Raw genomic sequence first — 72,089 nt, 5'->3', positions numbered from 1 at the left:
TATTGAATTTTTACTCATCAATTTTTTTTATGCTGACTTGTTTTTTTTTTGTGAATGTATGTTTGAAGTGTGGTAAAATATCACTCTATACTATTATTATTATCATCATCATTATTAACAACAACAACAAACAAATAATCATGCATGATAGCGATTTTTTTTATTTCAGAAAAGTACTCTTCACTACCACACTCAACGCCGAGAGTTGAATCATTTACCTTTTTTTTTTTTGGTTGAACAATAATTTCAATTTCTGGTTTATTGACCGCAACGAAATAAACATCCGTTTATTTTAAAATTTATATGAAATAAATTTAAAAAAATAAATATAGTGGCTTTTGGGGCAGATCTTTGGGATTTCACATGTTTTTGTGTGTTTGTAACAATTTTTATGACATTATGCAAAATCCGGCAAAGCTCGTTTTATTTTAATTTTTTTTTTTTTTTGGTTTCAGTTGTTGACATTGGTACTTTTCCATTAATATTGAATTAAGAACTAAATTTTTTGACTAAATAATGATAACAGTAAAAAAAAAGAGAAATGTAAGTCGAAGAAGACCAGGTAACAGGGGCAAACTCATTATTTCTGTAACGAAAAGACACAGATGTTAAACGAGTTTAGAAAAAAAATTAGAGAGAGAGCGTTGATGGAGTTATTGTTACAAATGTTATATACACAGAAAGACAGAGCGAAAGAAAAAAATTACTTATTCCATTATCTTTATTATTATTATTGCCATTATTTTTCAAATAACATAATCATGCTTTTAACTCAAAAAAAAAAAAAAAAAGAAATTGCTTGGCCTGTAAACAAGAAATGTTTTTTAAAAAACAAATTTAAATTTATTTTAAAATAAAATTATTTGTAAATAATTTTTTGGAAGAAAGTGTTGATTATGTTAATATGGCAAGTTGGTTTGTTTTATGTTTCATTTCAATTTTTAATAATATTAAAAAAAAATATTATAAAAAAAGTTAATAAAAATTATGAATAAAATAATTTTAAAAAAATAACAACAATTATATTGTTAAACAATAATTATAATTATTTAATGAAAAAAAAATAAATGATTATTTTAATATAAATTTTACGAAAAAAATAAAGAAATAAATAAATTTTATTAACTAATGCTTATATTTAAAATTTTTATTCTAATTTTAAAAACAATTATTTTTTTACATAAAAAAATTTTTTTGAATTTAATTAATTTATTAAATTTATCAATTTCATGAATTTATATATTTTAATTTTTAAAATTTAAAATTTTTTTTAAATATTTTAAAAAAATTTTTTTTTTATTTTTTAAAATATTTTTTTTTTAATATTAATTTATTTAAAAAAAAATTAGTTTAATTTCATAATTTATTTTTTTTTTTATTTAATTACATTAAAATTTAAAAAATCATAATTTAAAAAGTACCAAATTTAATATAAATTAATTAAAATAAAATTGTTTATTTAATTTTTGACTTGAATTTAGACTTCAATGAAAAAAATTATGAAATCGAAAGTTTTTTTTTAAATTTTTAAAAATTAATTAAATACCTACGTTTAATTAATTTTAAAAAATTAAAAAAAAAAAACAAATTTTAAATTGAAAAATTTAAAATAAATAAAAAAATATTTTTTTGCGAAAAAATAAAATAAAAAAGGAAAAAAAAATTTTAACAAACTTACCTTAACTAAAAAAATAAAATAAAAAAATCTCATTAAAATTTGCTCATTAGATCGCAATTTTCACTTTTATCACATCTCTCTGGCTCAATTTCCGTATTTTTTTTTCTTTTTTTTCCTGACCCTCATTTATTCAATAAAATCGCTCTGCTTCCTGTCGTTCCTTTATTCCCATTCAAAACCTTCGAACATGCAAAAAATAGGAAATCATTTCTTTCTATTTTTAAGATTCTGCGTGGGAACTCGTCCTTCTCGGAATCAGCATGTCACTAATTTACTCTCGTTTTTCCGAAAATCCACACATAGAAAAAAAATGAATAAAAACGAAATTTGATGTGAAACAGAAAGAAAAACGATAATAATAACGAGAACATCGACATTTTAATAGTCAATCGACATGGCATCTAATTCTTGCAAATGCGACACAATGTGAACGTCGTCGTCGTCGTACGATTTTGCTACAATGTTATAATAATCCCATGACATGACGCAAAATCTGACCTAGTTCTATGTTTTTTTGCGTTTTTTTTCTTCTTTTGTGCGGAGAATATTTGTATATTTTACGCAAATGTGCGGCTTTTTGTACTTAAAAAATATTCCGTGTATGGGAAATGCAGACAAAACGAATAAATTTTTGTCTTTATTTTCCTTCCTTCATTACTTTGTTACTCGGCTTGCTTGCGTACACGGATGACAAAACATTCTCAAGGAGCCTTTCGAGTAGCGTAAAGAATGACGATATAAGTGTCGTCGTTCTACTTACGCTTGTAATAATTTTTTTTTGTTGTAATTGGACAAAAAACGTGTGTATTGACGTTCGTTGACGTGCATGGCAGTAAAAAAAGATTGTTGAAGAGTACAAATCCTCAAGGAGTATATTATTATAATGATTATCTTTTCTTCAAGCTGTCAACTTATAAATGCACGCTCGGTTTTTGTGAGCCGATTTTTCTTCGCACAAACAGAAAAAGGGTCTTTTTAACAACTACAACACACATTCTTGCGGTTCTTGAACAAACATGGATATGAATCATTAGAAAAAAACGGAGAAAAAAGTGCGTACAACAAATTGTTGCTTTTGTGACGAACTCTACGACATTTTATTAATGTACCGAATTACGAGAGGGTGAACTAAAAATTGACATTTCAATTTTTTTTACGAATTTATTTCAATCTACATGTCGATGCACCCTACCGGCATCATAACCAGCGAACGCGAAGCAGTAACGCGAACAATAGAAATGAGAACAAAAAAGTAAAATGCGTGCCTAAACACAAACACAACTACTCCAGCGAAATAACAACAATGTATGTCGTCGTCCGTAATAAGTTGGCGAAAGAAGAGAGATTTGACTCGCATTCACTTGAATTAAACAAAATATACGAACGAGTGGATGGCACAAAAATTTATATATGAAAATTAGCATAAATATTGTATTAAAATTCGTTGCCATAATCGAAATTATTATTATTATTTTATAAATTTATGTGCGATGATGTTCGATGCGAGGCACGATTTTTAGTTTTTTTTTTTAGAAAATACAATATTTTACAAGTACTTTTCTCTCTCGCGTTTTGTCGCAAGTAAAGTACCCAAAATAGATCTTTTTAGTGTGGTTTTGCATATAAAAGGCGAGTTTAAGTTGATATTAAATCAACTTTTGCATGACAATTTTTTTAATCGGCATGATGGGATTTAATTATATTAGTTTTTTCTGAATATTTGTTGAGGCTTGGAAAAATTTTGACAATAAATGCGGTATCTACATGGAGTTTTTGTTAAAAAAAAAATATAAAAAAAGAGATGAATAACGTTACTTTTTTATTTTATTAATCAATATATTTAATTTTTTATTTTTTATTAATCAATTATATTTAATTTTTTATTTATAAAAAAAAATTTATTATTAAAAAATAATTTTTTATTTTTTTTAAAAAAAAATTTTTTTTATAATTAAATAAAAAAATTATAAAATCTTTTAGATTTCTTTTTAGGGTTTTATTTTTTGATTATAAAGAACCGGGTAAAAAATTTTAAAAAAAATTATTATTCTGAAAAGAATTAATAAATTATAATTAAAATTTTATAAAATTAAAACGATTTTAATTTTTAACCATAATTTTTTATATTTTATTTTTTTTTAATTTATAATTTTTTTATGTTAAAAATTTTTATTTTTTTTGAGAATTAATATTTTTTAAAAAAATAATAAAATAAAAAATAAATATTTTTAAAAAATTTTTTTAAATTTGTCAAAAAAAAATTATTTTCAAATGTTCACTTAAAAATTTTATTGAAAATGAAAAAAAATCACATTATTATTTTGATAATTTTTTTTTTTCGGTTTAAAAAATTTTTTAAAAAATTTTCTTCATGATTTTTCTTATTTTTTCTTTTAAAAAAAATTAATTCAAATTTTAAAATAATTTTTTTATAAAATTTTATCAAAATTATTTTATTAAAATTTTTAAATAATTTTTTTCAAATTTTTTCTGAAACATAAAATTTAAAAATTTTTGTTTTAAATGAATTTTAAGAAATTTTTCTTGAATATTCCTTGGCTTTAAAATTTTTTTTTGTAATTATAATTTTTTTAAAATTTTTTTTTACCATTTTAATATTTTTTTTTTTTTCAATTTATTTTTATTTTCAATTAAATTAATTTAAAATATTTCCATGTAAAATATTTTTTTAAAATTTTTCGAATTAGTAATTTTTATTTATTTATTTATTTATTTTTTTTATTTATTTTATTTTTTTTTTTTGAATAAAATCTATTAAATGTTCATTTTACAAAATTATTATTTTTTAAAAAAATTAAAGATTTATTTTGTAAATTAATTATTTTTTTTTTCTTTTAAATTTTGTTTTTAATATCTTAAGTAACGTTAGACGACATATCTGGAAAACAACAAAATTTTCCCATACTTTACTTGAAATGCGGTAAAAATAAAAGTAAAAGTAATCCAAAATTGCACGCACGACTCCCGAAGTAAACTTGCACAGAATTTTTTCTCTAAATCTGTTCCAATTGGGAATCACATCAAAAAAAAATACAATTTTCATGAAAAATCATAAAACATTCCTGATATGTTTCCACATGTTTGTCGTTCGTTCGTTCCGTTCATGTATTTATTTATAACAAATCTGCTGATATTATATTTTTTTAAAAAAGTTCAAATTATTAAAAATTTATGTCACGCACGAAAAAATATTTCCATACTTTTGATTATAAATTTTTTTTCGTCGTTGTCGTCCTGGTTGTGCTTTTTTTTGTGTGTTTTTTGTTTAGACGAACAGGATAAAATGTCGGCGGTATTATCTGTTCTTTTGTGATGACACGACTACTCTTCGGTTGTGTGCATGAATATTTTACTTATCTCCTTCTTCTTCGTTCACGTAACTCACGCCGGATAAAACTTGGATATGGATGAATTAAACTTTTTCCATTACACAACCACTTTTGTGTCATTGAACATGATTTCCTTTTGGAAACTTTTGTTTTTTTTTGTCGGAAAACACGAAACTTGCATGCAAAACAAGTTAAGTAAAAAAGGCATAAAAAACAAGAAAATATTGGAAAATCTATTTAAAATTTCGAAAGTGTAGAAAAAAAATTCTATATAAATAAATATTGCATGGAAAACAATATAAATGTTTGTCTTTGTACACGAGAAATTTACTTGGCATTATCATCATTGGCAGGGCGATGCGATGAATAATAATACAAAAAGCGTTAAATGAAGGCACAGAAGCGGCGCGATTATCGTTGACATCTTCAGAAATTGTATGAAAAAAAATTTCTTTACTTTTTTTGTACTTTAAAAAAATACAAAAAATGATACAAAAGTAAATATTTAATTTTATGTCACTCACGCATGCATCTGGATTCAAGTCTGGATTAGATCGAGTGAGGAACGAAAAATAAGAAGCAAAGAATGAAATTTGATTGAAAAGTAATTTAATTTTTGATTTTGTCATCTGCTTCTCTTTTTTTCCTCTCTTTTGCCTGTTATCAATATATTTGTCATGTGTGTTTTTCTACATACATAGCGCATAAAATAAAAATAAAATAGCAAACTGTATATTTATTACATTATCATAAATTGACATTTTGCTTCGTATAGAGTTACGTGGGTGCGCGCGAAAAATATCTGCGGGTAAAAAGTTCAGCAGCATATGCGAAAGAGTCGTCGTTTAATCAAATAAAAGGTGATTTGACATGGGAAAACAATTTGATTAGGACCGAAAAAAAATCACACATGTGATCTGTACTAAAAAAAAGTCAATTTTAAACGAAATTCAAGGGTGTGAATTTTTATACAATTTTTTAACATTTTCTTTGATTTTTTTTATTTTTTTTTTTTTTTTTTTTTTTTTAATTTAAAATTTAAATTTTAAAAGCTAAAATTTTAAGAATTTTCATTTTGTTCCTTTTTAATTTTTTTAAAATAATTATTTAAAATTTTTAAAAATAAATTAAATTAGTAAAATAAAATAATTATTAAATGAAATAAAAATTAATTAAAATAAATTAAATTAATTGATTTAACTAAACTATTTTTAAAAATTTTTATTTTTTATTTATTTTTTTAATTTTTATTTTTTATTATTTTTATTTTTTAATTTAATTTTTTTTAAATTTTTTTTTAAAATTTTCTTGTTCCAAAAAATTTAATATTTTTTTTAATTTAAAAATAAAAATAAATAAAAATTAAAAAATAAATAAAATAAATAGCAATTAAAATTATAAAATTATTAATTAATTTTTTAATTAAATTTTTAACTCCATTTTATATTTTGAAATTCTTAAAGTTTGCTATTTTTTTTAATTAAAAATTTTAAAAGCTAAAATTTTTAAGAATTTAAAAAAAATAATTCTTTTTTATTTTATAAATTAACTAAACTAAAAATAAATAAAAAATATTTATAAAAAAATGAATAAAAAAATAAAATAAATAAATTAAAATAATTTTTTTAATTTTATTTAACTGATTCATTTTTTTTTTTGCTTTTAAAATTTTCCTTTTTTTTATTATTAAATTTTCTTAAGTTTTTGATTTTTTTTTTATTTTTTTCAAATAATATTTCTTTGCAAAAAGTAAATTTAAAAAATAATTCAAGGGTGTGGAAGAACACAAAGTTAAAAAAAATTAAATAAAAATGTTGTTAGGGAAACAGCGAATTGCGATAGACATCAACCGTAAGTTGGAACACAACATTTCCATAAAAAATAAAACTATAAACATGTTAATCACTTTGTTTTCAACTTTGTATATGCTACACTTTATATAACATTTGCCTGATTTTACATCATTATTGTTTGTTTTATTACAACAAAACTACCAGATTTATACAAATAATCATAATAATAAAAAATGGTCAATTTTATTTTAATGTTAATTTTTTTTTACATCGAGTTCCGTTTTTTTTTCTTGCTTTATTCACACTGACGGGTTTCTTTTTTTTCTGTGCTGTAATAATTTACAAGGAAATATTATTATATGCCTCGTGATTTTAAAGAAAAGAGGTTGGTTTGGAGCGTTCGCGGTCTCTTGCCTCTTGTAAATTTATTAAATATTAAAGGGAACAGTCCCTTCCTACTACTGACGACGACGTACCGTGTGGAGTAATAATAAATATACGACGATAAATAAGACGAGAGAAGAAAAAATATATAATTACTTTAATAACAAACAATTTAACACATTTAGAAAATTCAGCTTGGGTCTTTGGGTTTGTTTGCTTGATATATGTTCCTCGACAACAATATTTTTTTTTATTGTTTGTGAATAAATTAAATATTAATGATAATTGCGAGATGCGGAACGCAGGGACCTTTTAAAAAAAAATTTTTTTGAGTGACATGACACAGAATTTATATTGTTTGATTACTTTTGAATATAAATTTTTGTTTATTTTTGTAAATTTGATCAAATTTAATAAGGTCGGGTAATTAGTTTGATGAGCCACTTAGCATGAAATGCCCAAAGAATATATAATTATTAATATTATTGTTATTATTATTGCTTATTATCATGATTATTCACATTATGATGATGAAATTTAATTTATTTAGAAATAAAAAATAATAATCTTAAACTAACAAAACTTAAGTACGGCACGCAAAATAAATTAAAAGATTGGGAAAACATATTTTTTCAAAAGAACAAGTGAATGTCAACTTTTATAATAATAATTACGAACAAGGGCAATATGTTACTTGTCAATTGTCGAAATATTGTCAAGTTAATTGTGTGACACGAAAAAAATGGCGAAACATGAAATCATCTCAAGTTTAAAATTAATAAAAAAAAGTCAAAAACTCCAAAAGTCCTTCAATAGAGGAGAAATACATAAATTTAAAGCATTTAATATATAGAACAAAGTTGTACTTTGCAATTCTCTACATTTTGATATATATAAATAGAATTAGAGTTCACGTCGAAACGAAGTTGGTTGAAGGTTGCGGCAAACGATGTTTTACAATTAAATTGTTATCTTGATGTTTCTTGCAAGTTTTTTGTCTTTCAGTGTAAAATATTCATTTAATATTATAATAATACACAACATATACTACATTTACTTCTGTGTACACAAATCTTGATATAAATACTCGCTGGAGTCAATGCATTTTATCTAGTACAAGTTTAAATCTAACTTAAATGTACAACAAACAAGTCTCTCCATGAAAAAAGGCACAAATGCAATATATTTATTTTTTTTCTATTCAAAGTCTCTCTTATATATGTTTTATTTGGTTTGTTGTGAAGTTGTTTTCTTCTAAAAAAAAAGTTGTATTTTTTGATTAATTTATTTTATGTATATTAAGTTTATGATTACACATCGTGCAATTATAACGCTTGCAAGCAAAATTATTATATTATTTCAAGATGATGATAAAGTTTTGTTTTGAATAAAATTTAAATAATTTTTTTAACTATAATTTTATTTAAAATGAAGTTAAATATGTTTTTTAATATAAAAAAAATTAATTAAAAAAAATATAAAACATTATTTAATAAAATAAAATTATAAAATTAAATAAAAATTTTTTAATTATTGAAATGTTTAATAATTTGTAATTAATATATTTTTTTAAAAATTATAAAAAATAATTTTTTATATTTTATTATTAATTTATTTTTTCTAATATTTGTTTAATAAAAAAATATAATATGTAAAAATTTAAATAAAAAAAATAATTTTTTAAAAATAATTTTCATTTTTTTTATTTATTATAAATTTTATTTATTTTAATTAATTTTTTATTTATTTAATTTTATTATTAAAATTTTTAATTTTTAAATAAAAATATTAAAATTTATTTTATTATTAATAATTAAAATTTTAATTAATAATAATAAATTTTAAAAAAAATTTCTTAATTTTACTTTTAATTTCTTAATTAGTTTTATTAACAAATTAATAATATTATTAATAAATTAAAAATTATAAAAAAAAATTTTTCTTTAATATTTATATTAATTTTATTTAATTTTTAATTTTATTTTATATTTTTTTTTAAATTTATTTTATGAAAACTTTGAAACTTTTTCGACATTGTGCAATATGAATGCAACAAAAACAAACTTTCAGACGTCTTCATTTCAAGATTTTTTTTTGACAAAAGTTTTTTTCGTATTAATGTAAATATATTCATTTTAGCACATGTTTTATCAGACTTGGAAGTAAATATTGAATTTCTGTAACAAATATTTGTGCACACATTAAAGGAAAACATTGCATTGCAAATATCGCAGAAAAATAACGAAAAATTTTGTGTTAAGCTCCAAAAGCGAGAAGTTGCATAATAATCATCCGATATCGTATATGTACACATTGCATCCATACAAGTTTCCATCCATAAGAGAGTCGTCGTTTATTTTATTTTTTTTCTGTGCTTCTCAATATATGTGCATTCAAAATTATGTTTGTTACTTGTGTATTTTTTTGTGTGTTGAAAAAAAAAGAAAAGTAATATTTACTTTGCATTTATATTTATTCAGATAATGCGACAAAGAGTCTTATTTTAGTTTTTAGTACACTACCAGTTGTATTCTTCATCATATATATAAACTGAGGCACAGTACGGTAAATAAACATATCATTTACATTTTGAGACTTTTGAATGCATTTTCATGTACAGCACTTCACACACACACTCATTCCGTGGTATTGGTGTTTACTTATCTCTTTTGCAAAAGTTTCTATTTATTTTTGTATTTTTTTTTTCATTTTTGTGCAGTGGAAAAAAATTAAAGTTACATGAGGCAAAAGACTCGGGATAATGTTGTAAGTAGCGCGACTGCCAAATGTTTCGCAGCAATTCCAATTCGAATAAAGCAAATTCCGGCAATATGGCTTTATGATCGTCGACATTGTTTGGAGTGGTGTTATCGTGAGTAGAACGTATATTACAAGGGAATGGCAGAATTTTTATATTTTGTAATATGTTTCCTTTTCATTGTAATGTGTAATGACAATACAGCACGTTACTTTTTTATTTTTGTTTTTCAAGGATGGACAATTTGACATGAAATTATTTTTGTACGAAATTTATTTTTTTTATAAAATTTTTCTTTTTTAATTTTTATATTATATAATTTTTTAAATTTTTTATTATTTTTTAAAAAATATTACAAAAAATTAAAATATATATATATTTTATACTTTTTAATAAAATATTATTTTTTAATTTAATTAATTTTGATTTTAAAAAATTAAATTAATTTAAAATTTTTTATTAAAATAAAAATTTGAATATTTTATTTATATATTATTATTTTTTAATAATGATTATTTAATAATAATCTAATAAAATTAATTAAAATTATTTTATTTAAAATATTAATTAATTATTATTATTATTTATTTTTATTAATTTTTTTATTTATTTTTTTTTTAAATTATTTTTTTAATAAAATTAGTTTTAAAATATTTTTAATCAAATTTAATTAAATTAAATTAATTTAAAAAAATACTTTTTAATTTTCAATATTAAATTAATTTATTTTTCATTATTATTAAACGATTTTTATTATTATTATATTTTTATTTTTTTATTATTATTTTATTAATTTAATTATTTAATAAAAATTAATAAACTTAAAAAAATAAATAAATAAAAATTATAATTATATTAAATTAATTAATTTTACTAAATAAATTCATTTTAACTTTATTAATTTTTTATAAATTATTTATTTATTTTTTAATATATTTTTATTTATTTATTTTTTCAGAAAAATTAGACATCCTAACATTTAACATTTGAAAAAAAAAATAAAAAATACTGACATAAGAAATAACAATTGTAGTAAGTCTGTATTCCGCTACTTCTTCCACAATATATGTCTAGACAAGACATTAACTTTATGAATTATTATTGTCCTATGTGTGGAAAACATATTGAAAAAAAAACTGTGTTGTTACTGCGACCGACTCTATAAAAATGTTCAAAAAGAAATTGAATGTTATGTGTTTTTGGGTCCATTTCTCCGGTTACACAACGCGACGCAAGGAAGAAAACAACAGAGCGGAGAGAAAAAAAATATAATAATATTAGCTAAAACATGATGCATTCAGAAAATTTATTTTTGCAGCAATTTGGCGTTGAATTTCCATTTAATTTTTGCTTGTTTTTATTGTTATTATTTTTATGCGACGAACGACGACGACGAAAACGACGACGTTACAACAACACGTCCCCGGAGAGAAAGCAAAACAATGCCAAAGTAGTGTGGTCTCGTCGTCATCATATCATATCATCCTACTTTGTCGTTACTACGATATCGCCATGTAAGAACGATAAATTTTCTCGTAATGTGGCAATTTGGCATGACACAAATGATATGCAATTTGTTTATGACCTTGGTAGTTGGTTAGTTGCTCCGGGTACGAATTTTTTGGCTTTGCATCACAACGACTCACTTTTCCTCGTTAAATGGCGTGTTAAATTAATATAGTAGTCGGCAGTAACGAGAGACGCGCAGGAAATTACTTTGCCATAAGTACGGTCAAGTCGCTGCGAAAGAGATTTTTGCAATCGCGTTCGTTTTATGGCAAAAGGCACAACAGAGAGACTTTCACGAATCCAATTTTGTTTCAAAATAACTAAAATTTTCAATTTACTGCCATGCAGTACAGAAAGGTAACTGGCATGACACCACAATTGTACAAAATTGCTCAAATCATGTTAAAATTTATTATAGAGACGTACAATTACGACGATCGACGTGCACAGTCCATTGCAATTTAAATCTATGTTCACATCAAAAATTCAAAACAAGTATATTTACTGGCAAAAGCGTATAGTTGGAGTTGTAATAATAAAAATAATAATAACATGGTGAAACAAAAATTGTGTCTAATCCATAAATTGAGAAGCAATTTACATTAAAGTGCAATAAACTTTATAGCACATACAACACGTTCGCTCCTCATGTAAAGCTAGCTGCTACTTCGCTTTACGGCGCAAACTATACGGTATACTGGTCCATCTAGCAATATGGCAGTCAGTAATGCATTTCAAAGGTTGGCATATGGACAGATGCATTCATTATTAAATTAAATTGAGAAATAATGATTTTTCAGGCAGCAGCATCCACACGTAATTTTGATTTTTTTCACGCTTTTCGAGAAAGTTGCATTGAAATGTGTAATTATTAATTTGACAACTTCATTTAATTTCTTCAAATTAATTTTCTAACCTTAATAAAATTTTAAAGCAATCATCAAAATTTAATTAAAAATTCAAAAATGACAAAAAAAAAGAAAATAATATTTTTTTTTACAAAAAATTTAAGATTTTTATTTATTAATTCAATTTATTTTATTTAATTTTATTTTTTTAGATTTAAATATTTAATTTGTCAAAATAAAAAATAATATATGTATTTTTTTTCTATTAAAAATTTTGATACTTTTTATGAAATTTTATATTTTTTAAAATCGATGAAATTTATGAGAAATTTATATGAAAAATCTATATCAAATTTTATTTTTCTTAAAATGAAACAAAAATTATTTAAACTCTATAATTTCTTTTAAAAAATAATTGATTCGTTTAAAGAAATGAAAATTAATTATTTTATTAATTTATTTAATAATTAATAAGTTACTTGAGTATTAATTTTTTAAAATAACATTTAAATTATTTAGATTAAAATTTTTATAATATTGTCAATTCATTTAACTTTAATTTTTTAAAAAATATTAAAAATATCATATTAATTAAATTATAAATAATTATTTTTAAAATATAAAATAAATTAATTTAAAAAAATTATATTAAAAATTTAATTTATGCCTTTTTTTGAGATTTAATTGTTGAAAAATTATTTAAAAATTAGATATTTTTCAAAAAAAATATTCAAAATTTTCAATTTTTATTAAATTTTTTCGAATAAATTTAATTTTAAAAATATTAATTAAAATATAATTTAATTAAATTAAATTAAAATTAATTAAAATTTATTCCTATGAATTTACATTTTCGTTTTTTTTGCAAAAAATTATAGAGAAATAAATTAAATTAATTAAAATAAATTTTAATGCAAAAATGGAAGTAAAAATTTACAAATAATTTAAAAAATAAATCAATGATTAGCGCAATTTAACATGTGACATTTAAATATTTGTTCAATAATCACATGACATGCGAAAAAAAAATTCATCCAAAAAAGGTCAGTCTCCTCTCCATATACCTATATACGAAGTTCACTGCTCGCGCAAAAAAAAATCAACACAATGCGTTCTTATCATCCATTCAACTGAGAATATTTGTTCTATTAATAGAATGAACGCCTTAATTGACAAATAAAAAAAATCAAAATAAAAAAAAATACGCGCAAAAACAAACAGTTCGCTGACCTTGTAACCAAAAATACTCTCGATAGTATGTATTAAAAGTACGCAAAATTAACGCTTTTGATGTGATAGCGCGAATAATTTTTTTATTATTATTTTATGATTATCACATGTGACGTCCAAAAAAAAAATGTGACAACTTTTGATGTGCTCGTGATAATAAAAATGTAAATAAATTTATGAAAGAAATTGTCTGTGACTTTTATTTGTGCGTAGTATAGTAGTTTTTTTTTATTTTATTTGTAGACAAGCAAAAATCGTAACATGAGCATGAAATGAAATCATTTTTTTTTTCTAATCAAATGCGCATTTTTTTTTGTTTGACGACGACAAACGAATTGTTATTATTTTGTTGGCGGAATTCGGCCTCCGAATATTTTTTTATAGCATTTTTATTGGCTTGGGAGACAATTTTATTCAAGTTCGCGAATTAAATAATAATTTTCAAGGATCCAGAGATAAGAATTTATTTTATTTATTTATTTATTTTCAAAAGAATTTTTAAAAAAATATTTTAAAAAAATCATTAATTTAATAAATCTCTTCAAAAAAATGTGTTAAGAGACTTTAAGATGCATTTCAATTATAGATTAAAAGTGATAAGCTCGTCAATCGATGTCAATGCATTTAATTTCCTTATCGTTATCAGACAGACATTCTATATTTAGATTAATAAATAGAACTCAAATAATGAAAAAAAAAATTAAAAAAATTGTCTGTTCCCAAAAATAATTTTTTTTTCTCTTGACTAATGCAGTAGAAACAAAATTACGACACAAAACACACATTTTTAAACAATTTATTCCAAAAAATTATTTTTAATTAAATAAACAGAAAATTTTCTTTATCATGTAGAATATTTTTTACGCTACGAGTCATCTTTTTACTCTACGTGCCACACAATCAAAGAGCTCGTATATAAAATAAATTACTGCTTTGACCTAGTTCTGGTTCTCTCTAATCTCCAATATTTTTTAGTTTGCACATATAATTCAGTCGAGTAGTCGTATAATAATCACAAAGATGATGATGAAAAATTTTTTGAGAGAATTACGTTAGAGAATCAAATTGTAAACTTTTTTAGCACTTATTTTATTTTATTTATTTATTTATCAACAAAGGCGTACGCACGCATTAATTTTTTATTTTTTAAATAGTAGATTTTCGTAGATGAATGAGTTTTATTGTCTCGATATAAATTTTGTGTTTTTACGATTTAACAAAAATTCATTCGCACATTTTTGCCGCCAACCAAGGCTGATTGTTCAAAAGAGCGGAAAATTGAAATAAAACTCATGGGAGGACCTCATCTCAAAGCTAATTTGCCACACGGGATTCGTTTTTAAATTTTAATTTTAGATTTGCCGAGCAAAAATAGCACAAGCAATAAATTTATTTGAATTTATTTAACATCGAAAATATTTTTTTTTGTACTATTTCGACAACAAAAACAAACCAAAAAAAAAATTTGTTATTTATATAAGAGTAAATAGGCGAAAAAAAAAGAGTTTGCATCGCAATTGATAATGAATGGCAGACACTCATCAATGTCCAATATTTGTCACTTTTATTAACATTCATTTGTCCATAACGTGCTAAATTACAAATACGCTCGTCGTTTATTAGCAGCCCCCGTGCATTGTGATAAATTTGCAAATTAAATATTTTAAATGAAAATATTTGAAAAACCAGAAATTTTTTTATTAGCAGATCTGTGTTAAATATTTAGCACCGAAACTTTGGACTTTTAAATTATTTTATTTCCTGACAGATTTGCGCGCTTAAAAATAGTTTTAAAATGTAAACAAAAAACGAGCGCCAAAAATTTCAAAGATGGCGGATTTTTTATTTGGGGGGCTTTGTCAATAAAACCCTTGAATGGTTTCCAGACAACGTTGCGGTTTTGATACAACATTATCATGTAAATTTTAGAAATCTAGACAGAAATCGTTTTTAATGTAGGTAGAGAGGTACTATAGTTCACTGACTTCCATTGAAAAAACATACCCTCGAATGGGGCGATTTTACGTAAGAAACGTAAGAAAAACAAATTAACACAACTGAAAGTTTACTGATACTGGACTTTGCATTCGTTATGTGTGTCTCTGCAGCAAAAAAAGAAACATTTGTAAGTATTTACAGAAATAGATTTGCAACAATGTAGCTACTTGAAGTGATACAACGTATAAATATCAACAGCAACAACAAAAGCATGAACTTATTACATTGCATTGAAAATGTTAAAATTTTTGTTATTTTATTTTATGAATTTAAATTGAAAATAAAATAAAATTTCACTTCTACTCGAAATGTGCAGGGATGAGAAAAATATTTAAATAAAAAATAAATTTAATATTTAATTGAGCTGAACTCTGAAGTTTTTTTTTTTATAAAATTATAATTTTTAATAATTTTTTTTATAATTTTTAATTATTTTTAAATAATTTTCAGAGTATATTTTAAAGTTTTTAGAATTTTTCAAAATATTTTCACGAGATATTTTTTCACGAGATTTAAAATTAAATTAAAATTATTTCTAACAAATTTTTGCAAAATTTTGATTTTTGGATTCACTTTTTGAAAAAATTATTTTTATACATAGTTAAAAAAATTCAGAAAAAAAAAATTAAATTTAGAAAAAATTTTCAATTTTCGTGCGTAAAGTTCATTGCATATCTCATTTAGATAACAATTTTAACTTTTGAATATAAAGAAAAATCTTTCAATGGGTAGAACAAAATCTACGGGTCTTTTAAAAAATTTTAATTTTGAAGCTTTTCAAAAAAAGTTTAATTAAAAAATAAATTTAAAAATGAAAAAAAATAATTTTTTAATTAATTATTAATTAACTAACTAAATCTTGAAAGAAATTAAATAATAATTTTTTAAATTAATTTATTTAATACTATTTGAGTTTTGATTTAATATTATTTAAAATATATTTGAGTAAAATCTATAAAAAAAATATTCGAAATTAAATTAAATTAAATAATAAAAATAAAATTAATTTAAATATTCAAAAAAATCTAAAAATAAGTATTACACCTAAATATAATTATTTTTTTAATTTTTTTTTTATTGTTATTTTTTTATTTTATTTTATTTTATTTAATTTTTTTTCTCGATGTAGTCTCTATGAAACTATATTTTATAAAAAAAAATAATTAAAATTAAATTTCCATATTTTTCAGATCCCTGATAATGTGTAGGCAAAATGTGACACAATGTATTTGGCAAAGCCGCATCATACGAGATACGGATACTCATTTGGTTTGACAGACAGCAAAAGAGAGACGTGCTGTGAGATGTGCGGTTTAATATGTGGTTTAATTGTAACTTTTGTGAGTGCGGCACATGCAAAAAAGCCTCAGCGCGTGCAATATTTCCCCGATGACTTTCAGTTGGTAACTGTCAGAAAAGGCAATCATTGCAGGTAGGTGATGCATGTGCCTCGTCAATTTGATAGTTTTATCAATATTCCCCGAGATAACGCCCGATTTAACATAAACCAGAGAGTACGGAGTCCAACAGCTGATATGAATTTTTTAAAAATAACGCGTCGTTGTGTTAGTATGTCACTTTTTGATAGGATGAACATTTTTTGTTTAAAGTCGTAGATGCTGGAAAGTTGATTTGTTTGGCGGTAAGAACAACAATGGAACGTTGAAAAATACTTACTTTGAGAAATATGTAAATGTCCGTCCTTGGAACGCACACTTGCAAGTCTTCCATACGTTCATGGGCGTAAGAATGTAGAAAAGTCTTCAATATTTCATACTTTTTTGTTAGTATTTGTAAACACATGTCCGGCATCAGTAATAATTTGTCGGAATATTTTTCATTAGCAGTAGTTTTTTTGTGTTAAATTAAAAGATCTCAAGACCTTGAACGTATTTTTGAATAATTCCAAAGGTAAGAAATTTCTTCATTCTTCAATTTCTTCATAAAATTAAATTAAAAACTCATTTTTAGCTAAAAAAAATGTCAGACCCGAAAATCACAATCCGCAAAACCGAAAAAGACGATTTGCAGCATGTTTTTTCGATGATTCAGGAACTCATCGCGTACCAAAATGCCACTCCAACCAGTCTTACGCTCGACGATTTGATCCGTGATGGAGGATTTACCGGCGCTCATCCCCTTTATTTCAGCTTTTTTGCGGAATGTGATGGAAAACCCGTTGGATATACAATTGCTTTTTACGCCTATTCGACTTGGGAAGGTCGCTCGTTGCTACTTGAGGATATTTATGTGAAGCCAGAAGCCAGGAATCATGGCGTCGGAAGGAAATTGATGCAAGCTACGGTGCAATATGGGATCGAACAGGGATGTAGTCGCTTGGATTTGCACGTTTTGAAGAGTAATGAGACAGCGAGGAAGTTCTATGGAGGCATCGGCGCGACAAATCTCACGGAAACTGAGGGTTGGATGTATTATAATTTTGGAAAGAGTGAAATGGAGAAAATCGTTAAAGGAGAATGAAAGATTTTAAATTTAGAAAAATAAATAATTTAAACTTTAATAAACCAATTATTTTTTGTTATATATTAAAATATTTATTATTTTTTAAATTATTAATTAATAAAAAATATTAATTTATTATTTTTTTTATTTATTAAACTATTAATTAATATTTTTTTTTAATTTGAAAATTTTTAATAATTATTTTTTAATTATTTTTTCAATTTAAAAAAAATCAAAACATTTTAATTATTTTTTTTTTATTTTGCAATAAAAATATTTTTTCCTGAAATTTTTTATTTATAAAAGTCAAAAACCTTAAGTCAAAATCTTTCATGTTATAAAATAAAGTCAAATGAAAAAAATCATCGAAAAGCCAAGAAATATTAAAAAGTTAACTTTCAAGTGATTCTTATTAAAAAAAAACTTTAGGCCGCTCCAATTTTTTTTTTTTTGAACTTTTTGTCCCAAAAACTTTTTTTCAAAATGGGGGAGGGCAAAATAAAAAAGAAAAATTTTGAAATTTTTGTTCATACAAAAAGGCAAAATTTTAACAGTTTTTGTCATTAATCAATATTTTAGTTGATTTTGTGGTTTTTACATTGAGAATTGATAATTTTTTTTTTATTTTGCCCCATTGGATTTTTGACTTTCGAAATGGGGCATAAAAATTTGGAGCGGCTTTAATATTTTTAAATAATTTCTCTCAAATTTAAGTTTAAGTCGTTACGAAAAATGACAAAAATGACTCACTTTTTGAATTCTTAAATGGGACAAAATTATAGAGTTTTACTTGAAACGGCCTTAAACAGTAAAAATTTTTTAATTTTTTTACATAGACTAGAAAATCGAATTATTTACGCAATGGATTTACTTTAATGGCCTAATAATTTAAAAATTATTTTTTTTATTGGGCTTCGTTGATCTTCCTTGATGATTTTTCCAAGGTTAATGTCATAAAGTCGATGTCGGGTAAAGGACTCATAATTACAACTGGTTTTTGTTTATTTTCTGCTTAATAAAAACAATTTTGTTCTTTAATAAAAGATTAGTATTCTTTATTCTTGAGAAGCTAAAGGACGTCTTTTTGATTTAAAAAAAATGAAGAAATTTTTAGTTATTTTTTCAATTCTTGCATTTTTTGCAATGATGGTTCAAGCTTATTCTTATACAAGACCAAAGGGTCCAAAATTTACTTAGTAAGTTAAAAGTTTTTCGTAAATATAATTTAAAAAAGAAAAAATAAATAAATTTATGAAAAGTCCTCCGGTAGATCCGGCTTCGCAACAACAACAACTTTTTACTTCCACAACAACGAAAATACCAACTAGACTACCAACAACACTAAAACCACCAAAGGTATCAGATGAAGAAAGTATAGATCCAAAATGTGTAATTTCTTTATGCGGCTGAATTGAAAGTGGTTCTCTTTTTTTACCGCATTTTTGAAGAAAGAATAATTGTTATAAATTTTTAAACAATTATCATATAAATATTATAAAAATTAATAAAGTGAAAATTTTTTGATTTAAGTTTTTTTCAAAAATTTTCTTAAATTAGTAAAAAAAAATTAAAAATAAGTTGACCTGGGTTAGAAAATCGAATTGGCAACTTTTCAGTAAAAAGAACTATTCGTCTCCTTTTATTTTCTTTTTAAATCAATCTTAAAGAAAATTAGCGATTTAAGTGTTAATGTCATACAAACAAGAACAAAAATATTTGTCTTTGAAAGTTTATTTGTGCATTTGATTTAAAATGTCTTAAGTCAAACCTTAAGTCATAAGTTTCTACCTGCGAACCAATATAACGTAATTTCTAAGAACATCATAGATAACTTTATACAAATTAGGCATTTATTTAAATAAATTTAAAAAAATAAAATAAAATTCGCACAAAAGACATTTTTTTCCACAAATAAAGATTTATTCATATTGTCACTTTGTCGAAAGAAAAAAAAAACAAAAATGTAAATTTTAAGATATTTTCTGGCACGTGTATGTCCAAAAAGCAGCAAAAAATAACGTTAAAAATTAATCTTTTGCCTCTTTTGTTTGGATCTCTCACTCTATGATATAATCAAGGTGAAATCATGTCAAGTAAGTATCGTAAATTTTTTATGTGAATCTTTTTTTTTCGCTTCTTCGAATATTTTGTCAGCTTTAAGATGATTAATGGCATCTCGTAATGATCGTGATCGGTAAGCTTTTGGTCAACATCAGCAGTTTTAACGATTTTTATATATTTTTTTTTTGCTCTTAACTTTTAATGGTACGTCAAATTAAATCATTATTATTATTATTAAAGGTAGTAGCAATAAACATTAAAAGGGCACTCAGAGAGAAAAAAAACCCTTCACATAAATTCGAGAATAATAAAGAGTCATAAATTAATGCAGAGGAAAAATTCAGTTCACACCTTTTGTGAAAAAAAAAGATTTAAATGCATAAATTATAACGAATAAATCTTGTTCACAAATAAATTCCAAGGTTAGTCTCATTGTGTATATTTTTTTTTTACAGTTGTACATCAGCAAAAATGTATAAATAAAATTGTGGCTTTGTTTAAATCAGTGTCAAAATAATATTAATTCACGTGTTGTCGCATATAATTCAGATGTTAAATAATAAAACGAAATTGCTAACGCAGCTGGATCCGTAAATAATAGCAAGAGTTAGAATGATGATGCAGTGCCGCGAAAATTTAAAAAGAAGTTTAAACGATATTTAATTCATTTATTTTTTTTTTTTGATTTGAAACTTAATAACAACATTTTTTATATATATTTCAAATTTAAAAAATAATTCATAAAAATTTATCCAAAATTTTATTCGAAAAAAAATTTAATTAAAATATTTTATTAATTTTTGTATGAATTTTTATTTTATTTTTTTTTTAATTAATTATTATTATTTAAAAATTATTTTGAAAATTTTTAAAAATAATTTATAAAATTTAATATAAACATTTATTTAAAAAAATTAAATTTTATTTAAAAAATTTGAAAATAATTGATCATATTTGAAAACAAGTTTAAAAAAATAATTTATTAATTTTTATTTTTTTTAATTTTTTTCAAATTGTCATAAATAAATTTTTAAATTATTTAAATAATTGTTAAAATTTTTTTATTAATTATTTTCGAATTATTTTAAAACAATTACAATTATTTTTAAAGTTCATAAATTAAATTTTACTTTTTTTATTTTTTAATTTTTTTTTTTAAATATTTTAAAAATCTTAAAAATTATTTTAAAATTTTATTTCAATATAATTTTTTTATCGAACTTTTATTTTAATTATTTTGAATTTTTTTAAGAATTTTTGGTTTATTTTTTTATTTTTTAAATTATTTTAGGCTGATATAAATGATATTTTGGCATTGAATTTCAACACACGTCAATGATTTTCATTCTATGCTAACATTGTACTAAATTAATATTTAATCTTTTTAGTAAGTTTTTCCATAAATCACCTCCCACACAATCTATGCCCGTTTAAGGCAGCACAACGTATGTAAATAGGCTTAAACTTTAATTCTTTTAGTATAAATTAGCATTAATTATAAAGCGATTTGTTCAGCTTTGGCATTAATTGACTAAATGAAAATGAATATCAAGCAAAAAGAGACACAATGGCACATAAAACTGAGCGTGTTTTATAATAAAGAACGTGCTTTCATGACATTTATCGAACAAACAAAGAAAATGATAAATTGAGTAGTGCCTGATTAATCGCGGAGGCATTTACGCAAAAAAAAAGTAAAAAATAAAAATAAAGTGAAAATGTGTCATTAGGCTTTTATCGTCGTTGTCGCAACGTCTTTCTTTGTTTCCGGGATAAATAACACGGTAATCGTGCACGCGATGATACTGCAAACCGCATACAACCAAATGCATCCATGCATGCCGACGCTGCTCACGAGCGGGATAAAATACTAAAAAAAAATAAAAATTAAGATTAATCTTTTTTTTAATAAAAAATTATCTTACTGTCATCACAATTGCTCCCAATCCGCTGAAAATCACGAGACAAACTGTGAACATGGGACCTCTCATGCGTTCGGGAACAATTTCTGCAATTACAACAAATGGCACTCCCGCCAATCCGATCGCCGAAAAAAGAACCAACACGGAAAATGACAAAAGAGGCACAATGGTGAAATGTTTCATGTCCAAATCGAGGTTTTTTAAGTAGTAATAGGAGCCCATGACGGTTAAACTCAAAAAACAGCCGAGGCTGGAAGCGATCAACAAGGTTTTTCGTCCTGTTCTTTCCACAAGTAGAGTTGCGATGTAAGATCCGATGAGTTGAATCAAAGCCACAATTATTGATGAGACGATGGAAGAAAGATGCGATGAGGCTTCGTCGAAAATTTTGACAGCGTAGTTGACGAGAACAACAGTGCCCGATACCAGAGGGAAAGTTATGAGGATTATTGATAAAATTACGCCTTTTCGGGTTTCTTTAGCGTCTGAAATAAAAAAATTTTTTAATTTTCGGTTAAAAAAAAATAAAAAAAAATATATAAAAAAAATATCTTAATGAATAATAAATAAATTAATAAAAAAATTAATTTTATTTTAAAAAATAAATTCAGAAAATTTAATGAAAAATTTTAGAAAAAAAATAAAAATATTAAAAAGTGATTTTATAAATTATGTAACATATGAAAAATACTTTTAAAATATATTTTTTAATCGAACAAAATTTCTTTAGATTTCTTAAAAAGTTTTAAATTTTATTAAATTTTTCAAAAAAATTACAAAAAATATTTCAATATTTAATATTTGCATTAAAAAATAATTTTTTTACAAAATTTTATTTAATTTTGAAAAAAAATTATAAAAATATTTCAATATTTTTTGCACAAGAATTTTTACGTAAATTTCCAAAAGATCCAAAATTAATTGTCAATATTTTTATTTTTTTTTTTTTCTAAAATTTTTAATGAAATTTTCTGAATTTATTTTTTGACAAAAAGTTTAAAAAAAAAACTATTTTTTTTTGAAATTTTTTTAAAACTTTTAAGTTTTTAAATTTTTTAAATTATTTATTTTTAAATATTTTTTAATTTTTTTTATATATTTTTTAAATATATTTTTAATATATTTTTTTAAATATTTTTTAAATATATTTTTTTAAAGACAAGAGGGAAAAAATTTAAATTAAATTTAAAAAAAAAATTTACTCACAAAAATCTTTAAACGAAAACTTCTGCACTTCCGTCGTCACATCATCCGCAACTTCTTTCATTTCATCTGCCTTCCCTTTGTAATAAAAATTTGCTTTCACCGCATCCTCGTGTCTCCCCTTCAACGCATACCACACCGGAGACTCCTTTATCGACAGAATTCCGATGAAATAAAGCGCCGACATGCCAACCATCAAAAAGTTAATTTGGTTGTAATCTAAATAATTCATCAGAATAAATCCGAGTAAAATGCCGGTATTACAAGCCAACGACAGAAATGTGCCGAAAAATCCACGATGTCTAAAATTTTAATGGAAAATTTAATTAAAAGTCATTCACCCACAATTTTTTCCCTTACTCATCATCTGCGATTTCTGCCACAAAAACGGGAGTAACGACAAAACTAAACCCCGCAACAATTCCCAAAATGCATCTTCCAATCACGGTTAAGGTAAAATCGTTACTTAAATGCATCGTCCAACTTAAAAGTTGAGGAATCCCAACAAGAGCCAAAGTTATTTTTCTTCCGAGCATTTCCGATAACCATCCACTGAGCAAATTTCCGATGACACATCCAATGGCTCCGATGCCCGCCATCATGCCAATTTGGGATTTGGTCAGTACGGTTAAAGGAGAGTCTTCTGTTTGGAATTTCGGTAAATAAACGCCATTCCAAGCGATGCTCATGCCTAAGATAATGTTCGGAATATTAGCTGAAAAAATAGAATTGAAATGTTTTTTAATAAAGAAGAGAAAGTAAAAATTTCGCAAACACACAAGGAAAGTATAATGAAGAAAAAATAGTGAAAAATTAAATTTAATATGAATATTATCATGCAAGCAGCGAGTCGTAAGTTTAAACATTATTCGACATTTTCATATAATATTCCATTAATTTTATTACCACAAAATGCAGCCCAACTCTGGTAAATAACATGATTATCTTTGCTTTTTAATCCCATATTCTACACGGAGCAGCACAGCCAACGGCAACGCGAGCAACGAAAAATGGGTGCAGATAATTGCAGCAGCAATCAGTGTCTATACGAAATATATTGCACTTTTATTGCACACGACTTTGCTTTTTTTTGTGTGTCATAGATACATTTAACATGCAGCCGACCACTTCTTTTACACTCGCAAACGTACAAAAGGAGAAGAAAAAACGACTTTCACTCTTTTTATTATATTATTTCAATATATATGTATATAAATAATGTCAGTAATGAGTTTATATAAATGTATTTTTCAAGTATAACATAAACACAATTACTCTAAATTGACTGTTAAACCACTTTTTAGATCGCAATTGATCTAATTATACAATGCAAAAAAAAAAGAAAATAACAACTTAATGCAATAAATTGACAGGAACACCACTAATAATAATGAGCTATTTTCAATGCAACAAAAATAACGTTTTCAAATGAAATTTATAGAAAAATTTAATAAATTTATTAAATTAATCAGTCTTTTCGATTTGAGATTTGTATTGAGACTGTCTTTTACTGATTATTTACAATTCTGTTGGCCAAAGTTTTTTTTTGTGTTTACTGTTTTGGATCCGATTTAATTTTAAAAAAAATTGTTTTGTTGACAGAGGAGTAGAGATAGACTTAATGGATTCATTCTGGGTAAGTCCATGAAATTTTTCAATTTTAATTTAATTTTATAATAATATTTTTTTCTTGATAATTTTTAATCTTTTTAACAAATTTTTTTATTGTGTTGAGTTTTTACAAATATTTTTTCAAATATTTGAATTTATTATTTTTGCAATATTTTAATATTTTAATTTTTTAAAATAATTTTTCTAATAAAATTATTTTTTTAAAACTTATTTTTCATGATTTTTACACTTTTTAAATTTTTCAACAAACTTTTAGTTCTTTTGAAAAAAATTAAAATAAAAAAACTGTTAAGTTTTTAGAACTAACTTTAAAATTTTAAGAAATAACTTTAAAATTTTTAGAACTAACTTTAAAATTTTTAGAACTAACTTTTAAATTTTTAAAACCAACCTTTAAAATTTTTAGAACTAACTTTTAAATTTTTTGAAAAAATTTTAAAAATTTTAGAATAAAATTTCAAATTTTAAGAACTAACTTTTAAATTTTTAGAACAAACTTTAATATTTTTAGAACTAACTTTATAATTTTTAGAACTAACTTTTAAATTTTTAAAACCAACCTTTAAAATATTTAGAACTAAATTTTAAATTTTTAGAACTAACTTTCACAATATTTGAACAAATTTTAAAAATTTTAGAATAAAATTTCAAATTTTTAGAACTAACCTTAAAATTTTTAGAACTAACTTTAAATTTTTAGAACTAACTTTTAAATTTTTTGAAGATTTTTTAATTTTTTTTTTGAATTTAGAATTTTTATGATTTATTTTCAAATATTTAAAAGAAAATAAGAAAATAATATTCCAAAAATATTTTAAAAACGAGTTTAAAAAAATTACAAGCAATGGAACTACCCAACAACTCCTATCAGTGTAAAATTCTCAAAAAAAAAAAAACATGTTATCACTTTTTATGGAAGACGTGCTTCATGTGCCTCTACTTAACTCAAAACATTCTTACCGAGCGTAGATTAAAAATTCATTACGAAAAAACGTGTCAGTGGTGTGAAACCATCTGCCTGTACAAGTGAACTTCCATCAATTAAAGTCAACTTCGTCAATTGAGGAGCTTCATAAATCATCCGACAAGACAAGCCTTTTTTTTCATGAAAAGCCCTCTTTACTTGCTTTCTTGTTTTAATATAAAGTTAAAAAATTATTATCAATCAAAAGTAAAACTTACACATGTTACATCATCATCAGTCATTCATTGCGTGCATTGTAACTAATTGATAACAATTTAATTATCTTTGTAGGTCTCCAACATCACAAGGAAACATGTTCTAATTTTTTTAAGAGGAGCGCATCTGCTGCGACATTTTTCGCCGAAAATAACGATAATTCATCAACTTCGCTGAAAATTTAATTGATTTGTTATTGTGTTGTGCATCCGGGTGAATAATGGGAGAAAAACAAAGCTCTTTAAACAATAATTTTGTGCGAAAAGGGAATTTGCGGCGAGAACCCTTATCTTTAATTTTATTTCGTTTTATCTAACGATCTCTTGTAAAAACAAGCAACTTGATTAAAGAGAGCGAACATCATACGTTATTATCTAGAGACCATCAACATTCAACATTATCTTATTTTTATCATGAAACTCGTACGTAAAATCTACCTCTAATAATAAAATATAAAATATAAAGCAGAAAAGGGTAAAAATAATAATAATTTGTTTACCTTCTTAGAAACGGAGAGCGGGCGGCGGCGGCGTGCAGAAATCCCCAGATGATACGGCACAAAAAAAAGTACTTGAAAGATGATTAAATAAAATTAAATATACATTCGTTGGTTTTCGAGGAACGTCAACAACAACAACAACGTGGATGTAATGAAAAGTCAGAGGGTACACCGGAAAATAAAAATCGAATTCATCATCCGTCAACAGGCTGACAGACAGAAATTCTCAAATGCGATTACTTGCCATGGAGACGCGGCAGCACAAGGCAGATAAAAGAGAATCAACGCAAATCCGACAATATTGTTTAAGATTTTATCTATTTTAATCAAATAACAAGTCAAGGTAAAAGACAGCAAAGTAATTCCCAGAATTAAAACAAAAGGTACCAAGCAACGGTTTGTGTTATGTAAGTGAAGCGAATTTTTTTCTTTTCTATTTTTCAGATAGGCTGCTACAAAATTATTTGAACTATTATTCCTTGCTTCATGTTAAAAAAAATTAAAATTCATTTGAAAAAGTATTGAAAAATTAAAAAAAAATTAAAATCTTTGGACTTTTATCATAATTTTTAAATTTATTAATTTTAATATCAATAATTAATACCGAAAATAGCCTATTAAAAATTTAAAAAAAAAATTAAAAGAGTATTAAAAATTAATAAAATATTAAAAATTATTAAAATTTTTTTTTAAATTTAATAAGTACCCATTTTAAAAATTTATTAATCAATAAAATTAAAATTATTTTTTTAAATAGAATTTAAAATTAATAAAATATTTTAAATTATAAAAAAAATTATTTTAAATTTAATAAATATTTTAAAAATTTAATAATCAATAAAATATTAATTTTAATTATAAAAAATTATATTTTATTTTATTTTTAAATTTTAAAATATTTTTTAAAATTATTTTTATTTATTTTATTTTTTTTAATTTATTTTAAAATTTATTTTTTTTATATCTTTAAAAAGATTAACAGTTCATTTATTTCATTTTAAAAATTTTATTTTAAAATTTTATCTTTTTTTATTCATTTAATTTTATTTTTATTTAATTTTAATTATTTTTTTAATTTAAAAAAATTTTAATTTTTTTAAATTTTGCTTCATTATCCAAAAAACTCAAAACGAAAAATCATTTAAATTTGGAGAAGCCTTTTAAAAAATTAAAAAAAGTGGTTTCTGTTACCATAAAAGCTTTTTTTCTCCGAAGAATCTCGCTCTTTGTTGTCTTAAGAGCCCCTATTTCAGCTCGATTTACTTCAAAAACAAAATAAAAAATAATGAAGAAACGTTTTCTAATTATCATTATTTCAATATGGGTGATAGATAAGTCGACGAAGGAGGAAAAGAGATTAAGAAACGAGAAAAAAACTCTTTTCAATAAAATTTTTACAAAGAAAAGTAATTTATGTTTTTGCTTCAAGTGTTATTTTAATTTCATCCATAACAAGCAAAAGCGAGAGATCGAATAATCATTTCTTCATTTATATTTCAGTTCATCACTCACAAGTCGGTGCCACAAGTCGAGTTTTAATGATAAAGATAACTAATTTAACCAGAAGAAGAACAAGAAGATAACATCTCAAATACCCTCAGGTCATTTATAGTCAAGAAGTTTATTCATTTTCTACATCGTCTTTTATGTATTTTTTGATCTCCTCCTTACAACAACATCTATTTTTGGATGTAATTGTTATCATTTCATTTATTTTACAAAAGTTCTTTACACTTTCCCAAATAATGGCAGACGTTGCCTCGCTTGCATGAGTTTTGTTGTTTGAACTCTGATGAATATCGAAAGTTAAAACGTTTTACGAGGAGTTTTTCTTCGCTTTTTTTTTTGGCATCAATGTACTTTGCTCAGCAGAAGACAATTGAAACTTTTGGGGAAAGGAAAATAGAGACGAAGGAAAAAAATTGAGGAAAAGTTGAAATAACGAGTATAATTTTACTCGATTACAAGAAATGGTATTACATTACTTGACTGCCAAACAAACACACAAGCACATGAGTTTTCGTAATGTTTTCGGTGTTCGTTCGGAGTAAATAAACAGTTTTTCTTCCAATTTTATTTTTATTCAGTCATCAGTTTATTACATTTACTTCTTCTGCTCTGTGAAAAGTTTTGGTTTGTTTTTTCTTCTTTTTCGTCTTCTTCTCAAGTTCCTTGCACTGCTGCACGCACCACAGACGAGGAAAAACTTTCGCAAGCAAGCAAAATAAAGAACAACTTGTACAATTTTTGGCAAATGATCTTCTTTTTCTCTCTATTTTAGGAAATATCTCACCGCGTTGGAAGAACAAGAAGTAGTTAGCTCCTCACTCTGCCGAAAAAAAGTATAAAGTTACTTGCTGCGAGTAACTAACTGTGAATCAGCAGAAAAAAATAACATTGATTTAACTTCGTCGTTGTCCTCGTTGACGTTCAATTTTTTGGACAAACTTGGAAAATAAAGGAAAAAAAATTAGAAAGATTATTGACCTTTTGGTATTGTGTGGGAGTCAAATAATATAACGAGAAAAATTTCCGAGAATGGTGTTTATTTGGGAAATTTTTTTGATTTATTTTCTGTGAATGTAGTTTACCTTTTATTATAATTTACTATTAGGAAATTTTTTTATAAAATATTTTTTTTAAATTTATTAAAATTATTTTTATTGAAATTATTGACAATTTTAAATTCTTTTTATTTTTTTATTTACCTACATATTTTAATTTATTTTTTATTTTTTTGCTAAAAATGTTTTTTAATATTTTGTGAAAGTAATTATATTTTTGATAATTATTTTTTTTTGATGAATAAAAATTAAAAATTATTATTAATAAATATTAATTATTTAATTTTAATTTATTTTATTATTTTTTTTTAATTATAATTTTAAATTAATAATTATAGTTTTAATTATTTATATAATAAAATTTAATAGTTTTGAATTATTTGTTTAAAAATATTAAAAATTAATAATTTAAATTATGTCAAATTATATTTAATTTAACTTTTATAAATATTTTTTAAAATTTATTTTTGATTTTAATTTTTTGATGATTTAAATAATAAAAAATTATTGACTTTAAATTTAAATAAATATAAAATTAATTTAAATAAATTTTTTATTGTTTAAAACAAAATAATTTAAAGAAATTTAATTATGTAAAAAATTATTTTAATCATTTTATAAATAATAATAAAAAAAAATAAATTTTATATATTAAATTAATTAATTAAATAAAGTCATATTTTATAAAATAATTTTAAAAATTTATTTTTTATTAATTTTTAAATATTAAATTTTTTATATTAAATATAAAATATTTTATTTTTAAATAATTTAATAATTAAATTAAAATAATTAAAAAAATAATTTTTATTTTAAATTTATTTAAAATAATTTTTAATTATTTTTCTAATTTTTTTTTTTCAGATAAAATGGTCAGTCAATAAAACGCCCTTTAAATAATGAGGAAATTCTGTTAAATTAGCAAAAAAATATTTCCTTTAAAAAATATGTGACCCTCATCAAGGACATCGATAATGATATTTTTCCTTTACAAGTCATTTAGCGAATAAAACATAAAAAAAAATTCTTTAAAAACTTCGATGGAAAAAAAATTTCCGTTAATTTGTAACAGACGTGTCCTTGAAAACTTTTTCACACGCAGCACAAATTTTCGCGCAAATGTCGATTCGCGTGCAAAATATTTTAGTATTCTTGCGAGCTGTGAAGCATAAAGACATCACGATGACATCTGTCGCTCCAGCAGCAGAAAAGCCAACAACAAAAAAGTCATTCGACGATAATTGGAATTTTATTCGTAAACTGAGTTTGTTTGGTGGCATCTTCGTGTTGCCCGACATCATCCCAACGCAGAAACGCTGGCTCAAGAGAATTTTAATCTTCAACATACCAATCGGCTACATTGTGATGCTATTTTTCGCGTATGGCACCTTCAAACGTTACAATTTCAGTCTCATGTCGCACATTTTATGCGATTCTATTCTCATCAATTACACCGCAGTCTTCTACGGATTTTCCTGCATACGAAGACATCTCCCGAAAATGGTCGAATTTCTGAACTGGAGTCGCAGTTTGTACAATTACACGGAAAAATACCACAAAATTCAGCAAGAAATCGCCGCGAAACAAGTCGATTGGGTGCATTTATGGTCAAATCGAGCAATTCAAGTAACAACTGCTGTCATGTATTTGGATTCGTTCATGATTTCCGTGGGATTTGCAATTGTGGGACAATTTTTGCCGGAAAGGATTTATCCCAAATACAGTCCGCCCATGCCATATTACTTTCCCATCGCCGAAGAGAACCAAAAATGCTGGAAGGCGTTTTTTATGATGTTAGCGGGGCAGTTTAAATGTTCCATTGACTTGGCAACTCTGCATTCCCTGTTTTTGAGCATTTTCTACACAATTTCTATCCACATTTACATGCATCTGGAAGTCACTCGACAAACAATTGACCTCATGGCGAAACATTTTCAAGCGAAACACGACTTGCGGGTACATGGCAAGACCGAAATTGTAGATATTGACATCGAAAATGGCCTAAAATTGAAAGAATGGATAAAATTAATTGTCGATATGATATCGGAAAGTAACGAAATCCTCACACAACTCGGCGAAATTTTTACCGGATATTTTTTCTTGTTTGAACTCGCAAGTTTTGGCGCCCTTTTCATCTTTGGCATGATAATGATGGTTTTGCATCAACAATATTTCTTCGCATTTGGCATCGTGGGTGCTTCGGCAATCACATTCAGCTTCTGTTTCATCAACGAACAACTTTTAAAGAAAATTGGAGAAATCTCGACGACACTTTACGAATTCCCGTGGTACACATTAACGCCATACGAGCGAAAATTCTTCCTGCAAGTAATGACCAATAGTGACATAAAACGGGGATTCAAGGCATCTGGCATTCATGACGTCACTTTTGAGAGATTCAGCAAAATTGTGCAGGCCGCATACTCGAATGTGCTCGTACTGAAAGACTTGGTCATGAAGTTTTAGAGACATTTGAATGGAAATAATTAGTTTATCTGACAATCAAATTCACGGCAAAACGCTTTTTCTCCATTCCGAGCCACGGCATCACATTTATGATGCTCATTCGCCTCTTTTTATAATGTTAATGGATTTTTTTATTGTCTTCAATTCTACAACAAGTACTTTTTATTACTTTTTACGTTATTGTTATTATTTTTTTTTTTTGCCTTCGCTCTATTATAATGTATGGAGAAACATTTTTTTTATGCCTCGCAAGAAACAAAGCACATGCTGATCGCATTAGAGCTTCTTTTATTCTCCCGCACTTATTAATAGAGGTTTCAACAATTTGTTTCATTTTATGGAAATTATTTTTATATGAAAAGAGAAGAGAAAAAAATCATAAAAAATTATGACTGATGATGAAATAATGCGATAGAACGTTAACGTGCGTGTTGTTATGCAACAGATTAAAGTACAGTTCGTCCAAAAAAAGCAGCACTTTAAACGACACAATATTTTTACATCTCAGCCAGAAGGTGATGATATTAAATTCTTTTTTTTTTTTTTGGGTTTCTTTCTAATAATATGTAAATATGTGGAATATGGATCCATCCCAGCCAGATATTTGTATACCATTAGCAGGCACACACACATAAATTCAAACACAAATAATTTTAATAGGATTTTTGGTTCGAACGACATACAACACCTTTGTGTGTTGCTGCCTGAGCATTTATTAATTTTACCCGAAGAGTGTGCTGCTGTTGCTGCGGATGTGGTATACGGAGTACACAATGCGAGACACAAAGCTTGATAAATGATGTTACGCAATGATGTCAGTGCCATGCCAAGACTCCTTTTGTTTTCGGAGAGGAATATTCACATTTATCAACATAATTGATGTGCAATAAATATGTACTTACGATTTATAAGGTGCTTTACATTAAAATGTGTATTTGCTTTGAATGTGTGTGGCACGGAAAGGAGATTTTTGACTCAAGGTAAGTATTGGTTTTTTTTACCTCTTTTATGGAAATTTATTTCTTTTATTTAATTTTGATTTTTATTTTAAAATTAAAAAAAATAAAAAGTTACTCTGGAAGTTGAAATCATAACTAAAGTTCATTTTTCATAATTTTTTAAAATATTTTTTCTATAATTTTAAATTATTTTTTAATAATTAGTTAAAATATTTAATTAATTATTATTATTTTTTTAATTAAAAAATAAAATATGATTCTTTATTAAAAAAAATTTATTTAGTATTTTTATATAACAAGTATTTTGAATTAAATTTTAAATTTAACTGAATTTTAGTTTAATATTTTTTTAATAATTATAAAAATATTTAATTTTTTTAATCATTTATTTTTTTCAATAATTTTTTTTTTAATAAATAAATATTTTTTTTTTTTATTAAATCTATATCGTTTTAAAGTTTTTAATAATATTATAAATAAAAATCATATTTTAAATTATAATTATAAAAAATAATTTAACTTAATTAAATAATTAATTTTTCATTCGTCTTAATAATCATAAATAATAAAAAAAAATTAAAAAAAGAGTTTTTAAAAGGTTTTTTATTTAAAAAAAATTTTTTCTTCAAAAGCCAATTAATTGTTTTATACTAAATTAAATATTAATTTAAAAGATTTTAGATTTTTTTTTTTTCAAATTTAAATTTTAGTCTCTTAAGTTTTAATTTAAGTCATAGCTTTTAACAATCTTAATTTTTATGAAAAAATTAAAAAAAAAAATCTTTAAGCAAAATAAAAAAATTTTATTTATTAAATTTCTTTATTTGTATTGAAATAATTATTATTTATTTAAAAAAATAATTTATTTTTTTAATTTTGTTTAATAAATTAATTTTAATTTTCACTTAAATTTCTAAGTTAAATTTCTCATTTTTTTATTTTTTTTTTTATATTTATTTTTATATTAAAAATGAATTATTAATAAAGCTTAATAAAACAGTTAAATTTATTTTTTTTAAAGTAAACATAAAATATATTTTTCATTAAAAACATTTAAAAAAAATTCTAAATTAACATTAGTCAATTTCAAAATATTTATTGAGAAAAAAATTTCAAAAAGGTTTTTTATGTAAAATTATTTTTTTTTTTTTTAGTTTTCTTACCGCTTGACAGCATCTCCATTAAGTTATCTTCTCGTAACGTCTTCACATATTTCCTCTTTAATTCCATGTATTATGCAAAGTGATTTTTAAGCAGGAAGTTCACTGTGGTTTATTAATTTAAATTAATTTGGAGGCGATGTGATGTGTTAATGGAAGTTTAATTCTACTTCAATTCACTGCCGTCACGGTACTTTACATCAAATATTGACTTTTTCTCTCCTAAAAAGAAAAAACAACATAAAATGTATTTTCATCATTTTTTCGGGTTTTATTAAAAAAAAATGTTACACATTCATATTGAACGAAAATTATTCAACTAAATAAAGGAATATAATAAAGCATAATCTTCTTTGATCCGCTTTCTCTCCTAAACATATATATAGTACATATTTATTATATAATATAAGTATAAGAAGGATCTAACTAAGTAGCAACTCAACTTTCTTTTTTTCGTTTTTTGCAGTGGAAAAGAATGAAACGAAAAAATTTATGACGAATACACACGCCACGCACACAAAGGACACAGGAAGTTTAGGATGCTAATATCCTTGAATATTTTAACCCAGAAGGAATTATTGAAATGAAAATTCCGTTTATTTGAAGAGAGAACACAAAAAAGTAAAAGTAAGAAGATTTTCTTCGTTTTTTTTTCCTCATCACTTTTTAGATTTACATAAAATCATTTCTGTTTTTCCTTTTACTTTTTTTTAATAGCACAAAAAAATCACTTTGTAAAAATGGAAAGGAAGAAAAAGTGCGACACGAAACTAATCTGACAAGCAACAAAGGAAAAAAAGGAGATACAATTGGTTAGTTTAATCAATTTAATGTAAAATTAAATGTAATCAAGATAGACTTTGAAATTTTTTTTTGCATTGGAAAAAAGAAAAATAATAAGAATGGTAATGATAATAAAATTTTAGGGGATGATATGCAGAAAAATAAAAATGGAATAGAATGATACCGATCTCCCCATTTCTTTTTTTTACCTTTTTATTATATTGTATTAAGAAGAACATATGTTAAATATGCCAAAAATAGCATGTTACATTAAAATATATTAAAAAAAAGCACGGGAAAAAGAGACACGAAAGTACTTCTTTGAAGTAATTCAAATAAATAATAATGAGTAGAGAAATGCTTGAACGATATCAAAATTTAAGTGCTCCAAATATGTGGAGGTATGTATTCATATCAGTCAGTGGATACAAAAAAAATGTGATATTTTCTCATAAAAATAATATCTAACAAAATAACAGGAACAAAATGGGACTCGACTTGACGTGAAGTGGGATCAAAACATGTGAGCGGATTTTGGTTCAAGATGTTCTTGTTGAAAAATTATTGAATCGTGATTTTTTTATTTATTTTTTTTTTGCATGAAGAATTTTATTAACTCTTGACCATATTTCAACTTTTTTTTTGATATTTCAATTGACAGATGTCACAATTTTTTTAAAATTATTTTATTTTATTAATTTTCATTTAAAAATGATTTTTGATTTCTATAAAAAAATTTAAAAAAATCTAATAAAAATTAAAATTAATTTTTAAAATAAATTTTTTAAAATAAAATTATTTTAATTTTTAAATTAAATTATTTTAGAATTTTTTTTTTAATTATTAAAAAAAATAATTAAGAAAATAAATTAATTTCACATAATTTAAATTAAAAAAATTAATTATGAATTTTATTATTTATTTAAATTAAATTATTTTAAAAATACTTTTTATTTAAATTAAAATTTTTTTCAATTTGAACTATTATTAATAGTATCAATTTAAAATTAAGTATTTAATTTAAACTATAATAAAAAATTAATAAATTATATTAAATAATATATTTTTATTAAAATAAAAAATTTAAGTTGAAATAGTAAAAATTTAAAAAAATATATTTTTTTAAATAATTTATTATTGGATTAAAATTTTTATAATTTTATTAAAAATTAATTATATTAAAAAATTATTTAAATAAAATATTTTATTAAAAATTTTAAAAAAATAAATTTTCGACAAATTTAAATATTTAAAAAAAAAAATTAATTTCATATTTACTTTAGGGACCTCAAAAAATTTTTTTTTGTTCTTATCAGAACGTTCTTTATGCTTTGGCAAAAAATGGAAACAAAAAACAACAATATCCATGCCACGTAAAAAAAATAATAATCTACATCGAATACATTCCATTTCCGTATAATATTAATAAAAAGCAAAGCAAAAACATTTATGAAACATGTTCCATGGAGTACATCACTCTCGCAAACACACAAAAAAAAAATTCAAATATTAGGAAGGCACCTACCGAAGGAAAAAAGGTAAATGTAATGTCGTCGTCGAGATCCATTTAATCAGCAAAAGCACTTAACTTTGTATCATGCACATAAGACGATAATCGTAATCATTATGTTGATTTACAATATTTTGTATGTATATGTGTCGGTATTTTCGTTACACGTGTATTGTGTCATGTTATTTTTGGGAGTTCATCTGGCAAACGAAAATCAATACAAAAGTCTGGGAAATGTTCAAAAGGGAGAAACATTCCCTTTTCCATGTTTTTATGAATAAATTAGGAACTTTTTGAAAAAATTATTAAAGTGACGAGACATTTATTGATTATTTTTTGCGGTTACATTCGAAAAATTAAAATTTCATGACCAAATCTTTCAAAATCAGCACATTTGAATAAGCAGCTTGGACAATTTTGTTAAATCTCTCGAACGTTACTGCATGAATGCCGGATGCCATAAACCCTTTTTGTATATTACGAAAATACAAAACTCGTGAAAAAAGTTTTCTTTCCTTCGGTGTTAACATGTACCATGGCATTTCGTATAAAACAGCAAATAATTCCTCAAATTTTGCTAAAAGAGCTTCGTTAATGTAGCAAAAAACGAATAAAATTGCCGACAAACCAATTATTCCGAAGGCGAAGAAATATTGCTGATGAATAACGGAGATAATCATGCCAAAAATGAACAAAGCTCCAAAACTGCCAAACTCGAAGAAGAAAAAATAATGAGTAAAGATGTCATTTATAGTTGTGATAATTTCATTGACTTCCGAAATCATGTCGATAATAAGTTTGAACCAGTCTTCTAACGGAATTTCGTCTGTGCTGCCATCTGGATCTTCTGAATTTCGGGTTCGGTGAGTTAAATTTTTATCTTTTCTTCCATTTTCTATCCAATTTTTGTATTTTTCGTTTAGATTTTTACTCAAAAGCTCGATTGTGTCCTTAATTATGTTCAAATACGTGTGAATATGCATAAAAATTGTATAAAAAATGCTCAAAAATACAACATTAAAGGATCCAATATCCATCGCACATTTGATCTGCAAGATCAGAGTGACCCAAAAAACTGTCCAATTCTGCTGATCCTTCACTGGCAAGTTGTAAGGTAAGGGTTGACTGAATTTCGGATACATTTTTTCAGGTAAAAATTGTCCAACGAACGCAAATCCCGCAGAAATCATGAACGAATCAAACCAAAAGAATGAAGCTGTGGCTTTAATTACTCGACATGACCACAAATGAACCCAATTCATGCGTTTTTGAGCGATTTCTTGTTGAACTGAATGATATTTTTCCTCGAATTTGTACAAATTGCGACACCAATCCAGAAAACGAAGCATTTCGGGGTTATATTTTTTGATGCAATATGATCCGTAAAAGCTCGCAGCTAAATTAATGAGGATTGAATCGCATAAAATATGAGACATCAAGTTGAAATTGTGAAATTTAAAGGTTCCGTAAGCAAAAACGATGATGATTAACGAACAAATTACCGGATTCAGCATCAAAAGTCGACGAAGCCATTTTTTGTTGGTAACTCCGGGGAGAGAAAAGATGCCAGAAATCATGATGACTTTGCGGATGAGATTCCATTGGTCGTCAAAGGACTTTTCTTTAGTGTCAGGAGCTATTTTTGCCATTTTTGGTCTAAACGGTGAGAAATTCGATTTATTACTGAAATTAATTCCTAAAAAGTTTTTTTTTCATCATTTTAGATTTTATAACATATGGTGCAACTTTCACGTGCTTAAATTATTTTTTAGAATTTCAATACCAAGTCCTTCAATACGAGAACGTTCGAATAAGCTGCTTGTACGATTTTATTGAAACGTTCAAAAGTGACGCCATGCATACCGGATGCCTTGAATCCTCGTTGAATGTCACTGCAGGTCATTACTTGCAAAAATAACTTTCTCTCGTGCGGCGTCAATGTGTACCAAGGGATGTCGTACAATGCAACGGAAATTTGTGCAAATTTCTCCAAAAACTGTTCATTGATGAAACAAAAGGTGAAGAGAATGACAGATGCACACACGATGCCAAATGCGAAGAAATATTGTTGATGCAACACGAGCATTATCAGTCCAAAGATGAACAAGGCACCAAAACTTGACATTTCAAAGAGGAAAAAATATCCGCTGAAAATTTCTCCGAAGCGAGAAACAATTTCGTTACTTTCGCAAATCATATCGACAATTATTTTTATCCAAATTTTCAAATCCAAATCGTCGTCGTAGCATTGTTTCTTACCTTTTTCATCATTTTTTCGTTGCAACTGCTCGCCCATCATGACAATTGTCTCCTTGATGACATTCAAATGCGTGTGAATGTGCATGGAAATCGTGTAAAAAATACTCAGCAACAGCAGATGAATCGACGACAAATCCATGGCGCACTTAAATTGACTGACCAGAGTCAACAAGAAAGCAGTCCATGTCTTTTGTTCCTTAAAGGGGTAGTAATAAGGCAGGGGTGCACTCAATTTCGGATAAATTTTCTCAGGTAAAAAGTATCCGACAAAGGCAAAGCCGAGGGTTATCATTGTCGAATCGACCCACAAAACAAATGCAGCGCCTTTGATCGCGATAATTGTCCATTTATGCACCCAAGAAAGATGCGTTTTGACCGTGGGATGTTGTACCGAATGAAAATTCTCGCGATATTTGTACAAATTTCCACACCACGCGAGAAATCCATACATTTCATCTGAATTGCGATAGATACAAGAACATCCATAAAACACTGTGACGTAATTAATGAGGATCGAATGCACCAAAATATGCGACATCAAGCTGTAGTTGTTGAGTTCGAATGTTCCATAAGCTAAAATGAGGACAATTCCAAAGCTTGTAGCGGCATTTAACATTAGAAAGGCTTTGAGAGATTTGTTTTTGGTCACTACGTTGTTGGGAAAGACGAAAATCCCGGCAATCATGATGATTTTTCGGATCATCTCCCAGATGTCGTCGAAAGTTGTTTCCTTTTTTTGTTGATTTTTATCGCTTGGAGACATTTTTGCAATACACGTTCGATGCGTTTGTCAACTAAATTGATACTGACAACTTTTTTGCAAATCATTTAATGGCTGAAAACGTTTCTCGGAATTAATTTAATTGAATACTCAAAATTTGTTGCAATTGAATTAAAATCATTTTTCCGAAATTCATCAGTAGGTCTGACAAAAATATGCAAATTCTTATTTTGTCAGTCATTTTTTGATCGTGAAATCAATAAATGAAAAATTTCGTTTTTTAAAAATTTAATTCTATGTTCATTTTTCATGCTCATATTTTGTCATAGTTTTTTATTTTTTAAATAATTTAAAATTAATTAGTTTATTAATTAATGATATTATTTTTTTTTTATTAAAATTAAAATAAATAAAAATTAAAACTTCCAAAATAAGCTTAAAAATTTTAAATAAATAAATAATTTTAAATAAAATAAAATATTTGAAAAATAAAATTATATATAATTATATTATAAAAAAAATATTTAAAAACACCCATAGGGAATAAAATTAAAAATTTAATTAAATATAAATTAATTGAATTAATTAATTTTTTTTTATTTTATTTTTTTTATTAAAAGGCAAAAAATTTTCTTTTAAGAAACTTTCCTAAAATTTAATTTAAAAAAAAAATATTCAATTAAAAAAAATAAAAATAATCGTATAAGGCAATTAATAATTTTTTACCTTAATTAATTAAAAAAAATATTTTTATTTATTTTTATTTAAACGAAAAAATTCATTTAAATTCGTGAAAATATGTAAAAGTGATTATTTTTCTATTTTAAATGAATTTTTAGATGAATATAATCCTTTTTCACATGCATATATTTCTGCCAGACTTAGTCATCAGTAATGGAATTTTCCTCGCTTGTCTAAATACGTGACATGACAAGTCCATGCAAATTACAAACATGTAAATTATTCTTGCTCATGCAAAGAAAAAGATAGTTTTAAACAAGTTATCTAATCCCAAATCATCAGAGCACATAATAAAATGTTACTTTCTCATGAATTTATCTCATTCATCATTAATGTAACGCAACAACAACCCTTTTTCTGGTGTGTTGTTAAATTTCTGCTTTTGTTAAATTAAATTTCTAAACAAGGGTCAATTTATCCTTTTATTTGATTTTTTTTTTGCTTTGCTATCCTTTACTTTGCTAACCATTGCGATGCATAAATCTTCGCAAGACCGCGTAATTTTTCCCGCGATGCAACAACTTTCTCCCTGATTTTCTCGTGTGTATTTATGTAAATTGATGCGTCGCGGTAGATAGACACAAATAATGGAGGAAAAACACTTTGAAAGCCATTAAAAAAAATTAGGGATGAACAAATAATCGAATAATTTACGTGTCCCTCTGGGTCCATTAAGTGTCTATTGTCTTGCTTGCATATTTAAAACCTTCCATTATCGTGAATAACTTTTATTTTTTTTCTCCTCTACAACTATTTATTTTATTATTATTTATTATTAAAAAATTTTATACACAAAAGGGTTGTCCAATTTATCTTTTTTTGTGTGTTGAAAAAAAAAATAAAAATTCGAAGGAGAAAGAAATTACGCGAGTGACATGTGGACATGTGAAAATATTTCAATAAAAGAAATTTTTATTTAGGTCACACACAAATCAAAATTCGAACCCTTTTTTAGTTCCCCGCGGAATATCTTTTCATTGCGCGCTTTCATTCACAAAGTACACCGGGAACAATAGCTTTGATGCAGCAATTCTTATGTAAAGCAATTTTTTTAATCGCTTCTCGCTAAATAATAATAATAATGTGTAATAACAACAGAATCCTTAGAATTATATTTCAATAAATAAATATAAAAAGGAGAAATTGAAAAGAAATGCAACCCCAGTAATGCGAGTCATAAGAACTCTTCTTACTCAATTCATGCTTGCATTTCATTATATTTTTTAATAATAATTTATTTTTTTTTATTTTCTAGTCTCAAAGACTCTTATAAATTTTTTTTCGAATAAAAGAATAGAAAATTCATTTTTTTTTAGTTCAAGGAGAATTTAAGACGAAAATAAATATTTAATAGAAAAAAAGATCTTTTGTCAATTAGAAAGAAAGCGAAGCGGCATCATTCACGGCGTGGCTTGGGTTTTCGCGAACAATGGAAAATTTTTGAAAAAAAAATTGAATTGCATTAGAAATGCGTCCTTTTGTATTAAAATTGACAGTATTTAGAACTCAAACATGAGAATTAAAGTTTTTTTTCTTTGTTTATTTCTTCTAAAGAAACGCGACGTAAGTAAATTGATGGTTGAGTTCTTTATTTTAATGCAACTTTAGAACTTTTTTTTTGTCGTAAAATGTGATGAATACAATGTAAGAAGAAAGATGAGTAAAAAACAGACAATATGAATAATAAATATAAATTTTTTCAAAGAGAATTTATTTTTTTATCATATGATTCTTATTACTACTATTCTTATTGCACCGTGCATTTATTCATTTTTTATTATAACAATTCTTACTTTTTTGCATACCGAATACAATAGACAGAAAAGTGCTTAAATCAAGAAAAATTAGGAGTTGCGAACCGGTTTTTTTTCACAAAACCGAAGAAAATTTATATTAAAAAAATTAAAATAATTAAATAAACAAAAAAAAAATCAATAAAATAATTAAATTTTTTTAAAAATTATTTAATTTATGAATTAATTAATAAAAAAAAATTTATAAAAAATAATAAATTTAATTTTTCAATCAGAAGAAATTTAATTTTTTATCCATTGAATATTAAAAAAAAAAATAAATAAATTATTTCAATTTTCAAATCAGCAAAATTTTAATACATTTAAATAGAAAATATAAAACAAATTAACAAATTATTATTAAAATTTATTATTTAATTAGGTATTAAAAAAATATTTTATTATTAAATATTAAAAAAATTAATGAATGATAATTAAAAATTAATAAATTTAATATTTAATTAAATTTTATTTTTGGATCAATAGATAATGCAAAATTTTAATTAAGAATTAATAAAATAATAATTTTTACATAAAAAATAATTATTAAAAATATTAAAATAATAAAAAATTAATAAGTTTAATTAAATTTTGAATAACTAATACTTTATCTTATTTAAAAAATATATAAAAAAAATAAAAATTAATAAATCATTTCAAAAATTTAAGATAATAATTAATTGAATTATTAAAAAATAAATTTAATTTTGACTCGGAAAATGTTTTATAAAAAATTTATAAAAATAATCATTTTATTTTTTGTATTATTAAATTGCCAGTATTTGAATTTTAATAATTTTTTGTAAATAATTCAAAAATAAAAATATTAAAAAATTATTTTCTTACTTTATTTAAATAATCAGTAAAAAGTATCTCTCGTTAAAAAAATAAATCTATAAATATACTTTTTTTGTTAATTTATAATCCCATTGTGCTCTTCATTAATGCGACAAATACAAATTAAAAACCTACAAAACGACTAAATTACGACAAATAAAAGCCAAACAGAAGCTACCTCCGAACACAAAAGCAATAAAAATTGAATAAAATCCCAATAAATTTCGATCAGCGATTCGTTTCTCTTTAAACTCCAACAAAAGTTCAAATAAAAGAATCGAACCGGTTGTCTCTCGTGATAATTTACAGCCCATCTCTAATCGCAAGTAGTTTTCTCCGTTCCATTGTACGAAGACTTTCGAGCACCGCACCGAGAAGAGCGGAATAAAAGGAGAAATTATTAATGTGCGCACACAAAAAGTCTCATATATCATTAAAAAATATAATAATAAAGAAGAAAAAAAAAGAGAAATATAAAATATTAAGTAAATACAATAAACAACATCGCCATACAGGTTTTCAACACGGCTGTAACATAACTCACCTCTTAATGTCTTTTTGTTGAATTGAGACGATTGCCATGCCACTAAAAGTGCAATCATTGAACCCCTTTTGAATTTATTTGATTTTTTTTTTGCATTTTTTGAATTGATTTAAAATTATCGCCGAAAAAATTATGATTTGAGAAGAGATTAAAAAAATATTTTTCATCAAATTTGTTCCGCCCAATTCAATTTTCTTCACATCGCTACTTAAAATTGCATTTGCGAGAACTTTTCTCGCATATCAACAAGCACCATTGATAATTCGCGTCATTATTAGAGAGTATTGTGTGTCATCAATCCCCTTCTTTCTTTTTTCACATTTCATAAAAATAATCATAATAATGATTTAAAAACATACAAAGCGAATTGTCTTTGTGCATATGTGTGTGACTGCAAACACAAAGCAAATCAAATCAAGATTTTTTTTCGAAACAGGATTTTATTTATTTTTATTTCTTTCTGGTTTGCACAACAAAGACACGACGACGACGACGAGAGATATGAAAGATGAGATGATGCGAAGTGAAGTGAAAGGGATTCATTTAAATAATAATCTAATAAAAGTAAAAAAGGAAGATGAGAAAGAAAGCGAGTTTCCTTTCTACCCTTGTTAATTTCGTCGCTTCTTCTTCTGCCTCATTTTCTCGGCGAATGTTTGTGACATAAATTTTCGCTCATAATCAAGACAAAAAAAAAGCGAAAGAATTCACATGTGCGACACAATTTACGATCAATTCATTCATAAATGTGTGAGAAATGACACCCACCCACACCGGAATCCGAAAATTAAATCCCGAAAAAAAAAAGAGAGAAAAACACCTTCGTTGTCTTGGCACATTAGCACGTATTCAATAACATTATGAGTGACATAAATAAACATGAATGCATGATACGGAGGAGGACAAAAGGCTCCAAATGGAAATCATCATGAAAAATAAAACAAAAATATAATCGCATAATTCATACATGATTAAATTCATTTATATACATTTTTGGTCATTATCGCACACACAAGACACATTTTGTCCCTTTTTTTCTCTGTGCCGTTTGTGTCGTTTCCCAGTCAGGGTCTTTGAGTCTCGTTTAATGTGTCATCATACATTTTTTTTTGTTTTCGGACAAAAGAAGGATCGTTTATTACATTCCATAATTCATACAAATATTTCTCGTTTTTTTGTCAAACTTTCTCTTGATACAAGTCCCTCGCAATAAAGGCGACGAAGGCTGATATGAGTGAAAAGACACATGCCCGATGCATTAGACGTGGAAGTGATGTTATTTATAACTCGACGCGATGTATGATATAAGTTGTAAAAAAATGTATAAATAGCTTACGAGGTAATAGAAATCATTGTCCAGTTGGGTATTTTTAGACGAGATGAGGGAGGGTTAATTTTTTTATTATTTTCTTTTTTTTTCATACAATAGATAATTTTTTTATTAAGAAGAGATTTTTTATTTAATTATTTAAATTTTTTTATTTAAATATCGTGATGTATCAATTTTAATTTGCAATTTAAATGAATTTTAATTAAAATAATGTTTTTAGTTTAAATATTTAAAATTAAAAAAATTTTTTTTGACATTTTTCTAATATTTTTTAAAATTTTTTTAAATCAAAACTAATGTAATTAAAATTTTAAAAATTTAATTTAATTTAAAAGCTGTTAAAAAATTTTTTTATTATATTTTTTTGTATAAATTTTAATTAATTTCTATACAAATTAATTTGATTAAAAAATATCAAAAATTTTTTCCTTAATTTTTTATTTATATTTTTATATTTATTTTATTTTATATTTATTATAACTAAAAAATCAGTCAACAAATTTTGTTTTTTTTTTATCAAATATTTTCAAATTTATATTTTTCATAAAATTTTACAAAAATGTTTAAATAAATTATTTAAATTTAATTTTTAACAAATTTTTAAATTAAATAAAAAAAATTTAATTTGGATTATTTTTTTTATTTTTAAATTTTTTTTTAAAAATTATTAATTATATAAAATATTTTAATATTCAATTAAATAAATTAAATTTTATTAAGAAATTTTTTTCTTTAATAATTTCATAAAATTCTTATTAACCCTTAATATAAATTTATGAAATTTTTAAATTAATAGTTTTTTCATTAATTTTTTAATTTAATTAATTAAAAAAATATTAGGTAATTTGCATTTTGTAATCATAAGTAAAAAAAAATCTTTTGATATTTAATTTAATTAATAAAATAATTTTCTAATTTAATTTATATTTTTTCAAATAATTTATTTAAATTCTATGGTAAAATAAATTATTTTTTTTTAAGTTTCAAAAAATAATTTTTTTTTCTTTAAAAATAACTTCTAAAAACTTTTTAGGTAATTCTCATTAATCTTTAATATTAAAAAATCAATCAAATTAAACTCTACTTCTTTTTTTCAGTCAATTTAAATTCCTTCTCGTCCCACTCTAATAGTCTACCTTTTTTCGGATAAAATATTACATAAAGGACAAAAGATCTAAAGGAAAAAGGCATTGTATCACATTAAACACACAATCTACAGAGATATGGACTCTTTCAAGTCATTATACAAGTTCGTTCCTGTTCCCATGCTCAAACTCTTAAACAATTTGGCTCCATACGAGAATCGTTCTCGGGACGAAATGAGATATAAGTCATCATTTAGTACCGCAACACCCTACATGTCACACAGAGGAAAAGTTTCGTATAGAAAAAAGCCAAAACTGAAAATGAATGAAAGGAAAAGCAAAAATTTATGACCTAGAGATAATGTGAAAATGGAAATCTCGGAACAGGGATGCACACAAGCAAAACTGGCATCATTATCATTTCTCCGTGCGACGTATATTCGGGGTCTCCGGACTGAGGAGTATATCGTATGTAATGATGATAAGAGAAATAAATATGATGATGATAGTGTCGGAATCGGAGTGAATGAATAGACAAAAGCAAACAAAAAAGGAAACAGGATATGAAATTGTATAAAATATTTTTTCTAATCTAAGCTACTCATCATTTTTATGACCGTTTTGCACAAACAAACACTGAAAAGCACAACAGCGACGACGATGATGGATGCTGAATGCAGTAATTTTTCAACAACAAAACTTTTACGTTATTTATGGCGGAGAATTTTTTTTATCAAGCTCACTTTATTAGAGTGCAAACATTTTATTTATTAAAAGCGACCCAAAAAAAAAAACTTGTACTTTACGACGATTATCGTCGACGTTGCCTTCGACGTCGTCATCATCATTGTCCGTTGTTCGTCTCGTATCCCGCAAAATATTGTAATAATAAAATTTTATATACATTTTGTACAAGACAGCCACTGCGATGTTAAAATTTTTGCTTATAACATGATAATAATGCCATGATGTATCCATCATCGAGTTGCCTTCGCTCGCTCAGTGATGTCCCAATGCGATGCTTACAAACTTTGCAAAAAAATATCCGACATCCCTGAATCGATGCTGACTCCGTTGTTTTTATGCAAGAGCGAAAAAAAAATGTCAAGGAAAAAAAATGTTAAAATTGCTGAGCCAAAACAAAAAAAAAATGTTCATCTCACCTAAATCGCATCGCATCGAGAAATTCAAAAAAAAAATAACAACGGATTGCATAAAAAGGGATGGAGTGTGTGGCAGACCTTTAAAGAAGGAAAAAAATACGACGTGTAATGAGTGCCAACCCACAATCGCACATATAGACCTTTTTTTCGGGAAGATATTATATTCGACAAACCGCCGAGGCAAAAATAGAGGCATAAATGTGCGGAAAAGTCATGGTGTTAAATGACTATAGCTGGCATTGTACACAAAAACACAAAAAAAATAATTCTCGCTAAGCATCCAAAAAGATTCATCTCATTCCATGGCAGAGAAATGTACAATGACGCACAATGGGCAGAAATTCCTTGAGTCCTTGAACCTAAAAAAAAAAAAAAAAATTAAATTAATAATTAATTAAAAAAAAAAAATAAATAAAAATTAATTTTGAAGAATTAAAAAAATATTAATTATTTTTTTTAAATTAAATATTTAATAAAATTTAATTTTTAAATTAAATATTTGATTAAATTTTATTTTTAAATTAATAATTTATTTAATAAAATTTTATTTTTAGTTTAAATATTTAATTAAATATATAATTAAAATTTTTTTTAAATTAATTTTTTTAATATAAATTTAAAATATATTTTATTAAAATATTATTTATTTTTTATTTAATTTTAATTAATTTATTTATTTTTTATTTTTTTTTTTGTAATTTTCATGGCAAATATTTTTGCCTTATTTTCTTTTTAAATTAAAATTTTTAGCTTCCTCAGAGTTTTGCTGAAAAACAAAATTTTTACATGGTATGAATTAAAAAGAATTATTAATAATTAAAAAAAATATTTTTATATTAATAATATTAGGTTTTATTTATTTTTAAATTAAATATTTATTTATTTTTTTTTATTTTTTTTAAATTAAATATTTAATTATTTTTTGTTTTTTAATTAATTATTTAATTTTTTTGTAATTTTTAGACCACTGTGCAACGACATGCATACTTTAACCTCGTTTCCTCTACTTTTTTCTCGTCTTTTTCCATTTTAATCCATCCACAAATATGCAACGCAGGAGTAGTAATAATCATATAATAGTGCAAAGAATATATATGGTAATGAGAAGAGTAAAAATTTATGAACTAGAACCATTCTGGCACCTACTGCTTTTTTCTTCTCCTTTTTTTCCACGACGAACGACGTATTTTTTTGAACGAATGTGTGTTGCATAGTGATAAAAAACATTTTTCCTTTTTTTTCGTGAGTGTGTGTGCGGTACTAATATGAGTTACACACAAAATTTTATAGTCTTGCATGCGAGAGAAAAAAAAGTGGTTACATTTTTGTTAGATTAAAAACGATTTTGTGGGATTGAATGCGGTACTAAATTACTGCGAGATGTGTGGTAACTCCTTACTTCATTTTTTGATTTATTTTTTGGGGTTAAAATGAGGATAAAAGCCGAGAATTAACTCGACTTCATTTGAGGTTTGCTTCAGCGGGCGGTAAGTGTGTACACATGCCAAGCGCAATGTGTGGGAATTGGGGCATGAAAATTCTTGCGAAAAGCAAGACGCCCCGAGGTGCTTGAGAAAATTCTCATTAAAGTTTGATCAAACGTTTTTTTCATTATAAAAGTGTTTTAAAGGCAAGTGCAATTTTTGAAAATATTTTACGTTTCAAAATATTTAAAAAATTCTAAATAATTATTTTTGTTGTTTAAGGTTTCAAAACGTTTAAATTATTAATAATAATTTAATAATTATTTTTAAATTTTTTTTTTTTAAATTTAAATCCTAATTTTTGTCAAAATTCAAAAAATAAGCTAATGTTTAATATTTTGTTGAATTTGAACATTCAAAGAAAAAAAAATAATTTATTAATTAAAAATAACTTTATATTTTATTTAAATAAAATATTTTTAATTAGTTTAATTTAAATTAATTTTTGTATTTATTTTTAATTTCCAAAAATAATTAATATTTTGTTTAATTTGAAGATTTTTATAAAATTTGACTAAAAATATCAAATAAATATTTTTTTTCAAAAATAATTATTTAAATAAATAAATTAATTAATTAATTTTTTTTTAATTACAATTTTTTTTTTATATTTTTATTTTTTTTAAAATAAAAAAAAAATAAAATAAATAAATTTAAAAAATAAAATAAAATAAAAATAAATAAAATAAAATAAAAAATAATAAAATAATAAATAAATAATTAAATTAATTCAAAATTAAATTTTAAAAAATATTTCAAAAAATTTTAAAGTTTTTAAAAATAATTTTTTAAACTTTTTTAGCTCTAAAAATGTGAAATAATTTTCAAAATTGTAAAATCCTAAATATTTAACTTCACATCAAAGCAGCTTTGATCAAATATCATTCGAACCCCATTGAAGTGCTAATTATGTTAATTCGAAACTATAATTTATTAATCTCACATGTGAAGAAAATGCCAACAAAAAGGGAATCTTTGATGTTTCGTAATATGTTGACACTTTTAAACGAAATTGCACCATTAGAGCGTTAATAAATCTTTGAAAATTGTCTTATAAAAAGGGTTCTTAATATCTTCTGATGTTCATTTCTTCGGCAAAATGGACGACCAACAGACACTATTATTTGCCGAAACTTGGAAAATTCTCCTGCAACTAGATTTCATCACGGGATCTTTTCTATTTCACAATTCAAAACAAAAAAATTTCAAAGAAAAATTTATAAAACTTTACATCATCGGAATTTGTGTCCTCACAATTGTTTTGCTCTACGGAATTCTGTATTGTGAAAAATTCAAAAAAAGTTTGGCTTACATCATTTTTGGTGCAATGCTCCAATTATTTCTCACAATTTTACTGTCAATGTGGCTTTTGACGAGCAACAAAAAGGAAATTCGTTCGTTATTCACGTGGTGCGAGAAAATCTATGAAAAATCGAGTTTTCATCAAAAATTAAGGAAAATTGTGACGGAAAAAGTTACTTGGATTCATGAATGGTCGATAAAAATTTTAAAATACCTCCGAGTCATCACATATGTTGAATTTTTGGGCATTTTGACGGTAATTCCTGTGATTGGTTACTTTTTGCCGGATCAAATTTATGGAAAATATCAACTTCCGGTGCCGTTATTTTTGCCCGTGAAGTCGCAAGATAACTGGATTGTGTTTTTAAGTACATCCGCTTTGCAAATTGTTCTGTTGACGGAAACTGTAACGATGGGACAACTCATTTGGGGAGTCGTGCTGGTTATTTTATTTCATATTTATGGATTTTTGGAAATTTTGGAGGCCTCAGTTGATCAAATGAAGGAAGATTTGCTATTTTTACATGATTTTCGTAGAAAAAAAGACGATTTGAGTCCAAAAATGTGGATTTCAATGCTGGTCGATATGATTTGTGATGTAAAAACCACGATAAGTCGTGTTGGTTTGATATTTTCAAAGTTTTTTTTGCTCTTTGAATTTACGGCATATGCTTCTTTCTTCATCGGATCCTTTTTAATTGTGGTAATTCGAGAGCAGCAACTCTTTGGATTGGCAATTATGTCGAATATCTTCACTTTTTTCGTCTTGTGCTTCATCACAGTAACAATTGAGGACAAAATGTCGGCAGTTTTTGATAAATTTTACGACTTGCCGTGGTACAACTTGCCCGTAAAAGAGCAGAAATTGGTGCTGCAAGCGATGACATGCGGAGAAAATCACACAAAATTCTCCTCGGGCGGCTTGCACGTAATTGATTTGGAACTATTTACGGCAGTAATGAACGCAGGATACGGCAACTTTCTGGTTCTGAAGGATATCGTTGGGAAATAAGTGCCCGCGAGACATATTTTAACAAGATAATTGTGCTTTGCTCATATTTAACTGACACGCACTAAATTCACTTCACGCAAATCATCATAATTAAATATAAAATGAAATAAATGGTTAGTTGTTAAAATAATGATGATGGTATCTGTTTAATTTTCCTACATTCGTATTTTTCATCAAATTTTCCCCGCAATAAAGCGCGGAAGATTTTTTCGTTTCGAGGAAGATGATGATGATGAATATTTTAGGTACGTAAATGACAACTTTCCTTTTTTTCTTAATTTTTTTTTTCGTGGAAAAGAGGCCGTTTACCGAAGTTGTTAAAAATTCATTTTCATTCAATTTTCTTTTCAATTAGAGAGAAAAAAATAATTCACATTTGGTCCAATTTAATTTTCAGGAAATTCCCAGAAGAGTAAGTTGTAAATTAAAATTCAAATGAAATTTTCGTTAATTTCAATTGAAGTCAATTTAAACATTTTTCAAAGGTAAATAATTGTAATGAGCTCAAAAAAAATTCAAAAATTTTAAATTCAATTTTTAATCAGCGAATTCAAAGTACTAATTTTTAAAAATACTAATTAATAAATAAAAAAATTATTTAAAAAGTTTTTTTAAAATATTTTATTTTAATTTTTTCTATTTTATTTTCTTAATATTATTTTTGAAAGAAAATAATTTTTAATTAATTTTTTTTTATAATTTTTAATTTTTTTTAATAATTTTTAGTTAATAATTAAATAATAATTTTTAAAAATTTACATATTTGCCTCATTTTATTTTAATTAAAATATTTTTTTTCATAAAATTAATTAAATTTTCAAACAATTTTTAAATTTTAGTTAAGAAAATATTTTTTTGTTAATTTTTTTTAATTTCTATTTTTTTGAAAGAACTTATTTTAATAATTTAAAAATTTTTTTTGTTTTTTTATATACCTAATAAAATTAATTTAAATAATAATTAATTAAAAAATAATTTTCAAAACTTGTAAATTTGCCTTATTTTATTAAATAAAAATAATTTGTAAATTAAATAATTTTTTAAAGATTTTAATTTATTTCAATTAAAATAATTTTTAAAAAATTTAATTTAGTTATATTAGTTAAGTTAGTTAAATAAAATAAATAAATATTATTAATAATTAATTATTAATAAAAGAAAAAAAAAGATTTTTGCATATTTAAAAATATTTTAATATTAAATTTATTTAAAAAAATAAAATAAAAAATAAATAAATTAAAAATTAAACGAAAATTATTTACCTAATTATTAAAATATTCAGCAACATTTATTTCTATCTAAAATAACATATCTTTAAATCACATAATTTATTCCATTTTATCTTTTTTATTTAAAATTAAATAAAATCAGACTCTTTAAAAAACGCTTTTCTATGTAAATTTTCCCATCTGATGAATTTTCTCCGAAGATATTTTTCCATCAAAATGATGCTTTTACTATTTTTTCGTATTATATTACATTTCGAAGTGAGTTTAAACAATGACAAGTGACGTGTATAACCAAATGACATATCCTTCCCTGTTCCTGACAGGCAGTTAAGTAGATTTCTAATTTGAAAGGCAGCAGCAGCAACCTTCGTACATCTCTCGGTAGATGGATGAAAAAGAGATTGAAGGATGGAAAATCATTGTGAATTCCAAGAAAAACAGAGAAAAAAATACAGATGTAATAATAATGAGGCAATATATTTTAAAACTTAAATAATCTCTTTTATTATTCATGAAATTATTATCGGGTACGGCGTGCCATGATGCTTCAGATTGCGACATAGATGGATACATCCAGATGAGACAAGGAAAAATTTTCTTTTACAGAAATTTTCTTCTATTGTTGTCCGATTGTCATCTTTTGCTCATGTTTTTGCTCGAAATATTTTGACGAGGGTTTCTTCTTAAATTACCTGACGTTTTCACAAACAGACACATTTATTGATATTTTTCTGCAAGCCAAAAAAAAAAAAAAAAAGGAAAAAAAAATCAACTCCATTATATTTTGTTGGATTGCCGACTTTGACGTGCCTGCGTGTGCGTGTGAAGAAGGACCAAAACATATTTTAATATTTAATCAGGGAACACGTGAACATTAACCATGAGCCAAATTTATTTACAAAGACGGCAAAAATGGACCCGAAAAATTTTGTCTTAATTTATTTTTAGTTTATTTTGGCGTTCAAGTGACAAGAAACCAACCGTAAATATTAATTACAACCCGCACATTTTCTTCCTCTTTCTTCGAGCCCTTTTTTCAAAAAAAAAAAACGACGACAACGAAAAAATGTCTGCTTGTCAGTCATTAATTTATATTCCCACACAATTTCGCTACATGAAAAAAAATTTTTTTTCTACTGTCGAAAAAAAAATTGTTACTTTGTTATCTACGTCTGGAGGTTTGCATTGCATAACACGATGACGGTGCCGGCAATTACTGAACATTTACGCTTTTTATCAAATAAATGTTCTAAACTAATCCACTGTCGCACATTTTTTTGTACTTTTAACGTCCTGCTTTTAATTTTTTTTTTCTTGAAGTGCGGGAAATTTAAAATAAAACGAAAAAAAAATTCTTTTAATATTTTAAATTTATTATTTTAATTTTTTTTTGATTTATATTTAATTAAAATAAAATTAAAAATTTTCGAAAATTAAAAGATGCTGAAAAAAATTTTTAAATTATTAATCATTTTAATTTAATTGACAATAATTAATTTATTTATTTAATTAAATATTTAATTTAATTAATTAATTCATTTTAAAATTATTTAATAAAAAATAATTTTATTTTAATAAATAATTTTTTTTTATTTAAAAAAAAATTAATAGGGTAAATTTTTTAAATTTAATTATTAAATTATTTTATTATAAATTTTTATTAAATTTTTTAAAACTGAATTATAGATTTTTTTTTTTAAAATTAAAAAAATATTTCTTTTAATATAATTTAATTTTTTTATATTTTTGATAAAATAATTTCCAAATTATTTTTAAAAATTTTTATTATTTTTTTATAATTTTTGAAAATGTTTTAATTTTTTATACATCAAAAGAATGAAAAATTAAAAAAAAATATTTATTTTGTCTTATTTTATATTTCCCGCACTTTTCTTTTGTGAAAAAAAATTTTTTCGTCGTTTTTCCTTTTTTGAATGAATAAAATTATACATCCTTAAGTCCTTTAATTACACTGTGACTGTGTTTTATGTGTTCACTCGTCTCCGGTAATAGTCCGTCAGAGGCTCTTTGACGTCGAAGAAAATTTATTTTAGATCCCTCTCCATTTTTTAATGAATAAAATGCGTTGCAGGTGAAGCAACCGCCTCGAAAATTGTAATAAAAAAGCTGTAAAATTTTTGAAGTATGAGAAAAAAAAATAGAAAAGGAAGCGAAAAAAGGGACACTTACATAATAAAGAAACGTAAGAATTTAACTAAGCTCTTTTAATAATAAACAACGTGGATGGATGGCACGAAAAAATAACAAAAAACGTTATTTTTTGGTTGGCTTCCCAGTTTCTCGCTGCGGAAATTTTAGAAGAGATTAAACTACGAGAATTAATTACGTAAACAAAAAAGGTTACAAAAGTCTTGTGTGTAAAAAAGTTTTCTTTAAAACGATTCCATTGTTCACGAAAAATCCCCCAATCAGTCATTTCTCTTTAATTTTTAAAGCAACTTTTTGCTCAAGAAAAAAAAATCGTTTAAGTTATTATTTAATTTTGTATCAATCATCCACGCGCCATCGCCGCCCAACTCCCACACGAAAAGTTTCCGGTAAATGAATAACTTTTCTCGTGGATTTATTGACATCATCGTTTCGCTTTCGTTGTCGTCGACATCATCATCATCATCATTTATTGGCGCATATCATAAACAGGAAGATGAAAGACAAAAGAGATTCGCTTGAAGAAATACACAAAACAAAAAAAGAGCGAGAGCATTAAGTAATTTCTCCTAAATTTTAATTAAATATCCTCGTTAATTTATTTTCATTTAATTTATTTTGCCTTTTTATTGTTCTTCTTCCATACTTTTGTTGCTTTGTATTTTTGGCATTTTTTTTTGCGTATTATTTGGAAACCACTGGCAACCAGTTAATTAATTAAATTGATCAATTAAGCTCATTAAAGGACGTCCATTTGCATGACGGCACAATATTTACTGCAAATGGCGAACAATTTTGCATAATTTTCGTTTTGCTCGAGGATTTATTCACTTTTGATCAATCATGGATCAACTTTTTAATTTATTTTTGTTGTATTGGAAAAATAAAAAGCTTTTGTTTTCATTTTTAAAATGAGTGTAAAGTTAATGAACGTTTTTTTTTTGTTATATGAAATTAAATATTGAAAATTTATAAAAATAAAAATTATAAAAAAAAGTTTTGTATGAAAAATTTATTTAAAATGCCGTTCATGAAGAGGTTGAACAGAAACAGGGTTGCCAAAATATAAAAAAAAATTAAATTAAATTTATTTTATGTCTTAAATTAAGCAAAAGTCACTAAAAAGACCTTAAAATCAAATAAGTATAAATTAATAATTAAAATTTTTTTTAAATGAATTAAAAAAATATTTTCTTTAAAATATTTTAAAGTATTTAAAATTTGAATATTTAAAAATTAAGAATTCAAAAAATTTTATTTTTGGTTAAGCTAATTATAAGTCGTATTGAGTCAACTTAAAAACCTAAATTTATTTAATTTTTTTTTCAAAACTTCTAAAACAATATTAAAAATAAATTATTTTTAGTGAAGAAAAAATATTATTTAAAATTTTTAAGTCACATTATCAGCAAAATATTTTTTTTAATTTATTTATTTTTTAATATTTATTTTATTTTTTTTTTTTTATTTTTTTTAATTTTTTTTTTTTTTTTTTTTTTTTTTATTTTTTTAATTTTATTTTTTTATCAAAAAACGATTTTTAATTTAAGCCTTTTAATATTTTTCGATTAAATTTTCGTAAAAAAAAAAATTATTTCAAATTTTTGTAAATTAAGGCATTCCGACTTAATTTTGACTTAACTCATGACTTTTACTATAAAACCAATGTTTGATTAAATAATTGTTTGCAACCCTGAACTAAACACGTGTATAACCTCACACTCCTTTATCTACCTTCCTTCGATGCAAAACAGAGAAAAAAAGGATTATTAACTATTAAAGACGATTTAAAATTTAACGGTTATGATTATTGCTGTGAGCCATTATCCTCTCCTGCCTGTCCCCGTGTAAAAATAGTATCCATTTGTGCGACAAGACGACGTTCGGAGTGAAAGGGTTGTGAATTATGATTCTTTTTATTATACGTTTCAATGAATGTCATCTTCGTTGTCATAATAATGCCAAAGACAAAAGAAGATCCTAAAAAGGATACGGATTTTATGAAAGGAAAAATAATTTTCTTTTGTTACTCTTTTTGAGGAGCACACTAATAATGACTTTGTCTCTCTTTCTCCTGTCTTTCATTCAATTGTCGTCACAAATTTCAAATCGTTATCTGCTGTTCATTCGCCGCAGCGCTTATCTATCCTTGATTCACTTGACTCTTTAACAAATAACATCGAAAAAAAAAATTAACATCACCCTTTTTCGTCGGCGCGCGTGTAAATCGTCATTGAGCGACTTTGAGCAGGAGAGATAGAGATAAATATAAAAAGGGCATCAACTTACACCCTCCGCTCCTCGATATAAGCAAAATTTATTTGTGTAAAATAAAATAAAAGCCGAAGAGACATAAGCCTCACACATCATCAACATAATAATTTGATTGACAAGATGGTTGATTGCTTTTATTTCATATATCATGTCGTTCTCTGTGCATTGTAAAAAATTCATTTATCGCAAGGTAAAATATCTGCGGGACAAAAACAATGAAAATTTAAATTTGAGGTATTAACAAAAAGATTGTACATTGGGGCAATTTTTTCGAATGTGAATTGGGGGAAATTTGAGAATTTGCATTGGGTCAAATTTTTCGAATGTGAACTGGGACAGAATTTAAAAATGTGTATTGGGGAAATATTTTAAAATATGTATTGGGATGAAATTTGAGAATGTGAATTGGAGCAATGTTTCAGAATTCGCATTGGGGAAAAGTTTCAGAATGTAACTTGGGGTAACAATAAATTTTGCCCCAATTCGCATTCTGAAACTTTGTCCCAATGCACATTTTAATATTTTGCCCTAACTTACATTCTCAAATTTCATCCCAATGCACATGCTCAAATTTCACCCCAATGCACATTCTTAAATTCTGACCCAATTGACATTCGAAAAAGTTGACCCAATACACATTTCAACATTTTGACCCAGTTCACATTCGAAAAAAATTTCCCCAATGTACAATTTTTGTGTTTTTTGAAAAATGTTCAAGTAAATTTTCATGTCTCGCTGATATTTTAGATTGCGAAACATGAATTCTTCACAAAATGTATGTTGATGACGACGACGATGATGATGCGTGTGCTTTTTGTCGCAAATCCAGCTATTTTATTTGATGAGTTTTGTTCTGTCACTCTGCGTGTCTCTCTCGTTCTCTCGTGGGTTTTTAAATATTTTTATGACAAAATTTAAATTTTACTGTTTCGCATTTACTTTAAAAGGCACGTAAATTGGCATGGGTGACACGTGTGAGCATCGCAAAATTCGAACGACGATCAATCTCTGTCTCATTAAATTTGATTTCGTCGTCACTGAACCTTAATTTAACATCATCGATATTTCCGTTGCCGCCATGCGAAACGCCGAAAAGGAGGGAAGAACACTTTAAAAGGTGTCAAAAAGTTTCGTATATTCAACAAATATTCAATGGACGTTCAACTTTTTTGCGTACAATAAATTACTCGTCATTTTCACAGAAACGCCACAATGGAAAATCAAAAAATACTCACACACAAGCAGAAAAAAGATAAGAAAATGTACACAAACAAAAACGAAGAAAACGAAAAAGTTTTTCCCTTATTCCATTTTATTATTATATAATATTCATACAACATGAACAAAAATTAAACTCTTTTGATAATGATCACAATATAACGATTAAAAAGGTTGTTTTGCCCGCTTCTACGAAAAATTCCGCTTGCCAGCATGCGAAGCGGTAGCAAAGTGGTGTTTTAATGCGAAAAATGGTTTCTTTCCCGTTCTTCGCTTTTCCATTTCCTTTCCTTTCCTCCTTCTTTCTTTATTTTCTCTTGGCATGCTTTCACCATTATTTTTTGACTTTGCACACAAAAATAAATATACAGAAACAAAAAATGTACAATGAGCAACTAAAATGTTCTTTCAGGTTGTGCACCGAAGAAAGGTGCTTTAATAGATTTATGAAAGCACAGCGAATTCCAATTTATTATTTTTCGGATAAATAAAAATAATCAAAATTGGCATCAATTAAGATGTTTGAGTGAGATCTGCGTGAAAAAACTTTCTTTTTTGTGTGTGTGTGTGTGAGGGAGTAAAAGTGTTTGTTTGTTCGGAAACTTGTGTAGCGAAAGGAAGTAGATGGAAAACAATGTGCCACCATTATCATCATCATCATCATCATTTACGGAAGAACATTTTCGCAGCACACTAACGTAGGCATAATAATGGGAGAAAATATAGAGGAGAAAAGTTATTTTCATTAATGAGTATTTTTCGCAGAAGAATGAATACGAAAAAGATTTTGTGCTTTTTTTTCTCTGTGAATCGTAACAAGTGAATGGAGAATGAGATTTCTTTGCTGAATTGCGTTTCTTCTAACTTTTTTTCTTTTCTTTTCTTCTTTCATTAAAAACTTATTTACCGAGTTGTAGAATTATTTTCGAAAAATTACGATGGTAAGTAGTTCAATTGTTTACTCCTTAAAAAAAACTCCTGAAAATATTTTTGATATTTTTGTTTAAAATTTGAAAAAAAAAATAAATTTATATTAATTTAGTCAGAAAAAATATAAGTTAATAATTTGAAAAAAAAAATAAAAAAATATAAAATATGTCGACAAATTAAATTTAAATTAAAGAAAATTATTTTTTTTAACAATTAAAAAAAATTAATTAAAGTCTCTAAAATTTATTTTAAATAATTTAATGATAATTCTTAAATTAATTTTTTTAAATTTATTTTATAATTTTAAACCTAATATTTATAAATAAATAATTAATTATTTAATATAATTTTCTGATCAATTTAAAATATTAAATTAAAAATATTTAAAAAAAATAAGGAAAAATTTATTTTTGTTTAAGAAAATAATAAATAAAAAAAATAATTTAATTAATAAATTAATTGAAGTCTATTAATTTTATCATTTAAATAAAATTATTTTAATTTAAAATTTATGAATTAATTTATTAAATTAATTTAAAATTTTTTTTTACTGAAAAAAATGAAAATATAAAAAAATAATTAATTTCAATTAAAATAATAAAATTTTTTTTTAGTATTTTAACATTTTCTATAAATTTAAATTAATTAAAATAATTCTACAAATTTTTTTTTTACAGAAGACATCCATCATGAGAAAAAAAGGTAAGAGGAAATCCTGAAAATTGTAAAAAAAAGATATTAATTACATGGATACTTTTCTATAATTTTTCAAAAACTTTAAATTGAAATAATTTCCGAAAAAATTCGTTGAAAAAAAAAGATGATGGACGATCCACAATAAACGAAACGACAAACAATAATAAATAAAAAAGGTCATTGAAGCGACAAAACATCTAGTTCCAGAATTGCTTACTTCATGAAAAAATAATAATAACAACAGGAAACAATCTGATTTGCATTTTTTAGATACGATGATGAATGATTTATCGCAGCAGCAACGAATTTTTCCAAAGCACAAAAAATGTAGAGGGATGAAAGTGCTAGGCGACAACAACAACATGAAATTTTAAGTGAGGGGCACTGATTAAGCAAACAATTTATGCAAATAAGGAAAAATTCTCGTTTATCATGCATTTGAGCGACAACGACGATTAAAATAATAAAAATAATAACAAGCCGAGAAGAATCATGATGGGATGATTGATCCATTGTTTTGTGCATGTCACGTCGACTCGACATCGTCATCATCGTGATTAAAATGTGTCAGTCATTTACTTTTACCCGCTAACTTGATTATGCACGCTGGTTCATTTTTATAGTTGGAACAGAAAAAAAATCGTGGTCCGTCGCGAGAAAAACAGAGTTGTGACATATCACCCTCGGAAATCAGCTCGTTTGTCATAATTTTTTGGCATTATCTTAATCACAAACTCTTTTTTATTCTCTGTCGTGCTTTTGACGTATCATTATAGATAAATCCGGAACTCCAAGTTACATTTCTATCTGCGGCGTTTGTTGATTTTTAATCCAGAATGACGGATCTATCGGATGTTGTGTCAAAAAAAAAAAAAAAGAATTTTGCTACAATTTTTCGATGACTAAACTCTCCTCATAAATCATAATTTTCTAATCATTTTTTTGATTACGAAAAATTAATTCTTGTTAAGGGGAGAAAATTAAACTTGTTGTGTCATCCGAAAGTCTCCGATATTTGGCGCCAATATTTTTTCCAACTTTTTTTTTATTTAATCTGCTGGACAAACTTACTTTTTTTTCTCGGTAACATGATTGATTGCTCGATTGCAAAGTAAACAACTTTCTATTTGGGGACATTTTTGGATGACCTTGGCACGAAACGAGATGCGAAAGAAAAGAATGACGACGCGAAATCCGTCCTTTTGCATGTTTTTTTTCTCGCAGGGAGGCAACGACAAATCCAATCCTTTTAAACGTTTTTTTTTGTTGCGGTCGAATTTTTTGACGTCTCTTTTTGGGGTCGAATTGCCGAACGATAAATACTACTCACAAGTAAACACGGATGCGAAAAAAGCCATAAATTCCGCGAACAATGTCACAAGTTGGTGACATAACCGCCCGGAATGACACTCTGTCTTGGCGAATCATCCATCACTCTCGCAGTGTGTCTCTTAAATGGGAATTGTGTTTTTTGACATTTTTTTTGTGAGCACACAACGAACAAATACAAATAAAAGGGACATTCAATCATTTTTTGTGTGTGACATCCTCCTCCATTTGGTCCATTTTATCTCGGGTCATGTCTTGCTCGTTAACTCTTTAGTCTCATTTGCATGTGTTTCGTGTGCAAAATCAATGCAAATGAAGTGAGTGCGTGATGGAGCGGTTGACATTTCAATTGCTAAAAAAAAAATTACAAAAAAAAATTTAAAAAAAGTTGCTCGTACGCAGATTCGAACTACGGATCTCCTGATTACTAGTCAGGCGCCTTACCAACTTGGCCACACGAGCAGATGTTCAATGACCTGCCAAACGCTCAAACTTTGACGTTGAAGGTTATTTTTAAAAATATTTTTTTTTTGATAATTCTGACATAAATTTAGAAAGCGAGAGAGATGTTACGTAATTCTCGTTCTCATACATGTTGCACCTGTATAAATATAGAGCAATGTTTAGAGATAATAAACACGTGTTTCTGTTGATGAGGTAAATAATTATTATTGAACAAATTGAATTTTAAACAAAATTTAATTATTATTGTTTGTCGTTTCGTTTTTGTGAATTTCCATCATTTTTACTAAATTTTTTGATGAATTTTTTCGAAATTATTTAAATTTATTTTTGAAAAATTATAGAAAAGTATCCATGTAATTAATATCTTTTTTTTACAATTTTCAGGATTTCCTCTTACCTTTTTTTCTCATGATGGATGTCTTCTGTAAAAAAATTAATAGAATTATTTTTATTAATTTAAATTTATAGAAAATGTTAAAATAGTAAAAAGATTTTGTATAATTTTAATTAAAATTATTTTTTTTTATATTTTCATTTTTTTAGTAAAAAAATATTTTTAAATTAATTTTAATAATTTTATTTAAATGATAAAAATATAACATCAATTAATTAATTAATTAAATTTATTTTTATTTATTTTATTTTATTAATTTATATTATATTGAAGTTAAAAAAAATATATTTTTTAATCAGAAAATTATACCTTTTTTAACAATTAATATTTAATATTTAAGCTTAAAATAAATTATTTATTTTTATTTTTTTTATTTTTGAAATTTGAAATTTGAAAATTTTTAAAATTATTTAAAAAAAAAAATAAATTTATAATGAATTTTTTAATTTATTATTATCGAATATTGAGTATTTTATTAATTTTTTTAATATTTTCAAGGGAATATTTTTTAACTTTTTTTTTATTCAATTTAAATTAATAAATTGAACTGCTCAAATTTTTTTTATTTTTATTTAAAAAATATTTTTATTTATTTTTTTAAAAATAAATAATATTTTTTTGTATGTCCAAAAAGTCATTCAATTAATTCGCAAACTCACAACGCTTGATTACTTTTTCCCATTCAACCTCGAGACACATTTTATCGCAAAACCTTTCAATTGACTTCAAAGCAACGAGACATCTGTCCGGATTTTTGAATGAAAGGGTTCCTCTCTGTTTTTGTAAACGAACGATGACTTTGCAAAGAGCAAACACAGAAAAAAAGCAAAGTTATCAGAGCTCCGCATCTCTCGAAAATTGATTCGAGCAACAAACATTTCACCCAAAAAATATATTCTCGTGTCACATAACGCACGTACTCGACTATATTTTATGCCGAAACAAACAAACACACAGCGCCATCCCCATTTTCAACCCTTTTCAATCAATTCAATTTGGATCGTTTAATCTTTTGTGTCACAATTTTTGTGAATAAAAAAAAAAGAAATACAACAAAAACAACACCCATCTCTATTTCGAGATTTATGGAAATGCGGCAAAGGGAGCGCATCGTGTCTATAAATAATTAAAACAAAGTGAGAACGTGTGTCCTTCTTTTGTGTTACGCAATCATAATAATAATGATAATTTTTGCTGCCACAGCGCTTTTTTCGTAAATAAATTAAAAATTAAAAGGGGGTTATTTATCATAATAATCGACATTGACGACGACGACGACGTCAAGCGATATCGTGAGAACGCAAAGAGACCTTTTTATGCCTCGCAGTCCGGTTTCTTTGATTTTTCGGTCTTTATCAATTTATTTGCTTCACTGAATTTTCGATAATGTATGCTTCGAGCTGTTTTTTCTCTTCTTGGCTTCTGTCTTTTGGTTTCATCTCGAGATAAAATCGTTTGTTTGTCATGTGTGACAGTTTCCTATTTTTTTTTCTTTCTTCATCAAATTCCTTTTCCATCAGTCCTCGTCTTCTTCTTGCGTAATATGCAAAACGTTTTATCGGAAAAAAGTGTATCAAATCAATTTTCATAAATAAACTATACGACGGCGTTACATAACATCCTCCTCGTGTGCGGCAAAAAAAAAATTTACGCAAAAAAGAGCTTTTCTTCAGATATCTCGTCATTTGCGACAAACAACAACTCAACATGGGTAAAGGATTGATTTAGCTGCAGGATATTTGTCGTATGTGTGTGCTTTTGTCACATATGTGCGTGTGCGTGGGTGTGTTGTCGATAAGGTTACAACGGCGTCATCGGCTCCAGCATTTTGATCTCCCGTTGATTGTTCCCTTTTTTCGCTTCCTTTTGCCATTCGTACCGAAAAAAAAATCATATCTAAATTTGAAACGTGGTACTTCTACTCTCCCTTATCATCAAACGCACATTTTGAATTCAGTCATTTTTTTCTGCTGCTGCCTCCATTTACTGCACGCCACACGGTAGGTAGGTATCTCCTCTATTTATGTGTTGTTATTGTTGACGATGGTGTTTTGAATGTTTTTCAATAAATATGGTAATGGATGATAATGTATTTTTTATACAGTCACAATTTTTTCTTGTTTTTCTTCTTCGCATCTCCTCCTCGAAAAGATCTTTTTTTCTTCACTATTATTATTATTATTGCTGCGAGAAAAGAGACGAAAGCACGCAAGGACAGAAGAGACACTTTTCAGATCATTTATTGTTATTATTATTATTTTTTCTACTTATTTAAAAGAGGAGATTCACGTGTATGGAGAAAAAACAAGTTAACAAAGTAACTGGATTAATGTAGTCAAATTCTTCAAAATAATAATTTTTTTCCCTTCGAGTATTTTTCTTTTTCGCTGGTCGTCCTCTAGGTTTTTTTTTTTGCTTTTATTAAGAATATTGCATAACAATTTGCATGCATAAGGCCTCTGTTGATTATATTGAGTATTATAAACAGGGTGCAAAAATATTTTTTATTAAAATAAAAATAAAAATAATAATTCTAAATAATTAAATATTAAATTATTATTTAATTGATTTTGTAAATTAAATAAAAAAAAGTTAATTATTTTTTTTAATTTTAAATAATATTTTTTTATTATTTTTTTAATGTCAGTTAGAATGGGTAAAATTAATTTTAAAAAATGTAAAGAAATTAAATTAATTTTATTTATATGATTAAAAATTTATAAATTTATTTATTTAATAATCCTACATTTTTAGAAGAAATTTTTAATAATTTTTTTTATTTTAATTTAAAATTTTTTTTTTTTTAATTTTTTATTTAATTATAATTTTTTAAAAATATAGATAAAATAAAATATTTTAAAAATAAAATTAATTTAAATTAAAATGATAGAAAATGTTAAAAAATATATAAATAAAATTACCTTCAAAATTTTAATTAAATATTATATTTTTATAATTTTGTATAAATTAAAATTAAAAATAGTATGATTTTAAAAATACATAATTCTAAAAATATTGGTTTTCTCAAAAAAAAATAAGAAACTATGAATTTATTTATTTTTAAAAATTTATTAAATGAAAAAAATATAAGAAAATAGAAGTCTTAATATTTTAGTCAAAAAATTCTTTTAAGTTTTTTTCTGAAAAATAATGAAAATTTATTAATTTTTTTTTTTTTAATTAAAATTATTTAATAAAATATAACTAATTTTTTGATTTGAATATAAATTATAATTAATTTGAAAATAAATTATAAAAAGCGATAAATTATATTTGAAATTTAATTTTTAATTTATTCAGTAATAAATTTATGTTTAATTTTATAAATAAAATAAAATAAATAAATAATTTAAAAAATAAAAAAAAAATAATTTGATAAAAAACTAAATATATTTTAAAAATAAAATTAAATTTTTAATAAATTAATTAATTAAATAAAATTAAAATTATATTTAATTTGCTTGAAATCTAAAAAAAAATTTTTTGAAAAATTTATTAAAATTTTAAAATTATTAGAAAACTTTGAAAAAAAAAATGATTTGAATCTCTTTCGCACCCTGTCCTTTACTATTATTTTTATTTTATGCAAAAAACGTTGACTGTTTATTTGTTATCAGTTGAAAAGCACCGAAAAGAAAAATAACCAAAAGAAAAGAAACTCAAAAGCAAAAAAACTGTACACATAAACAACAATCTCTCCTCCAATATTTTTTCTTTCTTTCTGCCTCCGCTGCGATGACAAATTTATTAGTGGATTGTGTGAATTTGAATATATATATTTTCCTCCATCCATTTCACCGCATCATCACACGCATTCACAAACAATTGAATCAGATCAGAAAAAAAAATTGGAGAATCGACGGATGAGTGAAGCCCCGTTCATGAACTCCCGAGAACAACAACAACAAATAAATAGGTACTTTGTATTCAAAGGCAAAAGCAATTTAAAAGCATTGAGCAAAAATGTTCAATGAGTTGAAAACAGGTTGATAAGAGATTCGATTATTAGGCATTTATATGACTTTGCCTCTCGTTTCGACGACGCACGACGACGCCGATGATAGACTGAAGCTCACACTAGATTTATGTACTTGTAGTTCGTCGCGCGTGTGTCGAAATGACTAAAAATCCCAGCAAATATGGGATTTGAAATGCAGATTAGCTTTCGACCCTTTTGCAGATTGATTTTTTTTCTTATTTTTTCCGTTATTTGACATAAGCTGTGATTTATGTGAAGGAAGATTTTTTTTATTTTATTTTTTTTTGTGATTCATGATTCGACAAAAAAAAATAAACAATTAGTGGCAAAAATGTTCCTCCAGAGTCTCGCTAAATTTTCAGGTCTATTAAGAAAAATAAAAAAAAAAGTTTAAATAGATTGACCTAAACAAATGAGTCAATTGACATTCCCAAGCGAAAATTTAAAATGATGAAAAAAGTCTCTTGGGGTCATTACTATAAAAAAAATATATAATTTTTTTGTTTATTTTGTATGTACTAACAATCAACTACCGACAATAACAACAACACTTCACTCATTAAATTTGTTCTTTTCAAACAAAAATAGATTTTTTTTTCGTTTTATTACTTTCTTTACGCACATTAAACTTCATTTTCAACAAATATCGTCATATTGCATGCATTGAACTGTGCATAATGAATGCTTTTATGTTATTTTTATTATTATTTCCATTTTTTCTGTGTCTTCAGTTGCTCCTCGTTACGACAACGACGACGACTTTGCATCATTATATCTCGCGCTCCGCGTTCAACAGTAACAATAATAGAATATTTACGCTCATTTCTAGATTCTTTTATATTTTTGTGTGATTCCATTCCATTCAGTTCACCAAAAAAAAACACATAAATGAGAGGTGCGTTTCAACTTCTACATAAATGAAACGAAACGGTCTCCTCGCGATAAAATACTATAAAAAAGTAATAAAATTTTTCTTCAGCTATTCATTATTGTAATGTATTTCTTATGATTACGACATACACACTGGCAGAGAGCTCTCTGACGGTGCTTGTATAAATAAAAACGAAAAAGGAATTAAAATGGAAATAATTGCCTTACGTGATATTTTTTGGAGGTGTGTGAGTGCAAGCGTGCCAGATAATAAAAGAAAAACGAAAGATCCGGAAAATCGACCTTGTTGCGTTAGAGCACATAATTTTTTTTGGGAGAAAATTTTATTTCTGATACATGAGGCGCGTGCACTTTAACCTGATTTCGTACTTTTTTTTATTATTTTGCAAAAAAAAGCATAAGCAATATTAAATTTTTTATATATTTCACCAAAATTCAATAAATATAAATAATTTTACAAAAAAATTAAATAAATAATAAATTGCTAATTTTTTTTTAAATGTCAAAAATATTTAAAAATTAAAATTGATGAAAATTAAATTTTTTATTTGAAAAAATTATTTATTTTAAATTAATAAATATTTTTAAATTTATTTAATTTTTAACAAATTTATTTATTTTAAATTTTTAAAATATTAATATTTTATTTTTAATTTTTATTTTAATATTCAATTATTTGATAAGTTTTAACTAATTTAAATTAAAATTATTGATTATTATGAATTATTTTTTTTTAAATTATTTATAAATATATTATTTAATTATTATTATATTATTTTTATTTTTTAAAATAATTTTAAAAATTATTTTCCTTTTAATTAAAATTTAAAATATGAAAAAAAAATAAAATAAAATCGATAAATATTAATATTAATTATAATTTATTTTATATTATTTTTATTTTATTTTTTACAAAAAAATATTTAATTTAAATTAAATAATTTTTTTTTTAATTTTTTTTTAAATTATTAATTTAAATATAATTTTAAAAATTGATATTTTTAATTTTTTAGCAATTTTTTTAAAATATTTATTACAAAATAATACAAAAAACATATTTAAAAATTGTATTTGCCTTATTTTGCCAATAACACAAACATATCATGATTTTCTGAAAATTATTCAAGAAAATTCAATAAACTCATTTGAGCGTAAAAATAGTTTTTCCTTTGCAGTTTAATTTCATTTTTATTTTTCGTGCACAAATATAAAAAAAAATCCATCTTTTATTAGATGACATAAATATATATTTTTAGTTCGAACACAATGAATGCAACGGAGCAAGCAAGCAAACAACACGGCAAGGGGTAAAAAAATATGCATGATCTAAAAAAAAATTCAAAATAAATCTCTCTAAAGACTAGAATAGAATAAAATACGGATGAAATAATAACAATAATATTAGACTTAAAATCTCATTGTTCACTGCAAAGTATAGGTTTCGACCTAATTTTAAGCGTATTTTTTTTTCTGTGAATTACTGAATTCAATTGAAACAGTTTCTCCCTAACTACAATTATAATAAGAATAATTATTGGCTGACTGACTTGAGCATTCTAAAAATGTCAAGTTTTGGTGCTTTTGTGCTCGGAGTTTTTGTGATATTTATATTTACAAACAAGAACAAAAGGGGTTTTCTATGATGCAAAAGTTTTGCCATTAAAACTGATACATGCACTCACATATTTATGCTAATCTCTTCTTTATATTCCGACGAATCTATGTCACAGAAAGACACGAAAAAATAGAAGAGAAGAAGTTGTGTGCATTCATTTGGATTTCAATGCAATTACAGCGAACTCTATTCTCTATTCTTCTTCTGTGTGTGGATGGATCATGGATATATTTACAATTACTGCATTATGATAAAATTGAAATACGAATTTTGTATATGGAAATTTTTTTTTTATAAATAAATGAAAAAAAGCAGCGCACCATCACAGAACAGAGAGAAAGAGATCTATTCAATAAATATATAAAAATATATATTTTTTTCCATAAATGCATATATTTTTGTGTAAAAATATGATGATGATATGAAGTGAGTTGGCACCCAGCTGATATTACAGCAAATTTTTGGCACAGTAAGTAATTTTAAATTTTACTTGAGCGTTTTTTTAATTTTTAAGAATTAGAAAAAAATTCTTCATAAAAATCGTTTTTATTTAAAAAATTTTTAAAATTAAAACTTAACTATTTTAAAAACTAAAACTATTAGTAAAACGACTAAACGACTAAACTATTTTTAGTCAATTTTAGACAATTTTATTAAGAAAATAACTCCAAATTATGTTTTATAATTTAAAATAAATTTATACTAAATAATTTTTTCAATTAGCGAAATTTTTTTGATTTTTGTAAATTATTTTTGAAAATTAATTTAAAATAAATAAACTATTAAAATTAATAAATTAATTATTTTTAAATTATTTAATTTCAAAATATTCAGAATATTAAAAATTTTCACAATTTAAAAAAAAATATCAATTTTTTAATATTATTAAAAATTTTTTATTATGAAAAGTTTAATATTTTTTTTATTATTTTTTTTTTAATTTTCTTATTTTTTTTCTAAATTCTTTATTGCATTTGATTAAATTTTTATTTAATTTATTAAAAAATAAATTAAAAATATAATTATATAATTTTATTGAAATAAAAAAATTAATCTAAAACAATATTAATATAAAAATTTTATACAATATTTTTTTTTATTTTTAGTACTTTTGTAAATTTTTTAATTAAAAAACGTATTTTTGATTAAAATTAGACAACAAATTAAAAAAAATATTAAAAATTTATCATTAATAATTATTTAATTTATTTAAATAAATAAATAATATTTTTAATTAAAATTTAAATTTATAACCGTGTCCCAAAAAAATTATTTTTTATTATACATATTAATTAAATTTTAACAAAAAAAAATTATATAAAAATTGAGAATTTTAAAAAATTTTGAAAAATTTAAAAAAGTCATAAAATTTGTAAAAAAGAATTATTCTAATAAAATATTCTAATTTTTAAAAATTATTTTAATTTTTCTAACAATTTAAAAATATCGAATAACAGACAGACATAAAATAATTCCTAACATCCACAATTTCTTTAGAATTTTTTCAAAAATAAAAAAATAAAGCCATATCTTTTTGTGCTGCACACAATAAAATTGCATTGAAAAAGCATTTTCAAAGGGTACATGTATGAATTGATTATTTGTGTACAAATATAAATAGCATGACATCAGATACACTTAATAGTTCTCTATTCATCAATATTCCACAGGCAGTAAATACCCTTTCATCTGTCAATGCCAGGCAAGAAATATGTTCCTACGTTCATTGTGCCACAGAAAGAGTTGCCTTTGAATAATTGATACCTTTGATATTTTTGTTATTTATATTGAAGTCTTTATAGTCACCACAACAATGGCCAGATGTTTCAACATATTATTATTTTTTATTTTTCGAAATTTAATGAAGAGAGATATGGAATAATTTATACGCATATTTTTCAAAGAAAGCCATTACTTTTATCAGTCAGATGCTGATTGAGATTGGCATCAAGTCTCTTTTTACAAAAATCTCATAGAAAAAATGGAAAAAGGGGCATTTTAAAGATTATTGATACATTTGTTCTTAAAAAAAAAATAAATGTTGAGTCACGCAGCAGGATGGGCGAAAGGACAATCACATCACATAACATCACAAGGGACAGCTGAGGAAATTTCCTCAAATTTTTTTTTTTTTTTGAGGAATCCAGCTGACCTGTCTTGATGACCCCTTTTAATGTTTTTTTTAATGCTTCTAAAATATCATTAGTAACCGGATATGGTCGATTTACTTTCTGTCGTCATCCTATTACCTACTGCGACACCAAAAGTACCTCAGAAAAAAAAAATAAATTCAATTGAACCCCTTTCTCGTTGTTTCCTGGACAACAACAACTTATTTAAGATGATGTCCTTTAAATGCACAACGAATGACGAAGGGATGAAAGATAAAATTAACGAAAAAACGACAACCAAAAGTGAAAATTAAGTTTATCAAAGCGTTAAGAGATTTAATAATGAAATAAATAGATTAAATATATTATTTTCTCTTCGTTTAGCCTTTCGTCGTGCGTCGTACTTATCGTCTCCGGTCCATCTGTGCACACCGAATGCAATCCTTTTTCGTCTCAAAATGTAATTAAGTAAAAAAAAAATATTTTCTCAAAACCAACGCAGGCAACACATGTCTTGGAGATATATTTTTTGTTTAATTTAATTTATTTTTGTGGCCAAAAAAAGGTTTCCAGCCAGGTAGAAAAGGCATTAAACACATTTTAGTATCTAATAATTATAATAAATACACAGCAGATAAGAGAGAGACCAAAGTCCGGTATCCAATTATTTTATTTCCAAAAATCTCTTCTTTGACTCCGGTCCGTATTTCGCAAATGTTATCCTAATCTGGCATGACGACGAAAGTAGTTTTTTTTGGGATAAAAATAGTTAAAAATTCATGGAATTGCTTTGGTTTTGGTAAAAATGTGAGGGGGTTATTTTTTTCTTTTAATATTTTGATGCCTTCTGGTAGATGATGTGCCGCATCGGATGGGTAAGTGAAGTGAATCAGACAGACATTAAGACGATTATTATAATTATTATATTAAATAAATTGACATGTATGGCAGAAGAGGGTTGTGAGATGTTTTTTGTGCAAAATTCCTGAAAAGGATCAAAGTGTGACAAATTAATTGCAGAAGCTTGAAGCGTTTTAAGAAGCGATATCATATGGTAAGTATATAAATTTTATTTTATTTTTTAAATGCTTTAAGCTTTCTTTGAAATTTTTTAAATTTTATAAAAAACGATCCAAAAATTATTTAAAAATCCAAACCAAGCCAAAAAAAAGATAAATTTACAACAATTTAGGTAATTTTCGATAATTTTTCACATTTTAATACTCCTCATTATTAAAAAGTTTTTTTTTAACATTAGTGTACTCCTCATTTCATATTAAATTTCTCCAAATTTCTCACTTATCGTAAGAAAAATTATTTTTAAAAATCGAGAGTTTTATAAACTGCAATCAGAAACTTTTAAAGATCTCTGAAATTAATTAATAAAAATTAATTGAACAAAAAAAAATATTAATAAAATAATTTAAAAAAATAAATTAAATTAAAGCAAATTAATAAAAAAAAATTTTTAAGTCAATTTTTTGCCTTTTTTGTAATTTTTAGTAAACTTTGAGTTGAAAGTTAATCAAAATCTCAAAATATCCGTAAAAAACTAATATTTCACATTTTAATACTCCTCATTTCAATTCTATAATTCTCATTTTTTTAAATTTTTTCATACTCCTCATCAAAAATTAATTTTAATATATTTTTGTTCTACTCTGATATTAATTTATTTCTAATTTTTCCAAGATTTTTTTAAAACTACCCGAAATATACCCAAATATTGTTCTAAATTCAAAAAAAATTCTATTAAAATCGGGACTTTGCATCAAAAATTTTTACATTTTGTTACTCCTCATTTAAATTTTTTTTTTGCTTTTCAAAAAACTTAAACAATTCTTAAAAATTTTTCATACTTATATAAAAAAATTTATTATCGAAAATTTAAAAGTTACAAATTTCACTTTTTAATACTCCTCACTTTACAATTTCTTACTCCTCATGTTCAAAATGCAATAATTTTTGATTTTAGCAGAAATTCCAAGAATTTTTTGACTTGTTGAACAAATCTTCAGACACACTCCAATCACTTAATCTCGGGTTAACCTCCTCTTTTCCTGTCGCTTTGGACTTTCCTGCTAATAAATAACCGAAACGCAGAAAAAATGTGTTAAATGAATCAAAAAGGTCTTTTTTTATCTTGTTTTCCGAAATTCATTTCAGTTCAATATTTCCACTCAATAAATCAGCAGTTAATAAATTATAAGTGAATTGTGTTAACATCAACAACCATTCTTCTTCTCGTTCACCGTACAGCGCACATTTGTAATAAATGCATGTCAGACACATGAAATACGCAACAAGGATACCGAAAACTCTCTGTTTCTTATTACTCATATATTATTACATAAATATAATACGAGCGACGTGATTTACTTCCAATTGCTTCTGTTGCTCTCGGTACACGTGATCATTGTTCCGCATGAACTTTGCGCACAGAGAGTGACAACGTTCCGTGCCGTGATTTTTCGCAACACCGAAGGAACTCCGTTTGGAAACAGCGCAAGAAAATTGCATTATTTGCAACGAAGTGCGTTCGAGTGGAAAAATCTCACAATTTAAGTT

General features: G+C 24.7%; 3 protein-coding genes and 1 non-coding gene across 4 annotated transcripts; 2 read left to right on the top strand and 2 right to left on the bottom strand.

Moving 5' to 3' along the window:
* The first annotated feature begins 17,113 nt into the window (after positions 1–17,113).
* On the top strand, positions 17,114–18,071 carry LOC134838405 (thialysine N-epsilon-acetyltransferase-like). Its single transcript, XM_063853930.1, has 2 exons — positions 17,114–17,459; positions 17,520–18,071. The coding sequence occupies exon 2, from the start codon at positions 17,529–17,531 to the stop codon at positions 18,027–18,029; it is 501 nt and encodes a 166-aa protein (XP_063710000.1). The 5' UTR covers positions 17,114–17,459; positions 17,520–17,528; the 3' UTR covers positions 18,030–18,071.
* Positions 18,072–21,163: 3,092 nt separating this feature from the next.
* LOC134838135 (facilitated trehalose transporter Tret1-like) lies at positions 21,164–24,443 on the bottom strand. The gene is made up of 5 exons (XM_063853605.1): positions 24,104–24,443; positions 23,558–23,912; positions 23,201–23,499; positions 21,998–22,479; positions 21,164–21,942 (listed from the first exon to the last, which is right to left on the bottom strand). Exons 1-5 carry the CDS (start codon positions 24,159–24,161, stop codon positions 21,799–21,801), a joined length of 1,338 nt encoding a protein of 445 aa, XP_063709675.1. The 5' UTR covers positions 24,162–24,443; the 3' UTR covers positions 21,164–21,798.
* Positions 24,444–49,006: 24,563 nt separating this feature from the next.
* LOC134837202 (uncharacterized) lies at positions 49,007–50,221 on the top strand. Its single transcript, XM_063852567.1, has one exon. It carries the CDS (start codon positions 49,007–49,009, stop codon positions 50,219–50,221), a length of 1,215 nt encoding a protein of 404 aa, XP_063708637.1.
* Positions 50,222–60,455: 10,234 nt separating this feature from the next.
* On the bottom strand, positions 60,456–60,528 carry Trnat-agu (transfer RNA threonine (anticodon AGU)). The gene has a single exon. It is a non-coding gene; the product is annotated as a tRNA-Thr (tRNA).
* Between the last annotated feature and the right edge of the window lie 11,561 nt (positions 60,529–72,089).

The sequence above is a fragment of the Culicoides brevitarsis genome, chromosome 1, assembly GCF_036172545.1.
Source record: "Culicoides brevitarsis isolate CSIRO-B50_1 chromosome 1, AGI_CSIRO_Cbre_v1, whole genome shotgun sequence".
NCBI classification, from domain to species: Eukaryota; Metazoa; Arthropoda; class Insecta; order Diptera; family Ceratopogonidae; genus Culicoides; species Culicoides brevitarsis.
Note: the sequence above shows the minus strand (reverse complement) of the source record. Positions and strands in the feature narration are given on the sequence as shown.

Excerpts from the sequence above, each read along its gene's own strand:
- LOC134838405 (XM_063853930.1), top strand. The coding sequence starts at position 17,529 with ATGTCAGACCCGAAAATCACAATCCGCAAAACCGAAAAAGACGATTTG.
- LOC134838135 (XM_063853605.1), bottom strand. The coding sequence starts at position 24,161 with ATGGGATTAAAAAGCAAAGATAATCATGTTATTTACCAGAGTTGGGCT. Across the intron at positions 22,480-23,200 it reads GTTTTCGTTTAAAGATTTTT|ACGCTAAAGAAACCCGAAAA; the intron begins GTGAGTAAATTT and ends TTTTTATTTCAG. Across the intron at positions 21,943-21,997 it reads TGGGAGCAATTGTGATGACA|TATTTTATCCCGCTCGTGAG; the intron begins GTAAGATAATTT and ends ATTTTTTTTTAG.
- LOC134837202 (XM_063852567.1), top strand. The coding sequence starts at position 49,007 with ATGGACGACCAACAGACACTATTATTTGCCGAAACTTGGAAAATTCTC.